Source organism: Pleurodeles waltl, chromosome 12, assembly GCF_031143425.1.
Source record: "Pleurodeles waltl isolate 20211129_DDA chromosome 12, aPleWal1.hap1.20221129, whole genome shotgun sequence".
Lineage (NCBI taxonomy): Eukaryota > Metazoa > Chordata > Amphibia > Caudata > Salamandridae > Pleurodeles > Pleurodeles waltl.
In genome coordinates, this window is record NC_090451.1 from 117052100 (window position 1) to 117124188 (window position 72089).

Genomic DNA, 72089 nt, shown 5'->3' on the forward strand with positions numbered 1-72089 from the left:
AATCTTTAATTGTACAGTATCCAGATCCTCAAAGAGATAAAATTGCAAAGCCTATAAAAGAGTAGGAAGATTCTGAGTTGGAGAAAAGGGATTTTTCATTGTTCTTACCATTGACAAAAGATCATAACAGTCTAGACACCAATGAGTGTAACATCGATGAAAGTTCAGAAAAGTCCCTAAAAGCCTTTATCGCAAACCAATGAGCTTTCAGAGTGGAAAGAGATTCAAGTGAAACCCAATCAGAAGAAAATGCAAAATAGCAGACAAACTACAGGTAGGTGCCAAAAGATCATGAGCAGAACATCACGTCTGAAAGGACTTCCAGTTCTTTGAGTAAGACTTCGAAGTAGAAGGCCTGCTGGAGTGCTGAAGTAACTCCACTAAGGAAGAGGAAAGACCCTTTGCTAGCAGTACAGACTTCTCAACCTCCAAAGCGATAGAGTGAGTTGGAGCAAGAAGGTCAGGGACGACGTTCTGAGAAGAGACACACTTGAGCAGTACCCAAGGAGGTAGAAGAGCCAGGGGTTCAGAAGAGGAAACCATGACATCTCTGGCCAATCAGGGTCAACAAGTTCCCTCCCCCTGCTGAGACTTGAAGAGAACCATCTGGATCAATAAAAAGGGGGGGGGAATGTATAAAGGAGACTTCTCAGCCACTTTATCACCAATACGTCCACCACCTAGGCTCCTTGTTCCGGAAACCTGGATCAGAATCGACAAAGATGAGCATTGTCCTTGTTTGAAAAGAGATCCAGAAAGGGTTTCACAAACTCTCGGCATATCTCTCAAAACAACGACCTGGATAACGTCAACTCCAGCAAATTTGGAAACCTCCAGCTGTCTTCCATCACATTGTCGGTGCCCTTGATGTGTACTGCCGACGTATGCAACAGGTTGATCTCTGCCCAATAGCCCAATTGTTCTGCTATTGCATTGAGGGATTTTAAATGCATGCTTCACTGCTGGTTCATGTAAAAGACCGCTACCTTATTCTCTGTCTTTACTAGCACATTTTTCTGAGACAGATGATGATGGGAAAACTTCAAAGCCCTGAAGCTTACCATCAACTCCATCTACTTCCATGACCTCCGACTCTCTAGGAAAGACCACTTGAATCGTCAGGATCAGTCCAACACAGTAGCTCTCCAGCCAGGTTTGCTGGCATCTGTTGCGAGGAATTCAGGAGGATCCAGGTGTATTAGTGTCCACTTAGACCAGTGGTCTTCAAACTCTTTAATGCCACATCCACCCAAAGGGAAATAAAAACATTGGTGCCTCCCCTCTGAATTTTCCAGGATTCTTCTATCAAATTGACACTGTTTAAATATGTCTAGACCTATTTAAACATTGCAGTTAAGTTCTGTTACTGTTTTAAAAATGCAATCAAATACATGACCCCAAATATACTATTCTGGTCAGGCAGGCCTTACTAACCAATTGCAGCGTCATGCTCTGCTGAGTAAACTGATCTCACGGCAGTGAGGAATGCACAGGCCGGGTGGTGCCCGGCGCACGAAAGCGCGCCTTCTTGTGTTGTACGTCTCTTTGCGCAAATGCAAACTCAAATTTCCTGCACTGTGGTCGGCAGGAGAGACATGGGAAGGTGCAGTAGGGAAGGCTTGAGCAACAAACCGTTGGCTATGTTTTGTTGTTACTTTGTTGACATGAGCTAGAGTAATTTAAAGCAGAAGTAACGGCCAGACCTAAAAACAACTCTCTTACCTCCAACGCCGAATAACCACTATAATTAGAATATCTCAAAAGCAGCTGGCCTTGTAAACTTAATGAGCAAGCAAGCCGATGCATTTTGGGTTTTGTTGTAAAAGAATAGAAATCCTATCCATCCTTTCCTTTTCTTCCGGCAACAACCAATGTTACAAAGATATCACAGCACACAGTGACATTGACTGAAAGAAGAGGCGCTGAGGCTGGCGTGCAGCACTCAACAGCTCTTGTTATTGCAATCCAGACAGGGGACAGAAGGAGAAAAGTATGAAGGAATTGCGATAGTGAGACCGACTCTTCTGTGTATCTGCATGTCATGGAAAAAGGATAACTCTGTCATTCATGGCCGGTTAGCTCAGTTGGTTAGAGCGTGGTGCTAATAACGCCAAGGTCGCGGGTTCGATCCCCGTACGGGCCAAGGTAAGTTTTTTCTCTCAAGTAAACTCTTTTTTTCTCATTTAATCAAACGCTTGTAAATCCATACACTCTGTTGCTCCAGTACACGTTCACTTTCCATTAGTCCTTCTTTTGCCACTTCTGACCAAAGCTCAAGCCGGCAGCGCCAGTAGAACAACAGAAGTGCAAGAGATTGTCTCTCCAAGATGGAGACACTGGCTCAGACTATGTCACGTGAGAGGTGGAGGGAGACCAAGAGCTGATTATTAGATGCGTGGGGATAAGAGGAACATAACTCAGGTGAACAGATTCTGGATAGTCATGCTATAGCTAGGATCAGCAACGTTACAGGGGAAAGGATAGGAAAATAATTAGGTGACAGAAGTATAGAAGTGGCTACAAGGGGGCGTGTCTCTTAACAGTGCCGAAAGATACACTGAAGGCGAAGGTGAAGTGAAAGAAGAAAGAAAGATCAAAAGAAATCAACAGTGATTGAGAGAAAACTCACAAAGGCAAATTGAGCAAAAGACATGACCTGGGGAGTTAGACTACTTCAATGCAAATTTATGCCGCAGATGAGCATGACAACTGACCCTTGTCCAGTGGTGCTGAAACAATTTTCAGTGTGGGGGTGCTGCCATCAAAGGGCTTCTGAAAATCCAGGAATCATACAAAGAACAAGTCCTGCAGAATGAGCCACGCACATTCAGAAAGAGTGGTGATGCGTTGGTTACTTATTGTTATCTTCATTAGCCTTAGTCCATTGCGTCCTTGTGACAGTCATTACAAAGTAAAGTGATGTCACCCTCCAAGAGGAAGAAAGAACAGGAGGATTCTTAAATGCTAGCGCCATGCACCCAACCTGGGTGCCAAGCCCTTGCCAAAGGACTGATGGGAAGGTGGGCAGGATGTAATGTTTGTGACAAGGACAAGATGGAATTAGGGTAATGCAGAGTTCAAAACATTGGTACTCAAATGCAAAACAGAAAATTTATTAAGCGATAATGCTTGACAAATGTATGCCCTGAGGCCCAAGTAACAACCCTAGGAATTTCCTAGATTGTTACTCACTGGAATTCAACCCAGGAGGTGGCCATTCCTCTCGTAGACCATCCCTGACCTGGAAGATTTTCTAAAAAGCCTTGCAAAGCCAGAAAAATTGACAACTTAATCCACCTACTCAGAGTCATAAAAGTCACCTTCTTGTCTTTTCCAGGCTGTCCAAAAGTCACAAACAAAGAGTCGGTTTTCCTGAACTGCAGAGGCCTAGTGACATAAATGAAAAGAGCTCTTTAAACATCAAGTGTATTCAACAAATGTTCCTCCGGAGAGGAAGGAGAGGGAATGAAAGAAGGAAGAATTATTTCCTAAGATCAATCAAAAATAGACTTAACCTTTGCAGCAAAGGTAGGGCTAGGCCTTAAAGTTACCCCATCTTCCAAAGTATCAAATGAAGAGAGGACAGCATTTTAAGGCTCCCAGCTCCCCATTTGTTCTCAGCAAGGTGATAGCAAATAGGAAAATAACTTTATAGGAGACAATCTTTAATTGTACAGTATCCAGATCCTCAAAGAGCTAAAATTGCAAAGCCTATAAAAGAGTAGGAAGATTCTGAGTTGGAGAAAAGGGATTTTTCATTGTTCTTACCATTGACAAACGATCATAACAGTCTAGACACCAAAGAGTGTAACATCGATGAAAGTTCAGAAAAGTCCCTAAAAGCCTTTATCGCAAACCAATGAGCTTTCAGAGTGGAAAGAGATTCAAGTGAAACCCATTCAGAAGAAAATGCAAAATAGCAGACAAACTACAGGTAGGTGCCAAAAGATCATGAGCAGAACATCACGTCTGAAAGGACTTCCAGTTCTTTGAGTAAGACTTCGAAGTAGAAGGCCTGCTGGAGTGCTGAATTAACTCCACTAAGGAAGAGGAAAGACCCTTTGCTAGCAGTCCAGACTTCTCAACCTCCAAAGCGATAGAGTGAGTTGGAGCAAGAAGGTCAGGGACGACGTTCTGAGAAGAGACACACTTGAGCAGTACCCAAGGAGGTAGAAGAGCCAGGGGTTCAGAAGAGGAAACCATGACATCTCTGGCCAATCAGGGCCAACAAGAATCAAGTTCCCTCCCCCCTGCTGAGACTTGAAGAGAACCATCTGGATCAATAAAAAGGGGGGGAATGTATAAAGGAGACTTCTCAGCCACTTTATCACCAATACGTCCACTACCTAGGCTCCTTGTTCCGGAAACCTGGATCAGAATCGACAAAGATGAGCATTGTTCTTGTTTGAAAAGAGATCCAGAAAGGGTTTCACAAACTCTCGGCATATCTCTCAAAACAACGACCTGGATAACGTCAACTCCAGCAAATTTGGAAACCTCCAGCTGTCTGCCATCACATTGTCGGTGCCCTTGATGTGTACTGCCGACGTATGCAACAGGTTGATCTCTGCCCAATAGCCCAATTGTTCTGCTATTGCATTGAGGGATTTTGAATGCATGCTTCACTGCTGGTTAATGTAAAAGACCGCTACCTTATTCTCTGTCTTTACTAGCACATTTTTCTGAGACAGATGATGATGGGAAAACTTCAAAGCCCTGAAGCTTACCATCCACTCCATCTACTTCCATGACCTCCGACTCTCTAGGAAAGACCACTTGAATCGACAGGATCAGTCCAACACAGTAGCTCTCCAGCCAGGTTTGCTGGCATCTGTTGCGAGGAATTCAGGAGGATCCAGGTGTATTAGTGTCCACTTAGACCAGTGGTCTTCAAACTCTTTAATGCCACATCCACCCAAAGGGAAAAAAAAAAACATTGGTGCCTCCCCTCTGAATTTTCCAGAATTCTTCTATCAAATTGACACTGTTTAAATATGTCTAGACCTATTTAAACATTGCAGTTAAGTTCTGTTACTGTTTTAAAAATGCAATCAAATACATGACCCCAAATATACTATTCTGGTCAGGCAGGCCTTACTAACCAATTGCAGCGTCATGCTCTGCTGAGTAAACTGATCTCACAGCAGTGAGGAATGCACAGGCCGGGTGGTGCCCGGCGCACGAAAGCGCGCCTTCTTGTGTTGTACGTCTCTTTGCGCAAATGCAAACTCAAATTTCCTGCACTGTGGTCGGCAGGAGAGACATGGGAAGGTGCAGTAGGGAAGGCTTGAGCAACAAACCGTTGGCTATGTTTTGTTGTTACTTTGTTGACATGAGCTAGAGTAATTTAAAGCAGAAGGAACGGCCAGACCTAAAAACAACTCTCTTACCTCCAACGCCCAATAACCACTATAATTAGAATATCTCAAAAGCAGCTGGCCTTGTAAACTTTATGAGCAAGCAAGCCGATGCATTTTGGATTTTGTTGTAAAAGAATACAAATCCTATCCATCCTTTCCTTTTCTTCCGGCAACAACCAATGTTACAAAGATATCACAGCACACAGTGACATTGACTGAAAGAAGAGGCGCTGAGGCTGGCGTGCAGCACTCAACAGCTCTTGTTATTGCAATCCAGACAGGGGACAGAAGGAGAAAAGTATGAAGGAATTGCGATAGTGAGACCGACTCTTCTGTGTATCTGCATGTCATGGAAAACGGATATCTCTGTCATTCATGGCCGGTTAGCTCAGTTGGTTAGAGCGTGGTGCTAATAACGCCAAGGTCGCGGGTTCGATCCCCGTATGGGCCAAGGTATGTTTTTTCTCTCAAGTAAACTCTTTTTTTCTCATTTAATCAAACGCTTGTAAATCCATACACTCTGTTGCTCCAGTACACGTTCACTTTTCATTAGTCCTTCTTTTGCCACTTCTGACCAAAGCTCAAGCCGGCAGTGCCAGTAGAACAACAGAAGTGCAAGAGATTGTCTCTCCAAGATGGAGACACTGGCTCAGACTATGTCACGTGAGAGGTGGAGGGAGACCAAGAGCTGATTATTAGATGCGTGGGAATAAGAGGAACATAACTCAGGTGAACAGATTCTAGATAGTGATGCTATAGCTAGGATCAGCAACGTTACCGGGGAAAGGATAGGAAAATAATTAGGTGACAGAAGTATAGAAGTGGCTACAAGGGGGCGTGTCTCTTAACAGGGCCGAAAGATACACTGAAGGCGAAGGTGAAGTGAAAGAAGAAAGAAAGATCAAAGGAAATCAACAGTGATGATTGAGAGAAATCTCACAAAGGCAAATTGAGCAAAAGACAGGACCTGGGGAGTTAGACTACTTCAATGCAAATTTACGCCGCAGATGAGCATGACAACTGACCCTTGTCCAGTGGTGCTGAAACAATTTTCAATGTGGGGGTGCTGCCATCAAAGGGCTTCTGAAAATCCAGGAATCATACAAAGAACAAGTCCTGCAGAATGAGCCACGCACATTCAGAAAGAGTGGTGATGCGTTGGTTACTTATTGGTAATCTTCATTAGCCTTAGTCCATTGCGTCCTTGTGACAGTCATTACAAAGTAAAGTGATGTCACCCTCCAAGAGGAAGAAAGAACAGGAGGATTCTTAAATGCTAGCGCCATGCACCCAACCTGGGTGCCAAGCCCTTGCCAAAGGACTGATGGGAAGGTGGGCAGGATGTAATGTTTGTGACAAGGACAAGATGGACTTAGGGTAATGCAGAGTTCAAAACATTGGTACTCAAATGCAAAACAGAAAATGTATTAAGCGATAATGCTTGACAAATGTATGCCCTGAGGCCCAAGTAACCACCCGAGGAATTTCCTAGATTGTTACTCACTGGAATTCAACCCAGGAGGTGGCCATTCCTCTCGTGGACCATCCCTGACCTGGAAGATTTTCTAAAAAGCCTTGCAAAGCCAGAAAAATTGACAACTTAATCCACCTACTCAGAGTCATAAAATTCACCTTCTTGTCTTTTCGAGGCTGTCCAAAAGTCACAAACAAGGAGTCGGTTTTCCTGAACTGCAGAGGCCTGGTGACATAAATGAAAAGAGCTCTTTAAACATCAAGTGTATTCAACAAATGTTCTTCCGGAGAGGAAGGAGAGGGAATGAAAGAAGGAAGAATTATTTCCTAAGATCTATCAAAAATAGACTTAACCTTTGCAGCAAAGGTAGGGCTAGGCCTTAAAGTTACCCCATCTTCCAAAGTATCAAATGAAGAGAGGACAGCATTTTAAGGCTCCCAGCTCCCCAATTGTTCTCAGCAAGGTGATAGCAAATAGGAAAATAACTTTATAGGAGACAATCTTTAATTGTACAGTATCCAGATCCTCAAAGAGATAAAATTGCAAAGCCTATAAAAGAGTAGGAAGATTCTGAGTTGGAGAAAAGGGATTTTTCATTGTTCTTACCATTGACAAAAGATCATAACAGTCTAGACACCAAAGAGTGTAACATCGATGAAAGTTCAGAAAAGTCCCTAAAAGCCTTTATCGCAAACCAATGAGCTTTCAGAGTGGAAAGAGATTCAAGTGAAACCCATTCAGAAGAAAATGCAAAATAGCAGACAAACTACAGGTAGGTGCCAAAAGATCATGAGCAGAACATCACGTCTGAAAGGACTTCCAGTTCTTTGAGTAAGACTTCGAAGTAGAAGGCCTGCTGGAGTGCTGAATTAACTCCACTAAGGAAGAGGAAAGACCCTTTGCTAGCAGTCCAGACTTCTCAACCTCCAAAGCGATAGAGTGAGTTGGAGCAAGAAGGTCAGGGACGACGTTCTGAGAAGAGACACACTTGAGCAGTACCCAAGGAGGTAGAAGAGCCAGGGGTTCAGAAGAGGAAACCATGACATCTCTGGCCAATCAGGGTCAACAAGAATCAAGTTCCCTCCCCCTGCTGAGACTTGAAGAGAACCATCTGGATCAATAATAAGGGGGGGAATGTATAAAGGAGACTTCTCAGCCACTTTATCACCAATACGTCCACCACCTAGGCTCCTTGTTCTAGAAACCTGGATCAGAATCGACAAAGATGAGCATTGTCCTTGTTTGAAAAGAGATCCAGAAAGGGTTTCACAAACTCTCGGCATATCTCTCAAAACAACGACCTGGATAACGTCAACTCCAGCAAATTTGGAAACCTCCAGCTGTCTGCCATCACATTGTCGGTGCCCTTGATGTGTACTGCCGACGTATGCAACAGGTTGATCTCTGCCCAATAGCCCAATTGTTCTGCTATTGCATTGAGGGATTTTGAATGCATGCTTCACTGCTGGTTAATGTAAAAGACCGCTACCTTATTCTCTGTCTTTACTAGCACATTTTTCTGAGACAGATGATGATGGGAAAACTTCAAAGCCCTGAAGCTTACCATCAACCCCATCTACTTCCATGACCTCCGACTCTCTAGGAAAGACCACTTGAATCGACAGGATAAGTCCAACACAGTAGCTCTCCAGCCAGGTTTGCTGGCATCTGTTGCGAGGAATTCAGGAGGATCCAGGTGTATTAGTGTCCACTTAGACCAGTGGTCTTCAAACTCTTTAATGCCACATCCACCCAAAGGGAGAAAAAAAACATTGGTGCCTCCCCTCTGAATTTTCCAGAATTCTTCTATCAAATTGACACTGTTTAAATATGTCTAGACCTATTTAAACATTGCAGTTAAGTTCTGTTACTGTTTTAAAAATGCAATCAAATACATGACCCCAAATATACTATTCTGGTCAGGCAGGCCTTACTAACCAATTGCAGCGTCATGCTCTGCTGAGTAAACTGATCTCACGGCAGTGAGGAATGCACAGGCCGGGTGGTGCCCGGCGCACGAAAGCGCGCCTTCTTGTGTTGTACGTCTCTTTGTGCAAATGCAAACTCAAATTTCCTGCACTGTGGTCGGCAGGAGAGACATGGGAAGGTGCAGTAGGGAGGGCTTGAGCAACAAACCGTTGGCTATCTTTTGTTGTTACTTTGTTGACATGAGCTAGAGTAATTTAAAGCAGAAGGAACGGCCAGACCTAAAAACAACTCTCTTACCTCCAACGCCAAATAACCACTATAATTAGAATATCTCAAAAGCAGCTGGCCTTGTAAACTTAATGAGCAAGCAAGCCGATGCATTTTGGGTTTTGTTGTAAAAGAATAGAAATCCTATCCATCCTTTCCTTTTTTTCCGGCAACAACCAATGTTACAAAGATATCACAGCACACAGTGACATTGACTGAAAGAAGAGGCGCTGAGGCTGGCGTGCAGCACTCAACAGCTCTTGTTATTGCAATCCAGACAGGGGACAGAAGGAGAAAAGTATGAAGGAATTGCGATAGTGAGACCGATTCTTCTGTGTATCTGCATGTCATGGAAAACGGATAACTCTGTCATTCATGGCCGGTTAGCTCAGTTGGTTAGAGCGTGGTGCTAATAACGCCAAGGTCGCGGGTTCGATCCCCGTACGGGCCAAGGTATGATTTTTCTTTCAAGTAAACTCTTTTTTTCTCATTTAATCAAACGCTTGTAAATCCATACACTCTGTTGCTCCAGTACACGTTCACTTTCCATTAGTCCTTCTTTTGCCACTTCTGACCAAAGCTCAAGCCGGCAGCGCCAGTAGAACAACAGAAGTGCAAGAGATTGTCTCTCCAAGATGGAGACACTGGCTCAGACTATGTCACGTGAGAGGTGGAGGGAGACCAAGAGCTGATTATTAGATGCGTGGAGATAAGAGGAATATAACTCAGGTGAACAGATTCTGGATAGTCATGCTATAGCTAGAATCAGCAACGTTACAGGGGAAAGGATAGGAAAATAATTAGGTGACAGAAGTATAGAAGTGGCTACAAGGGGGCGTGTCTCTTAACAGGGCCGAAAGATACACTGAAGGCGAAGGTGAAGTGAAAGAAGAAAGAAAGATCAAAGGAAATCAACAGTGATTGAGAGAAAACTCACAAAGGCAAATTGAGCAAAAGACAGGACCTGGGGAGTTAGACTACTTCAATGCAAATTTACGCCGCAGATGAGCATGACAACTGACCCTTGTCCAGTGGTGCTGAAACAATTTTCAGTGTGGGGGTGCTACCATCAAAGGGCTTCTGAAAATCCAGGAATCATACAAAGAACAAGTCCTGTAGAATGAGCCACGCACATTCAGAAAGAGTGGTGATGCGTTGGTTACTTATTGGTAATCTTCATTAGCCTTAGTCCATTGCGTCCTTGTGACAGTCATTACAAAGTAAAGTGATGTCACCCTCCAAGAGGAAGAAAGAACAGGAGGATTCTTAAATGCTAGCGCCATGCACCCAACCTGGGTGCCAAGCCCTTGCCAAAGGACTGATGGGAAGGTGGGCAGGATGTAATGTTTGTGACAAGGACAAGATGGACTTAGGGTAATGCAGAGTTCAAAACATTGGTACTCAAATGCAAAACAGAAAATGTATTAAGCGATAATGCTTGACAAATGTATGCCCTGAGGCCCAAGTAACCACCCTAGGAATTTCCTAGATTGTTACTCACTGGAATTCAACCCAGGAGGTGACCATTCCTCTCGTAGACCATCCCTGACCTGGAAGATTTTCTAAAAAGCCTTGCAAAGCCAGAAAAATTGACAACTTAATCCACCTACTCAGAGTCATAAAAGTCACCTTCTTGTCTTTTCCAGGCTGTCCAAAAGTCACAAACAAGGAGTCGGTTTTCTTGAACTGCAGAGGTCTGGTGACATAAATGAAAAGAGCTCTTTAAACATCAAGTGTATTCAACAAATGTTCCTCCGGAGAGGAAGGAGAGGGAATGAAAGAAGGAAGAATTATTTCCTAAGATCTATCAAAAATAGACTTAACCTTTGCAGCAAAGGTAGGGCTAGGCCTTAAAGTTACCCCATCTTCCAAAGTATCAATTGAAGAGAGGACAGCATTTTAAGGCTCCCAGCTCCCCAATTGTTCTCAGCAAGGTGATAGCAAATAGGAAAATAACTTTATAGGAGACAATCTTTAATTGTACAGTATACAGATCCTCAAAGAGATAAAATTGGAAAGCCTATAAAAGAGTAGGAAGATTCTGAGTTGGAGAAAAGGGATTTTTCATTGTTCTTACCATTGACAAAAGATCATAACAGTCTAGACACCAAAGAGTGTAACATCGATGAAAGTTCAGAAAAGTCCCTAAAAGCCTTTATCGCAAACCAATGAGCTTTCAGAGTGGAAAGAGATTCAAGTGAAACCCATTCAGAAGAAAATGCAAAATAGCAGACAAACTACAGGTAGGTGCCAAAAGATCATGAGCAGAAGATCACGTCTGAAAGGACTTCCAGTTCTTTGAGTAAGACTTCGAAGTAGAAGGCCTGCTGGAGTGCTGAATTAACTCCACTAAGGAAGAGGAAAGACCCTTTGCTAGCAGTCCAGACTTCTCAACCTCCAAAGCGATTGAGTGAGTTGGAGCAAGAAGGTCAGGGACGACGTTCTGAGAAGAGACACACTTGAGCAGTACCCAAGGAGGTAGAAGAGCCAGGGGTTCAGAAGAGGAAACCATGACATCTCTGGCCAATCAGGGTCAACAAGAATCAAGTTCCCTCCCCCTGCTGAGACTTGAAGAGAACCATCTGGATCAATAAAAAGGGGAGGAATGTATAAAGGAGACTTCTCAGCCACTTTATCACCAATACGTCCACCACCTAGGCTCCTTGTTCTAGAAACCTGGATCAGAATCGACAAAGATGAGCATTGTCCTTGTTTGAAAAGAGATCTAGAAAGGGTTTCACAAACTCTCGGCATATCTCTCAAAACAACAACCTGGATAACGTCAACTCCAGCAAATTTGGAAACCTCCAGCTGTCTGCCATCACATTGTCGGTGCCCTTGATGTGTACTGCCGACGTATGCAACAGGTTGATCTCTGCCCAATAGCCCAATTGTTCTGCTATTGCATTGAGGGATTTTGAATGCATGCTTCACTGCTGGTTAATGTAAAAGACCGCTACCTTATTCTCTGTCTTTACTAGCACATTTTTCTGAGACAGATGATGATGGGAAAACTTCAAAGCCCTGAAGCTTACCATCAACTCCATCTACTTCCATGACCTCCGACTCTCTAGGAAAGACCACTTGAATCGACAGGATCAGTCCAACACAGTAGCTCTCCAGCCAGGTTTGCTGGCATCTGTTGCGAGGAATTCAGGAGGATACAGGTGTATTAGTGTCCACTTAGACCAGTGGTCTTCAAACTCTTTAATGCCACATCCACCCAAAGGGAAAAAAATACATTGGTGCCTCCCCTCTGAATTTTCCAGAATTCTTCTGTCAAATTGACACTGTTTAAATATGTCTAGACCTATTTAAACATTGCAGTTAAGTTCTGTTACTGTTTTAAAAATGCAATCAAATACATGACCCCAAATATACTATTCTGGTCAGGCAGGCCTTACTAACCAATTGCAGCGTCATGCTCTGCTGAGTAAACTGATCTCACGGCAGTGAGGAATGCACAGGCCGGGTGGTGCCCGGCACACGAAAGCGCGCCTACTTGTGTTGTACGTCTCTTTGCGCAAATGCAAACTCAAATTTCCTGCACTGTGGTCGGCAGGAGAGACATGGGAAGGTGCAGTAGGGAAGGCTTGAGCAACAAACCGTTGGCTCTCTTTTGTTGTTACTTTGTTGACATGAGCTAGAGTAATTTAAAGCAGAAGGAACGGCCAGACCTAAAAACAACTCTCTTACCTCCAACGCCAAATAACCACTATAATTAGAATATCTCAAAAGCAGCTGGCCTTGTAAACTTAATGAGCAAGCAAGCCGATGCATTTTGGGTTTTGTTGTAAAAGAATAGAAATCCTATCCATCCTTTCCTTTTTTTCCGGCAACAACCAATGTTACAAAGATATCACAGCACACAGTGACATTGACTGAAAGAAGAGGCGCTGAGGCTGGCGTGCAGCACTCAACAGCTCTTGTTATTGCAATCCAGACAGGGGACAGAAGGAGAAAAGTATGAAGAAATTGCGATGGTGAGACCGACTCTTCTGTGTATCTGCATGTCATGGAAAACGGATAACTCTGTCATTCATGGCCGGTTAGCTCAGTTGGTTAGAGCGTGGTGCTAATAACGCCAAAGTCGCGGGTTCGATCCCCGTACGGGCCAAGGTACGTTTTTTCTCTCAAGTAAACTCTTTTTTTCTCATTTAATCAAACGCTTGTAAATCCATACACTCTGTTGCTCCAGTACACGTTCACTTTCCATTAGTCCTTCTTTTGCCACTTCTGACCAAAGCTCAAGCCGGCAGCGCCAGTAGAACAACAGAAGTGCAAGAGATTGTGTCTCCAAGATGGAGACACTGGCTCAGACTATGTCACGTGAGAGGTGGAGGGAGACCAAGAGCTGATTATTAGATGCGTGGAGATAAGAGGAACATAACTCAGGTGAACAGATTCTGGATAGTCATGCTATAGCTAGGATCAGCAACGTTACAGGGGAAAGGATAGGAAAATAATTAGGTAACAGAAGTATAGAAGTGGCTACAAGGGGGCGTGTCTCTTAACAGGGCCGAAAGATACACTGAAGGCGAAGGTGAAGTGAAAGAAGAAAGAAAGATCAAAGGAAGTCGACAGTGATTGAGAGAAAACTCACAAAGGCAAATTGAGCAAAAGACAGGACCTGGGGAGTTAGACTACTTCAATGCAAATTTACGCCGCAGATGAGCATGACAACTGACCCTTGTCCAGTGGTGCTGAAACAATTTTCAGTGTGGGGGTGCTGCCATCAAAGGGCTTCTGAAAATCCAGGAGTCACACAAAGAACAAGTCCTGCAGAATGAGCCACGCACATTCAGAAAGAGTGTTGATGCGTTGGTTACTTATTGGTAATCTTCATTGGCCTTAGTCCATTGCGTCCTTGTGACAGTCATTACAAAGTAAAGTGATGTCACCCTCCAAGAGGATGAAAGAACAGGAGGATTCTTAAATGCTAGCGCCATGCACCCAACCTGGGTGTCAAGCCCTTGCCAAAGGACTGATGGGAAGGTGGGCAGGATGTAATGTTTGTGACAAGGACAAGATGGACTTAGGGTAATGCAGAGTTCAAAACATTGGTACTCAAATGCAAAACAGAAAATTTATTAAGCGATAATGCTTGACAAATGTATGCCCTGAGGCCCAAGTAACCACCCTAGGAATTTCCTAGATTGTTACTAACTGGAATTCAACCCAGGAGGTGGCCATTCCTCTCGTAGACCATCCCTGACTTGGAAGATTTTCTAAAAAGCCTTGCAAAGCCAGAAAAATTGACAACTTAATCCACCTACTCAGAGTCATAAAAGTCACCTTCTTGTCTTTTCCAGGCTGTCCAAAAGTCACAAACAAGGAGTCGGTTTTCCTGAACTGCAGAGGCCTGGTGACATTAATGAAAAGAGCTCTTTAAACATCAAGTGTATTCAACAAATGTTCCTCCGGAGAGGAAGGAGAGGGAATGAAAGAAGGAAGAATTATTTCCTAAGATCTATCAAAAATAGACTTAACCTTTGCAGCAAAGGTAGGGCTAGGCCTTAAAGTTACCCCATCTTCCAAAGTATCAATTGAAGAGAGGACAGCATTTTAAGGCTCCCAGCTCCCCAATTGTTCTCAGCAAGGTGATAGCAAATAGGAAAATAACTTTATAGGAGACAATCTTTAATTGTACAGTATACAGATCCTCAAAGAGATAAAATTGGAAAGCCTATAAAAGAGTAGGAAGATTCTGAGTTGGAGAAAAGGGATTTTTCATTGTTCTTACCATTGACAAAAGATCATAACAGTCTAGACACCAAAGAGTGTAACATCGATGAAAGTTCAGAAAAGTCCCTAAAAGCCTTTATCGCAAACCAATGAGCTTTCAGAGTGGAAAGAGATTCAAGTGAAACCCATTCAGAAGAAAATGCAAAATAGCAGACAAACTACAGGTAGGTGCCAAAAGATCATGAGCAGAAGATCACGTCTGAAAGGACTTCCAGTTCTTTGAGTAAGACTTCGAAGTAGAAGGCCTGCTGGAGTGCTGAATTAACTCCACTAAGGAAGAGGAAAGACCCTTTGCTAGCAGTCCAGACTTCTCAACCTCCAAAGCGATTGAGTGAGTTGGAGCAAGAAGGTCAGGGACGACGTTCTGAGAAGAGACACACTTGAGCAGTACCCAAGGAGGTAGAAGAGCCAGGGGTTCAGAAGAGGAAACCATGACATCTCTGGCCAATCAGGGTCAACAAGAATCAAGTTCCCTCCCCCTGCTGAGACTTGAAGAGAACCATCTGGATCAATAAAAAGGGGAGGAATGTATAAAGGAGACTTCTCAGCCACTTTATCACCAATACGTCCACCACCTAGGCTCCTTGTTCTAGAAACCTGGATCAGAATCGACAAAGATGAGCATTGTCCTTGTTTGAAAAGAGATCTAGAAAGGGTTTCACAAACTCTCGGCATATCTCTCAAAACAACAACCTGGATAACGTCAACTCCAGCAAATTTGGAAACCTCCAGCTGTCTGCCATCACATTGTCGGTGCCCTTGATGTGTACTGCCGACGTATGCAACAGGTTGATCTCTGCCCAATAGCCCAATTGTTCTGCTATTGCATTGAGGGATTTTGAATGCATGCTTCACTGCTGGTTAATGTAAAAGACCGCTACCTTATTCTCTGTCTTTACTAGCACATTTTTCTGAGACAGATGATGATGGGAAAACTTCAAAGCCCTGAAGCTTACCATCAACTCCATCTACTTCCATGACCTCCGACTCTCTAGGAAAGACCACTTGAATCGACAGGATCAGTCCAACACAGTAGCTCTCCAGCCAGGTTTGCTGGCATCTGTTGCGAGGAATTCAGGAGGATACAGGTGTATTAGTGTCCACTTAGACCAGTGGTCTTCAAACTCTTTAATGCCACATCCACCCAAAGGGAAAAAAATACATTGGTGCCTCCCCTCTGAATTTTCCAGAATTCTTCTGTCAAATTGACACTGTTTAAATATGTCTAGACCTATTTAAACATTGCAGTTAAGTTCTGTTACTGTTTTAAAAATGCAATCAAATACATGACCCCAAATATACTATTCTGGTCAGGCAGGCCTTACTAACCAATTGCAGCGTCATGCTCTGCTGAGTAAACTGATCTCACGGCAGTGAGGAATGCACAGGCCGGGTGGTGCCCGGCACACGAAAGCGCGCCTACTTGTGTTGTACGTCTCTTTGCGCAAATGCAAACTCAAATTTCCTGCACTGTGGTCGGCAGGAGAGACATGGGAAGGTGCAGTAGGGAAGGCTTGAGCAACAAACCGTTGGCTCTCTTTTGTTGTTACTTTGTTGACATGAGCTAGAGTAATTTAAAGCAGAAGGAACGGCCAGACCTAAAAACAACTCTCTTACCTCCAACGCCAAATAACCACTATAATTAGAATATCTCAAAAGCAGCTGGCCTTGTAAACTTAATGAGCAAGCAAGCCGATGCATTTTGGGTTTTGTTGTAAAAGAATAGAAATCCTATCCATCCTTTCCTTTTTTTCCGGCAACAACCAATGTTACAAAGATATCACAGCACACAGTGACATTGACTGAAAGAAGAGGCGCTGAGGCTGGCGTGCAGCACTCAACAGCTCTTGTTATTGCAATCCAGACAGGGGACAGAAGGAGAAAAGTATGAAGAAATTGCGATGGTGAGACCGACTCTTCTGTGTATCTGCATGTCATGGAAAACGGATAACTCTGTCATTCATGGCCGGTTAGCTCAGTTGGTTAGAGCGTGGTGCTAATAACGCCAAAGTCGTGGGTTCGATCCCCGTACGGGCCAAGGTACGTTTTTTCTCTCAAGTAAACTCTTTTTTTCTCATTTAATCAAACGCTTGTAAATCCATACACTCTGTTGCTCCAGTACACGTTCACTTTCCATTAGTCCTTCTTTTGCCACTTCTGACCAAAGCTCAAGCCGGCAGCGCCAGTAGAACAACAGAAGTGCAAGAGATTGTGTCTCCAAGATGGAGACACTGGCTCAGACTATGTCACGTGAGAGGTGGAGGGAGACCAAGAGCTGATTATTAGATGCGTGGAGATAAGAGGAACATAACTCAGGTGAACAGATTCTGGATAGTCATGCTATAGCTAGGATCAGCAACGTTACAGGGGAAAGGATAGGAAAATAATTAGGTAACAGAAGTATAGAAGTGGCTACAAGGGGGCGTGTCTCTTAACAGGGCCGAAAGATACACTGAAGGCGAAGGTGAAGTGAAAGAAGAAAGAAAGATCAAAGGAAGTCGACAGTGATTGAGAGAAAACTCACAAAGGCAAATTGAGCAAAAGACAGGACCTGGGGAGTTAGACTACTTCAATGCAAATTTACGCCGCAGATGAGCATGACAACTGACCCTTGTCCAGTGGTGCTGAAACAATTTTCAGTGTGGGGGTGCTGCCATCAAAGGGCTTCTGAAAATCCAGGAGTCACACAAAGAACAAGTCCTGCAGAATGAGCCACGCACATTCAGAAAGAGTGTTGATGCGTTGGTTACTTATTGGTAATCTTCATTGGCCTTAGTCCATTGCGTCCTTGTGACAGTCATTACAAAGTAAAGTGATGTCACCCTCCAAGAGGATGAAAGAACAGGAGGATTCTTAAATGCTAGCGCCATGCACCCAACCTGGGTGTCAAGCCCTTGCCAAAGGACTGATGGGAAGGTGGGCAGGATGTAATGTTTGTGACAAGGACAAGATGGACTTAGGGTAATGCAGAGTTCAAAACATTGGTACTCAAATGCAAAACAGAAAATTTATTAAGCGATAATGCTTGACAAATGTATGCCCTGAGGCCCAAGTAACCACCCTAGGAATTTCCTAGATTGTTACTAACTGGAATTCAACCCAGGAGGTGGCCATTCCTCTCGTAGACCATCCCTGACTTGGAAGATTTTCTAAAAAGCCTTGCAAAGCCAGAAAAATTGACAACTTAATCCACCTACTCAGAGTCATAAAAGTCACCTTCTTGTCTTTTCCAGGCTGTCCAAAAGTCACAAACAAGGAGTCGGTTTTCCTGAACTGCAGAGGCCTGGTGACATTAATGAAAAGAGCTCTTTAAACATCAAGTGTATTCAACAAATGTTCCTCCGGAGAGGAAGGAGAGGGAATGAAAGAAGGAAGAATTATTTCCTAAGATCTATCAAAAATAGACTTAACCTTTGCAGCAAAGGTAGGGCTAGGCCTTAAAGTTACCCCATCTTCCAAAGTATCAAATGAAGAGAGGACAGCATTTTAAGGCTCTCATCTCCACAATTGTTCTCAGCAAGGTGATAGCAAATAGGAAAATAACTTTATAGGAGACAATCTTTAATTGTACAGTATCCAGATCCTCAAAGGGATAAAATTGCAAAGCCTATAAAAGAGTAGGAAGATTCTGAGTTGGAGAAAAGGGATTTTTCATTGTTCTTACCATTGACAAAAGATCATAACAGTCTAGACACCAAAGAGTGTAACATCGATGAAAGTTCAGAAAAGTCCCTAAAAGCCTTTATCGCAAATCAATGAGCTTTCAGAGTGGAAAGAGATTCAAGTGAAACCCATTCAGAAGAAAATGCAAAATAGCAGACAAACTACAGGTAGGTGCCAAAAGATCATGAGCAGAACATCACGTCTGAAAGGACTTCCAGTTCCTTGAGTAAGACTTCGAAGTAGAAGGCCTGCTGGAGTGCTGAATTAACTCCACTAAGGAAGAGGAAAGACCCTTTGCTAGCAGTCCAGACTTCTCAACCTCCAAAGCGATAGAGTGAGTTGGAGCAAGAAGGTCAGGGACGACGTTCTGAGAAGAGACACACTTGAGCAGTACCCAAGGAGGTAGAAGAGCCAGGGGTTCAGAAGAGGAAACCATGACATCTCTGGCCAATCAGGGCCAACAAGAATCAAGTTCCCTCCCCCCTGCTGAGACTTCAAAAGAACCATCTAGATCAATAAAAAGGGGGGGAATGTATAAAGGAGACTTCTCAGCCACTTTATCACCAATACGTCCACTACCTAGGCTCCTTGTTCCGGAAACCTGGATCAGACTCGACAAAGATGAGCATTGTCCTTGTTTGAAAAGAGATCCAGAAAGGGTTTCACAAACTCTCGGCATATCTCTCAAAACAACGACCTGGATAACGTTAACTCCAGCAAATTTGGAAACCTCCAGCTCTCTGCCATCACATTGTCGGTGCCCTTGATGTGTACTGCCGACGTATGCAACAGGTTGATCTCTGCCCAATAGCCCAATTGTTCTGCTATTGCATTGAGGAATTTTGAATGCATGCTTCACTGCTGGTTAATGTAAAAGACCGCTACCTTATTCTTTGTCTTTACTAGCATATTTTTCTGAGACAGATGATGATGGGAAAACTTCAAAGCCCTGAAGCTTACCATCCACTCCATCTACTTCCATGACCTCCGACTCTCTAGGAAAGACCACTTGAATCAACAGGATCAGTCCAACACAGTAGCTCTCCACCCAGGTTTGCTGGCATCTGTTTCGAGGAATTCAGGAGGATCCAGGTGTATTAGTGTCCACTTAGACCAGTGGTCTTCAAACTCTTTAATGCCACATCCACCCAAAGGGAAAAAAAAACATTGGTGCCTCCCCTCTGAATTTTCCAGAATTCTTCTATCAAATTGACACTGTTTAAATAGGTCTAGACCTATTTAAACATTGCAGTTAAGTTCTGTTACTGTTTTAAAAATGCAATCAAATACATGACCCCAAATATGATATTCTGGTCAGGCAGGCCTTACTAACCAATTGCAGCGTCATGCTCTGCTGAGTAAACTGATCTCACGGCAGTGAGGAATGCACAGGCCGGGTGGTGCCCGGCGCACGAAAGCGCGCCTTCTTGTGTTGTACGTCTCTTTGTGCAAATGCAAACTCAAATTTCCTGCACTGTGGTCGGCAGGAGAGACATGGGAAGGTGCAGTAGGGAAGGCTTGAGCAACAAACCGTTGGCTATGTTTTGTTGTTACTTTGTTGACATGAGCTAGAGTAATTTAAAGCAGAAGGAACGGCCAGACCTAAAAACAACTCTCTTACCTCCAACGCCGAATAACCACTATAATTAGAATATCTCAAAAGCAGCTGGCCTTGTAAACTTAATGAGCAAGCAAGCCGATGCATTTTGGGTTTTGTTGTAAAAGAATAGAAATCCTATCCATCCTTTCCTTTTTTTCCGGCAACAACCAATGTTACAAAGATATCACAGCACACAGTGACATTGACTGAAAGAAGAGGCGCTGAGGCTGGCGTGCAGCACTCAACAGCTCTTGTTATTGCAATCCAGACAGGGGACAGAAGGAGAAAAGTATGAAGGAATTGCGATAGTGAGACCGACTCTTCTGTGTATCTGCATGTCATGGAAAATGGATAACTCTGTCATTCATTGCCGGTTAGCTCAGTTGGTTAGAGTGTGGAGGTAATAACGCCATGGTCGCGGGTTCGATCCCCGTACGGGCCACATTAAGTTTTTTCTCTCAAGTAAACTATTTTTTTCTCATTTAATCAAACGCTTGTAAATCCATACACTCTGTTGCTCCAGTACACGTTCACTTTCCATTAGTCCTTCTTTTGCCACTTCTGACCAAATCTCAAGCCGGCAGTGCCAGTAGAACAACAGAAGTGCAAGAGATTGTCTCTCCAAGATTGAGACACTGGCTCAGACTATGTCACGTGAGAGGTGGAGGGAGACCAAGAGCTGATTATTAGATGCTTGGGAATAAGAGGAACATTACTCAGGTGAACAGATTCTAGATAGTGATGCTATAGCTAGGATCAGCAACGTTACAGGGGAAAGGATAGGAAAATAATTAGGTGACAGAAGTATAGAAGTGGCTACAAGGGGGCGTGTCTCTTAACAGGGCCGAAAGATACACTGAAGGCGAAGGTGAAGTGAAAGAAGAAAGAAAGATCAAAGGAAATCAACAGTGATTGAGAGAAAACTCACAAAGGCAATTTGAGCAAAAGACAGGACCTGTGGAGTTAGACTACTTCAATGCAAATTTACGCCGCAGATGAGCATGACAACTGACCCTTGTCCAGTGGTGCTGAAACAATTTTCAGTGTGGGGGTGCTACCATCAAAGGGCTTCTGAAAATCCAGGAATCATACAAAGAACAAGTCCTGTAGAATGAGCCACGCACATTCAGAAAGAGTGGTGATGCGTTGGTTACTTATTGGTAATCTTCATTAGCCTTAGTCCATTGCGTCCTTGTGACAGTCATTACAAAGTAAAGTGATGTCACCCTCCAAGAGGAAGAAAGAACAGGAGGATTCTTAAATGCTAGCGCCATGCACCCAACCTGGGTGCCAAGCCCTTGCCAAAGGACTGATGGGAAGGTGGGCAGGATGTAATGTTTGTGACAAGGACAAGATGGACTTAGGGTAATGCAGAGTTCAAAACATTGGTACTCAAATGCAAAACAGAAAATTTATTAAGCGATAATGCTTGACAAATGTATGCCCTGAGGCCCAAGTAACCACCCTAGGAATTTCCTAGATTGTTACTCACTGGAATTCAACCCAGGAGGTGGCCATTCCTCTCGTAGACCATCCCTGACCTGGAAGATTTTCTAAAAAGCCTTGCAAAGCCAGAAAAATTGACAACTTAATCCACCTACTCAGAGTCATAAAAGTCACCTTCTTGTCTTTTCCAGGCTGTCCAAAAGTCACAAACAAGGAGTCGGTTTTCTTGAACTGCAGAGGCCTGGTGACATAAATGACAAGAGCTCTTTAAACATCAAGTGTATTCAACAAATGTTCCTCCGGAGAGGAAGGAGAGGGAATGAAAGAAGGAAGAATTATTTCCTAAGATCTATCAAAAATAGACTTAAACTTTGCAGCAAAGGTAGGGCTAGGCCTTAAAGTTACCCCATCTTCCAAAGTATCAAATGAAGAGAGGACAGCATTTTAAGGCTCCCAGCTCCCCAATTGTTCTCAGCAAGGTGATAGCAAATAGGAAAATAACTTTATAGGAGACAATCTTTAATTGTACAGTATCCAGATCCTCAAAGAGATAAACTTGCAAAGCCTATAAAAGAGTAGGAAGATTCTGAGTTGGAGAAAAGGGATTTTTCATTGTTCTTACCATTGACAAAAGATCATAACAGTCTAGACACCAAAGAGTGTAACATCGATGAAAGTTCAGAAAAGTCCCTAAAAGCCTTTATCGCAAACCAATGAGCTTTCAGAGTGGAAAGAGATTCAAGTGAAATCCATTCAGAAGAAAATGCAAAATAGCAGACAAACTACAGGTAGGTGCCAAAAGATCATGAGCAGAACATCACGTATGAAAGGACTTCCAGTTCTTTGAGTAAGACTTCGAAGTAGAAGGCCTGCTGGAGTGCTGAATTAACTCCACTAAGGAAGAGGAAAGACCCTTTGCTAGCAGTCCAGACTTCTCAACCTCCAAAGCGATTGAGTGAGTTGGAGCAAGAAGGTCAGGGACGACGTTCTGAGAAGAGACACACTTGAGCAGTACCCAAGGAGGTAGAAGAGCCAGGGGTTCAGAAGAGGAAACCATGACATCTCTGGCAAATCAGGGCCAACAAGAATCAAGTTCCCTCCCCCTGCTGAGACTTGAAGAGAACCATCTGGATCAATAAAAAGGGGGGGAATGTATAAAGGAGACTTCTCCGCCACTTTATCACCAATACGTCCACTACCTAGGCTCCTTGTTCCGGAAACCTGGATCAGAATCGACAAAGATGAGCATTGTCCTTGTTTGAAAAGAGATCCAGAAAGGGTTTCACAAACTCTCGGCATATCTCTCAAAACAACGACCTGGATAAAGTCAACTCCAGCAAATTTGGAAACCTCCAGCTGTCTGCCATCACATTGTCGGTGCACTTGATGTGTACTGCCGACGTATGCAACAGGTTGATCTCAGCCCAATAGCCCAATTGTTCTGCTATTGCATTGAGGGATTTTGAATGCATGCTTCACTGCTGGTTAATGTAAAAGACCGCTACCTTATTCTCTGTCTTTACTAGCACATTTTTCTGAGACAGATGATGATGGGAAAACTTCAAAGCCCTGAAGCTTACCATCAACTCCATCTATTTCCATGACCTCCGACTCTCTAGGAAAGACCACTTGAATCGACAGGATCAGTCCAACACAGTAGCTCTCCAGCCAGGTTTGCTGGCATCTGTTGCGAGGAATTCAGGAGGATCCAGGTGTATTAGTGTCCACTTAGACCAGTGGTCTTCAAACTCTTTAATGCCACATCCACCCAAAGGGAAAAAAAAACATTGGTGCCTCCCCTCTGAATTTTCCAGAATTCTTCTATCAAATTGACACTGTTTAAATATGTCTAGACCTATTTAAACATTGCAGTTAAGTTCTGTTACTGTTTTAAAAATGCAATCAAATACATGACCCCAAATATACTATTCTGGTCAGGCAGGCCTTACTAACCAATTGCAGCGTCTTGCTCTGCTGAGTAAACTGATCTCACGGCAGTGAGGAATGCACAGGCCGGGTGGTGCCCGGCGCACGAAAGCGCGCCTTCTTGTGTTGTACGTCTCTTTGCGCAAATGCAAACTCAAATTTCCTGCACTGTGGTCGGCAGGAGAGACATGGGAAGGTGCAGTAGGGAAGGCTTGAGCAACAAACCGTTGGCTATGTTTTGTTGTTACTTTGTTGACATGAGCTAGAGTAATTTAAAGCAGAAGGAACGGCCAGACCTAAAAATAACTCTCTTACCTCCAACGCCCAATAACCACTATAATTAGAATATCTCAAAAGCAGCTGGCCTTGTAAACTTAATGAGCAAGCAAGCCGATGCATTTTGGGTTTTGTTGTAAAAGAATAGAAATACTATCCATCCTTTCCTTTTCTTCCGGCAACAACCAATGTTACAAAGATATCACAGCACACAGTGACATTGACTGAAAGAAGAGGCGCTGAGGCTGGCGTGCAGCACTCAACAGCTCTTGTTATTGCAATCCAGACAGGGGACGGAAGGAGAAAAGTATGAAGGAATTGCGACAGTGAGACCGACTCTTCTGTGTATCTGCATGTTATGGAAAAAGGATAACTCTGTCAATAATGGCCGGTTAGCTCAGTTGGTTAGAGCGTGGTGCTAATAACGGCAAGGTCGTGGGTTCGATCCCTGTACGGGCCACGTTAAGTTTTTTCTCTCAAGTAAACTCTTTTTTTCTCATTTAATCAAATGCTAGTAAATCCATACACTCTGTTGCTCCAGTACACGTTCACTTTCCATTAGTCCTTCTTTTGCCACTTCTGACCAAAGCTGAAGCCGGCAGCGCCAGTAGAACAACAGAAGTGCAAGGGATTGTCTCTCCAAGATGGAGACACTGCCTCAGACTATGTCTCGTGAGAGGTGGAGGGAGACCAAGAGCTGATTATTAGATGCGTGGGGATAAGAGGAACATAACTCAGGTGAACAATTTCTGGATAGTGATGCTATAGCTAGGATCAGCAACGTTACAGGGCAAAGGATAGGAAAATAATTAGGTGACAGAAGTATAGAAGTGGTTACAAGGGGGTGTGTCTCTTAAGAGGGCCGAAAGATACACTGAAGGCGAAGGTGAAGTGAAAGAAGAAAGAAAGATCAAAGGACGTCGACAGTGATTGAGAGAAAACTCACAAAGGCAAATTGAGCAAAAGACAAGGCCTGGGGAGTTAGACTACTTCAATGCAAATTTACGCCGCAGATGAGCATGACAACTGACCCTTGTACAGTGGTGCTGAAACAATTTTCAGTGTGGGGGTGCTGCCATCAAAGGGCTTCTGAAAATCCAGGAATCATACAAAGAACTAGTCCTGCGGAATGAGCCACGCACATTCAGAAAGAGTGGTGATGCGTTGGTTACTTATTGGTAATCTTCATTAGCCTTAGTCCATTGCGTCCTTGTGACAGTCATTACAAAGTAAGGTGATGTCACCTTCCAACAGGAAGAAAGAACAGGAGGATCCTTAAATGCTAGCCCCATGCACCCAACCTGGGTGCCAAGCCCTTGCCAAAGGACTGATGGGAAGGTGGGCAGGATGTAATGTTTGTGACAAAGACAAGATGGACTAAGGGTAATGCAGAGTTCAAAACATTGGTACTCAAATGCAAAACAGAAAAATTATTAAGCCATAATGCTTGACAAATGTATGCTCTGAGGACCAAGTAGCCACCCTAGGAATTTCCTAGATTGTTACTCACTGGAATTCAACCCAGGAGGTGGCCATTCCTCTCGTAGACCATCCCTGAACTGGAAGATATTCTAAAAAGCCTTGCAAAGCCAGAAAAATTGACAACTTAATCCACCTACTCAGAGTCATAAAAGTCACCTTCTTGTCTTTTCCAGGCTGTCCAAAAGTCACAAACAAGGAGTCGGTTTTCCTGAACTGCAGAGGCCTGGTGACATGAATGAAAAGAGCTCTTTAAACATCAAGTGTATTCAGCAAATGTTCCTACGGAGAGGAAGGAGAGGGAATGAAAGAAGGAAGAATTATTTCCTAAGATCTATCAAAAATAGACTTAACCTTTGCAGCAAAGGTAAGGCTAGGCCTTAAAGTTACCCCATCTTCCAAAGTATCAAATGAAGAGAGGACAGCATTTTAAGGCTCCCAGCTCCCCAATTGTTCTCAGCAAGGTGATAGGAAATAGGAAAATAACTTTATAGGAATCAATCTTTATGTCTACAGTATCCAGATCCTCAAAGAGATAAAATTGCAAAGCCTATAAAAGAGTAGGAAGATTCTGAGTTGGAGAAAAGGGATTTTTCAACTGGTCTTACAATTGACAAAAGATCAGAACAGTCTAGACACCAAAGATTGTAACATCGACGAAGGTACAGAAATGTCCCTAAAAACCTTTATCGCAAAGCAATGAGCTTTCAGAGTGGAAAGAGATTCAAGTGAAACCCATTCAGAAGAAAATGCAAAATAGCAGACAAACTACAGGTAGGTGCCAAAAGATCATGAGCAGAACATCACGTCTCAAAAGACTTCCAGTTCTTTGAGTAAGACTTCGAAGTAGAAGGCCTGCTGGAGTGCTGAATTAACTCCACTAAGGAAGAGGAAAGACCCTTTGCTAGCAGTCCAGACTTCTCAACCTCCAAAGCGATAGAGTGAGTTGGAGCAAGAAGGTCAGGGACGACGTTCTGACAGAGACACACTTGAGCAGTACTCAAGGAGGTAGAAGAGCCAGGGGTTCAGAAGAGGAAACCATGACATCTCTGGCCAATAAGGGCCCACAAGAATAAAGTTCCCTTCCCCCTGCTGAGACTTGAAGAGAACCATCTGGATCAATAAAAAGTGGGGGAATGTATAAAGGAGACTTCTCAGCCACTTTATCACCAATACGTCCACTACCTAGGCTCCTTGTTCCGGAAGCCTGGATCAGAATCGACAAAGATGAGCATTGTCATTGTTTGAAAAGAGATCCAGAAAGGGTTTCACAAACTCTCGGCATATCTCTCAAAACAACGACCTGGATAACGTCAACTCCAGCGAATTTGGAAACCTCCAGCTGTCTGCCATCACATTGTCGGTGCCCTTGATGTGTACTGCCGACGTGTGCAACAGGTTGATTTCTGCCCAATAACCCAATTGTTCTGCTATTGCATTGAAGGATTTTGAATGCATGCTTCACTGTTGGTTAATGTAAAAGACAGCTACCTTATTCTCTGTCTTTACTAGCACATTTTTTTGAGACAGATGATGATGGGAAAACTTCAAAGCCCTGTAGATTACCATCAACTCCATCTATTTCCATGACCTCCGACTCTCTAGGAAAGACCACTTGAATCGACAGGATCAGTCCAACACAGTAGCTCTCGAGCCAGGTTTGCTGGCATCTGTTGCGAGGAATTCAGGAGCATCCAGGTGTATTAGTGTCCACTTAGACCAGTGGTCTTCAAACTCTTTAATGCCGCATCCACCCAATGGGGAAAAAAACATTGGTGCCTCCCCTCTGAATTGTCCACAATTCTTCTATTAAATTGACAATGTTTAAATATGTCTAGACCTATTTAAACATTGTAGTTAAGTTCTGTTACTGTTTTAAAAATGCAATCAAATACATGACCCCAAATATACTATTCTGGTCAGGCCTGCCCTACTAACCAATTGCAGCGTCATGCTCTGCTGAGTAAACTGATCTCACGACAGTGAGGAATGCACAGGCCGGGTGGTGCCCGGCGCACGAAAGCGCGCCTTCTTGTGTTGTACGTCTCTTCGCGCAAATGCAAACTCAGATTTCCGACACTGTGGTCGGCAGTAGAGACATGGGAAGGCGCAGTAGGGAAGGCTTGAGCAACGAACCGTTGGCTATGTTTTGTTGTTACTTTGTTGACATGAGCTCAAGTAATTTGAAGCAGAAGGAACGGCCAGACCTAAAAAAAACTCTCTTACCTCCAACGCCGAATAACCACTATAATTATAATATCTCAAAAGCAGCTGGCCTTGTAAACTTAATGAGCAAGCAAGCCGATGCATTTTGGGTTTTGTTGTAAAAGAATAAAAATACTATCCATCCTTTCCTTTTTTTCCGGCAATAAGCGATGTTACAAAGATATCACAGCACACAGTGAGATTGAGTGAAAGAAGAGGCACTGAGGCTGGCGTGCAGCACTCCACAGCTCTTGTTATTGTAATCCAGACAGGGGGCGGAAGGAGAAAAGTATGAAGGAATTGCGATAGTGAGACCAACTCTTCTATCTATCCACATTACATGGAAAAAGGATATCTGTAGTACTCATGGCCGGTTAGCTCAGTTGGTTAGAGTGTGGTGCTAATAACGCCAAGGTCGTGGGTTCGATCCCCGTACGGGCCAGGTTGCATTTTTTCTCTCAACTAAACTCTTTTTTTCTCATTTAATCAAGCTCTTATAAATCCATACACTCTTTTGCTCCAGTATACGTTCACTTTCCATTAGTCCTTCTTTTGCCACTGCTGACCAAAGCTCAAGCCGGCAGCGCCAGTAGAACAACACAAGTGCAAGGGATTGTCTCTCCAAGATGGAGACACTGCCTCAGACTATGTCTCGTGAGAGGTGGAGGGAGACCAAGAGCTGATTATTAGATGCGTGGGGATAAGAGGAACATAACTCAGGTGAACAGATTCTGGATAGTGATGCCATAGCTAGGATCAGCAACGTTACAGGGGAAAGGATAGGAAAATAATTAGGTGACAGAAGTATAGAAGTGGCTACAAGGGGGTGTGTCTCTTAAGAGGGCCGAAAGATACACTGAAGGCGAAGGTGAAGTGAAAGAAGAAAGAAAGATCAAAGGAAGTCGACAGTGATTGAGAGAAAACTCACAAAGGCAAATTGAGCAAAAGACAAGGCCTGGGGAGTTAGACTACTTCAATGCAAATTTACGCCGCAGATGAGCATGACAACTGACCCTTGTACAGTGGTGCTGAAACAATTTTCAGTGTGGGGGTGCTGCCATCAAAGGGCTTCTGAAAATCCAGGAATCATACAAAGAACTAGTCCTGCGGAATGAGCCACGCACATTCAGAAAGTGTGGTGATGCGTTGGTTTCTTATTAGTAATCTTCGTTAGCCTTAGTCCATTGCGTCCTTGTGACAGTCATTACAAAGTAAGGTGATGTCACCTTCCAACAGGAAGAAAGAACAGGAGGATCCTTAAATGCTAGCCCCATGCACCCAACCTGGGTGCCAAGCCCTTGCCAAAGGACTGATGGGAAGGTGGGCAGGATGTAATGTTTGTGACAAAGACAAGATGGACTAAGGGTAATGCAGAGTTCAAAACATTGGTACTCAAATGCAAAACAGAAAAATTATTAAGCCATAATGCTTGACAAATGTATGCTCTGAGAACCAAGTAGCCACCCTAGGAATTTCATAGATTGTTACTCACTGGAATTCAACCCAGGAGGTGGCCATTCCTCTCCTAGACCATCCCTGAACTGGAAGATATTCTAAAAAGCCTTGCAAAGCCAGAAAAATTGACAACTTAATCCACCTACTCAGAGTCATAAAAGTCACCTTCTTGTCTTTTCCAGGCTGTCCAAAAGTCACAAACAAAGAGTCGGTTTTCCTGAACTGCAGAGGCCTGGTGACATGAATGAAAAGAGCTCTTTAAACATCAAGTGTATTCAGCAAATGTTCCTCCGGAGAGGAAGGAGAGGGAATGAAAGAAGGAAGAATTATTTCCTAAGATCTATCAAAAATAGACTTAACCTTTGCAGCAAAGGTAAGGCTAGGCCTTAAAGTTACCCCATCTTCCAAAGTATCAAATGAAGAGAGGACAGCATTTTAAGGCTCCCAGCTCCCCAATTGTTCTCAGCAAGGTGATAGGAAATAGGAAAATAACTTTATAGGAAACAATCTTTATGTCTACAGTATCCAGATCCTCAAAGAGATAAAATTGCAAAGCCTATAAAAGAGTAGGAAGATTCTGAGTTGGAGAAAAGGGATTTTTCAACTGGTCTTACAATTGACAAAAGATCAGAACAGCCTAGACACCAAAGATTGTAACATCGACGAAGGTACAGAAAAGTCCCTAAAAACCTTTATCGCAAAGCAATGAGCTTTCAGAGTGGAAAGAGATTCAAGTGAAACCCATTCAGAAGAAAATGCAAAATAGCAGACAAACTACAGGTAGGTGCCAAAAGATCATGAGCAGAACATCACGTCTCAAAAGACTTCCAGGTCTTTGAGTAAGACTTCGAAGTAGAAGGCCTGCTGGAGTGCTGAATTAACTCCACTAAGGAAGAGGAAAGACCCTTTGCTAGCAGTCCAGACTTCTCAACCTCCAAAGCGATAGAGTGAGTTGGAGCAAGAAGGTCAGGGACGACGTTCTGACAGAGACACACTTGAGCAGTACTCAAGGAGGTAGAAGAGCCAGGGGTTCAGAAGAGGAAACCATGACATCTCTGGCCAATAAGGGCCCACAAGAATAAAGTTCCCTCCCCCCTGCTGAGACTTGAAGAGAACCATCTGGATCAATAAAAAGTGGGGGAATGTATAAAGGAGACTTCTCAGCCACTTTATCACCAATACGTCCACTACCTAGGCTCCTTGTTCCGGAAGCCTGGATCAGAATCGACAAAGATGAGCATTGTCCTTGTTTGAAAAGAGATCCAGAAAGGGTTTCACAAACTCTCGGCATATCTCTCAAAACAACGACCTGGTAACGTCAACTCCAGCAAATTTGGAAACCTCCAGCTGTCTGCCATCACATTGTCGGTGCCCTTGACGTGTACTGCCGACGTGTGCAACAGGTTGATCTCTGCCCAATAACCCAATTGTTCTGCTATTGCATTGAAGGATTTTGAATGCATGCTTCACTGTTGGTTAATGTAAAAGACAGCTACCTTATTCTCTGTCTTTACTAGCACATTTTTTTGAGACAGATGATGATGGGAAAACTTCAAAGCCCTGTAGATTACCGTCAACTCCATCTATTTCCATGACCTCCGACTCTCTAGGAAAGACCACTTGAATCGACAGGATCAGTCCAACACAGTAGCTCTCCAGCCAGGTTTGCTGGCATCTGTTGCGAGGATTCAGGAGCATCCAGGTATATTAGTGTCCACTTAGACCAGTGGTCTTCAAACTCTTTAATGCCGCATCCACCCAATGGGAAAAAAAAACATTGGTGCCTCCCCTCTGAATTGTCCACAATTCTTCTATTAAATTGACACTGTTTAAATATGTCTAGACCTATTTAAACATTGCAGTTAAGTTCTGTTACTGTTTTAAAAATGCAATCAAATACATGACCCCAAATATACTATTCTGGTCAGGCCTGCCCTACTAACCAATTGCAGCGTCATGCTCTGCTGAGTAAACTGATCTCACGAAAGTGAGGAATGCACAGGCCGGGTGGTGCCCGGCGCACAAAAGCGCGCCTTCTTGTGTTGTACGTCTCTTCGCGCAAATGCAAACTCAGATTTCCTGCACTGTGGTCGGCAGGAGAGACATGGGAATGCGCAGTAGGGAAGGCTTGAGCAACGAACCGTTGGCTATGTTTTGTTGTTACTTTGTTGACATGAGCTCAAGTAATTTGAAGCAGAAGGAACGGCCAGACCTAAAAAAAACTCTCTTACCTCCAACGCCGAATAACCACAATAATTATAATATCTCAAAAGCAGCTGGCCTTGTAAACTTAATGACCAAGCAAGCCGATGCATTTTGGGTTTTGTTGTAAAAGAATAAAAATACTATCCCTCCTTTCCTTTTTTTCCGGCAACTAGCGATGTTACAAAGATATCACAGCACACAGTGAGATTGAGTGAAAGAAGAGGCACTGAGGCTGGCGTGCAGCACTCCACAGCTCTTGTTATTGTAATCCAGACAGGGGGCGGAAGGAGAAAAGTATGAAGGAATTGTGATAGTGAGACCAACTCTTCTATCTATCTGCATTACATGGAAAAAGGATATCTTTAGTACTCATGGCTGGTTAGCTCAGTTGGTTAAAGCGTGGTGCTAATAACGCCAAGGTCGTGGGTTCGATCCCTGTACGGGCCAGGTTGCATTTTTTCTCTCAACTAAACTCTTTTTTTCTCATTTAATCAAGCTCTCATAAATCCATACACTCTGTTGCTCCAGTATACGTTCACTTTCCATTAGTCCTTCTTTTGCCACTGCTGACCAAAGCTCAAGCCCGCAGCGCCAGTAGAACAACACAAGTGCAAGGGATTGTCTCTCCAAGATGGAGACACTGCCTCAGACTATGTCTCGTGAGAGGTGGAGGGAGACCAAGAGCTGATTATTAGATGCGTGGGGATAAGAGGAACATAACTCAGGTGAACAGATTCTGGATAGTGATGCTATAGCTAGGATCAGCAACGTTACAGGGGAAAGGATAGGAAAATAATTAGGTGACAGAAGTATAGAAGTGGCTACAAGGGGGTGTGTCTCTTAAGAGGGCCGAAAGATACACTGAAGGCGAAGGTGAAGTGAAAGAAGAAAGAAAGATCAAAGGAAGTCGACAGTGATTGAGAGAAAACTCACAAAGGCAAATTGAGCAAAAGACAAGGCCTGGGGAGTTAGACTACTTCAATGCAAATTTACGCCGCAGATGAGCATGACAACTGACCCTTGTACAGTGGTGCTGAAACAATTTTCAGTGTGGGGGTGCTGCCATCAAAGGGCTTCTGAAATTCCAGGAATCATACAAAGAACTAGTCCTGCGGAATGAGCCACGCACATTCAGAAAGAGTGGTGATGCGTTGGTTACTTATTGGTAATCTTCATTAGCCTTAGTCCATTGCGTCCTTGTGACAGTCATTACAAAGTAAGGTGATGTCACCTTCCAACAGGAAGAAAGAACAGGAGGATCCGTAAATGCTAGTCCCATGCACCCAACCTGGGTGCCAAGCCCTTGCCAAAGGACTGATGGGAAGGTGGGCATGATGTAATGTTTGTGACAAAGACAAGATGGACTAAGGGTAATGCAGAGTTCAAAACATTGGTACTCAAATGCAAAACAGAAAAATTATTAAGCCATAATGCTTGACAAATGTATGCTCTGAGAACCAAGTAGCCACCCTAGGAATTTCTTAGATTGTTACTCACTGGAATTCAACCCAGGAGGTGGCCATTCCTCTCGTAGACCATCCCTGAACTGGAAGATATTCTAAAAAGCCTTGCAAAGGCAGAAAAATTGACAACTTAATCCACCTACTCAGAGTCATAAAAGTCACCTTCTTGTCTTTTCCAGGCTGTCCAAAAGTCACAAACAAGGAGTCGGTTTTCCTGAACTGCAGAGGCCTGGTGACATGAATGAAAAGAGCTCTTTAAACATCAAGTGTATTCAGCAAATGTTCCTCCGGAGAGGAAGGAGAGGGAATGAAAGAAGGAAGAATTATTTCCTAATATCTATCAAAAATAGACTCAACCTTTGCAGCAAAGGTAAGGCTAGGCCTTAAAGTTACCCCATCTTCCAAAGTATCAAATGAAGAGAGGACAGCATTTTAAGGCTCCCAGCTCCCCAATTGTTCTCAGCAAGGTGATAGGAAATAGGAAAATAACTTTATAGGAAACAATCTTTATGTCTACAGTATCCAGATCCTCAAAGAGATAAAATTGCAAAGCCTATAAAAGAGTAGGAAGATTCTGAGTTGGAGAAAAGGGATTTTTCAACTGGTCTTACAATTGACAAAAGATCAGAACAGTCTAGACACCAAAGATTGTAACATCGACAAAGGTACAGAAAAGTCCCTAAAAACCTTTATCGCAAAGCAATGAGCTTTCAGAGTGGAAAGAGATTCAAGTGAAACCCATTCAGAAGAAAATGCAAAATAGCAGACAAACTACAGGTAGGTGCCAAAAGATCATGAGCAGAACATCACATCTCAAAAGACTTCCAGTTCTTTGAGTAAGACTTCGAAGTAGAAGGCCTGCTGGAGTGCTGAATTAACTCCACTAAGGAAGAGGAAAGACCCTTTGCTAGAAGTCCAGACTTCTCAACCTCCAAAGCGATAGAGTGAGTTGGAGCAAGAAGGTCAGGGACGACATTCTGACAGAGACACACTTGAGCAGTACTCAAGGAGGTAGAAGAGCCAGGGGTTCAGAAGAGGAAACCATGACATCTCTGGCCAATAAGGGCCCACAAGAATAAAGTTCCCTCCCCCCTGCTGAGACTTGAAGAGAACCATCTGGATCAATAAAAAGTGGGGGAATGTATAAAGGAGACTTCTCAGCCACCTTATCACCAATACGTCCACTACCTAGGCTCCTTGTTCCGGAAGCCTGGATCAGAATCGACAAAGATGAGCATTGTCCTTGTTTGAAAAGAGATCCAGAAAGGGTTTCACAAACTCTCGGCATATCTCTCAAAACAACGACCTGGATAACGTCAACTCCAGCAAATTTGGAAACCTCCAGCTGTCTGCCATCACATTGTCGGTGCCCTTGATGTGTACTGCCGACGTGTGCAACAGGTTGATCTCTGCCCAATAACCCAATTGTTCTGCTATTGCATTGAGGGATTTTGAATGCATGCTTCACTGTTGGTTAATGTAAAAGACAGCTACCTTATTCTCTGTCTTTAGTAGCACATTTTTTTGAGACAGATGATGATGGGAAAACTTCAAAGCCCTGAAGATTACCATCAACTCCATCTATTTCCATGACCTCTGACTCTCTAGGAAAGACCACTTGAATCGACAGGATCAGTCCAACACAGTAGCTCTCCAGCCAGGTTTGCTGGCATCTGTTGCGAGGAATTCAGGAGCATCCAGGTGTATTAGTGTCCACTTAGACCAGTGGTCTTCAAACTCTTTAATGCCGCATCCACCCAATGGGAAAAAAAAACATTGGTGCCTCCCCTCTGAATTGTCCACAATTCTTCTATTAAATTGACACTGTTTAAATATGTCTAGACCTATTTAAACATTGCAGTTAAGTTCTGTTACTGTTTTAAAAATGCAATCAAATACATGACCCCAAATATACTATTCTGGTCAGGCCTGCCCTACTAACCAATTGCAGCGTCATGCTCTGCTGAGTAAACTGATCTCACGACAGTGAGGAATGCACAGGCCGGGTGGTGCCCGGCGCACGAAAGCGCGCCTTCTTGTGTTGTACATCTCTTCGCGCAAATGCAAACTCAGATTTCCTGCACTGTGGTCGGCAGGAGAGACATGGGAAGGCGCAGTAGGGAAGGCTTGAGCAACGAACCGTTGGCTATGTTTTGTTGTTACTTTGTTGACATGAGCTCAAGTAATTTGAAGCTGAAGGAAAGGCCAGACCTAAAAAAAACTCTCTTACCTCCAACGCCGAATAACCACTATAATTATAATATCTCAAAAGCAGCTGGCCTTGTAAACTTAATGAGCAAGCAAGCCGATGCATTTTGGGTTTTGTTGTAAAAGAATGAAAATACTATCCATCCTTTCCTTTTTTTCCGGCAACAAGCGATGTTACAAAGATATCACAGCACACAGTGAGATTGAGTGAAAGAAGAGGCACTGAGGCTGGCGTGCAGCACTCCACAGCTCTTGTTATTGTAATCCAGACAGGGGGCGGAAGGAGAAAAGTATGAAGGAATTGCGATAGTGAGACCAACTCTTCTATCTATCTGCATTACATGGAAAAAGGATATCTTTAGTACTCATGGCCGGTTAGCTCAGTTGGTTAAAGCGTGGTGCTAATAATGCCAAGTTCGTGGGTTCGATCCCTGTACGGGCCAGGTTGCATTTTTTCTCTCAACTAAACTCTTTTTTTCTCATTTAATCAAGCTCTCATAAATCCATACACTCTGTTGCTCCAGTATACGTTCACTTTCCATTAGTCCTTATTTTGCCACTGCTGACCAAAGCTCAAGCCGGCAGCGCCAGTAGAACAACACAAGTGCAAGGGATTGTCTCTCCAAGATGGAGACACTGCCTCAGACTATGTCTCGTGAGAGGTGGAGGGAGACCAAGAGCTGATTATTAGATGCGTGGGGATAAGAGGAACATAACTCAGGTGAACAGATTCTGGATAGTGATGCTATAGCTAGGATCAGCAACGTTACAGGGGAAAGGATAGGAAAATAATTAGGTGACAGAAGTATAGAAGTGGCTACAAGGGGGTGTGTCTCTTAAGAGGGCCGAAAGATACACTGAAGGCGAAGGTGAAGTGAAAGAAGAAAGAAAGATCAAAGGAAGTCGACAGTGATTGAGAGAAAACTCACAAAGGCAAATTGAGCAAAAGACAAGGCCTGGGGAGTTAGACTACTTCAATGCAAATTTACGCCGCAGATGAGCATGACAACTGACCCTTGTACAGTGGTGCTGAAACAATTTTCAGTGTGGGGGTGCTGCCATCAAAGGGCTTCTGAAAATCCAGGAATCATACAAAGAACAAGTCCTGCGGAATGAGCCACGCACATTCAGAAAGAATGGTGATGCGTTGGTTACTTATTGGTAATCTTCATTAGCCTTAGTCCATTGCGTCCTTGTGACAGTCATTACAAAGTAAGGTGATGTCACCTTCCAACAGGAAGAAAGAACAGGAGGATCCTTAAATGCTAGCCCCATGCACCCAACCTGGGTGCCAAGCCCTTGCCTAAGGACTGATGGGAAGGTGGGCATGATGTAATGTTTGTGACAAAGACAAGATGGACTAAGGGTAATGCAGAGTTCAAAACATTGGTACTCAAATGCAAAACAGAAAAATTATTAAGCCATAATGCTTGACAAATGTATGCTCTGAGGACCAAGTAGCCACCCTAGGAATTTCCTAGATTGTTACTCACTGGAATTCAACCCAGGAGGTGGCCATTCCTCTCGTAGACCATCCCTGAACTGGAAGATATTCTAAAAAGCCTTGCAAAGCCAGAAAAATTGACAACTTAATCCACCTACTCAGAGTCATAAAAGTCACCTTCTTGTCTTTTCCAGGCTGTCCAAAAGTCACAAACAAGGAGTCGGTTTTCCTGAACTGCAGAGGCCTGGTGACATGAATGAAAAGAGCTCTTTAAACATCAAGTGTATTCAGCAAATGTTCCTCCGGAGAGGAAGGAGAGGGAATGAAAGAAGGAAGAATTATTTCCTAAGATCTATCAAAAATAGACTTAACCTTTGCAGCAAAGGTAAGGCTAGGCCTTAAAGTTACCCCATCTTCCAAAGTATCAAATGAAGAGAGGACAGCATTTTAAGGCTCCCAGCTCCCCAATTGTTCTCAGCAAGGTGATAGGAAATAGGAAAATAACTTTATAGGAAACAATCTTTATGTCTACAGTATCTAGATCCTCAAAGAGATAAAATTGCAAAGCCTATAAAAGAGTAGGAAGATTCTGAGTTGGAGAAAAGGGATTTTTCAACTGGTCTTACAATTGACAAAAGATCAGAACAGTCTAGACACCAAAGATTGTAACATCGACGAAGGTACAGAAAAGTCCCTAAAAACCTTTATCGCAAAGCAATGAGCTTTCAGAGTGGAAAGAGATTCAAGTGAAACCCATTCAGAAGAAAATGCAAAATAGCAGACAAACTACAGGTAGGTGCCAAAAGATCATGAGCAGAACATCACATCTCAAAAGACTTCCAGTTCTTTGAGTAAGACTTCGAAGTAGAAGGCCTGCTGGAGTGCTGAATTAACTCCACTAAGGAAGAGGAAAGACCCTTTGCTAGCAGTCCAGACTTCTCAACCTCCAAAGCGATAGAGTGAGTTGGAGCAAGAAGGTCAGGGACGACATTCTGACAGAGACACACTTGAGCAGTACTCAAGGAGGTAGAAGAGCCAGGGGTTCAGAAGAGGAAACCATGACATCTCTGGCCAATAAGGGCCCACAAGAATAAAGTTCCCTCCCCCCTGCTGAGACTTGAAGAGAACCATCTGGATCAATAAAAAGTGGGGGAATGTATAAAGGAGACTTCTCAGCCACCTTATCACCAATACGTCCACTACCTAGGCTCCTTGTTCCGGAAGCCTGGATCAGAATCGACAAAGATGAGCATTGTCCTTGTTTGAAAAGAGATCCAGAAAGGGTTTCACAAACTCTCGGCATATCTCTCAAAACAACGACCTGGATAACGTCAACTCCAGCAAATTTGGAAACCTCCAGCTGTCTGCCATCACATTGTCGGTGCCCTTGATGTGTACTGCCGACGTGTGCAACAGGTTGATCTCTGCCCAATAACCCAATTGTTCTGCTATTGCATTGAGGGATTTTGAATGCATGCTTCACTGTTGGTTAATGTAAAAGACAGCTACCTTATTCTCTGTCTTTAGTAGCACATTTTTTTGAGACAGATGATGATGGTAAAACTTCAAAGCCCTGAAGATTACCATCAACTCCATCTATTTCCATGACCTCTGACTCTCTAGGAAAGACCACTTGAATCGACAGGATCAGTCCAACACAGTAGCTCTCCAGCCAGGTTTGCTTGCATCTGTTGCGAGGAATTCAGGAGCATCCAGGTGTATTAGTGTCCACTTAGACCAGTGGTCTTCAAACTCTTTAATGCTGCATCCACCCAATGGGAAAAAAAAACATTGGTGCCTCCCCTCTGAATTGTCCACAATTCTTCTATTAAATTGACACTGTTTAAATATGTCTAGACCTATTTAAACATTGCAGTTAAGTTCTGTTACTGTTTTAAAAATGCAATCAAATACATGACCCTAAATATACTATTCTGGTCAGGCCTGCCCTACTAACCAATTGCAGCGTCATGCTCTGCTGAGTAAACTGATCTCACGACAGTGAGGAATGCACAGGCCGGGTGGTGCCCGGCGCACGAAAGCGCGCCTTCTTGTGTTGTACATCTCTTCGCGCAAATGCAAACTCAGATTTCCTGCACTGTGGTCGGCAGGAGAGACATGGGAAGGCGCAGTAGGGAAGGCTTGAGCAACGAACCGTTGGCTATGTTTTGTTGTTACTTTGTTGACATGGGCTCAAGTAATTTGAAGCAGAAGGAAAGGCCAGACCTAAAAAAAACTCTCTTACCTCCAACGCCGAATAACCACTATAATTATAATATCTCAAAAGCAGCTGGCCTTGTAAACTTAATGAGCAAGCAAGCCGATGCATTTTGGGTTTTGTTGTAAAAGAATGAAAATACTATCCATCCTTTCCTTTTTTTCCGGCAACAAGCGATGTTACAAAGATATCACAGCACACAGTGAGATTGAGTGAAAGAAGAGGCACTGAGGCTGGCGTGCAGCACTCCACAGCTCTTGTTATTGTAATCCAGACAGGGGGCGGAAGGAGAAAAGTATGAAGGAATTGCGATAGTGAGACCAACTCTTCTATCTATCTGCATTACATGGAAAAAGGATATCTTTAGTACTCATGGCCGGTTAGCTCAGTTGGTTAAAGCGTGGTGCTAATAACGCCAAGGTCGTGGGTTCAATCCCTGTATGGGCCAGGTTGCATTTTTTCTCTCAACTAAACTCTTTTTTTCTCATTTAATCAAGCTCTCATAAATCCATACACTCTGTTGCTCCAGTATACGTTCACTTTCCATTAGTCCTTATTTTGCCACTGCTGACCAAAGCTCAAGCCGGCAGCGCCAGTAGAACAACACAAGTGCAAGGGATTGTCTCTCCAAGATGGAGACACTGCCTCAGACTATGTCTCGTGAGAGGTGGAGGGAGACCAAGAGCTGATTATTAGATGCGTGGGGATAAGAGGAACATAACTCAGGTGAACAGATTCTGGATAGTGATGCTATAGCTAGGATCAGCAACGTTACAGGGGAAAGGATAGGAAAATAATTAGGTGACAGAAGTATAGAAGTGGCTACAAGGGGGTGTGTCTCTTAAGAGGGCCGAAAGATACACTGAAGGCGAAGGTGAAGTGAAAGAAGAAAGAAAGATCAAAGGAAGTCGACAGTGATTGAGAGAAAACTCACAAAGGCAAATTGAGCAAAAGACAAGGCCTGGGGAGTTAGACTACTTCAATGCAAATTTACGCCGCAGATGAGCATGACAACTGACCCTTGTACAGTGGTGCTGAAACAATTTTCAGTGTGGGGGTGCTGCCATCAAAGGGCTTCTGAAATTCCAGGAATCATACAAAGAACTAGTCCTGCGGAATGAGCCACGCACATTCAGAAAGAGTGGTGATGCGTTGGTTACTTATTGGTAATCTTCATTAGCCTTAGTCCATTGCGTCCTTGTGACAGTCATTACAAAGTAAGGTGATGTCACCTTCCAACAGGAAGAAAGAACAGGAGGATCCTTAAATGCTAGCCCCATGCACCCAAACTGGGTGCCAAGCCCTTGCCTAAGGACTGATGGGAAGGTGGGCATGATGTAATGTTTGTGACAAAGACAAGATGGACTAAGGGTAATGCAGAGTTCAAAACATTGGTACTCAAATGCAAAACAGAAAAATTATTAAGCCATAATGCTTGACAAATGTATGCTCTGAGGACCAAGTAGCCACCCTAGGAATTTCCTAGATTGTTACTCACTGGAATTCAACCCAGGAGGTGGCCATTCCTCTCGTAGACCATCCCTGAACTGGAAGATATTCTAAAAAGCCTTGCAAAGGCAGAAAAATTGACAACTTAATCCACCTACTCAGAGTCATAAAAGTCACCTTCTTGTCTTTTCCAGGCTGTCCAAAAGTCACAAACAAGGAGTCGGTTTTCCTGAACTGCAGAGGCCTGGTGACATGAATGAAAAGAGCTCTTTAAACATCAAGTGTATTCAGCAAATGTTCCTCCGGAGAGGAAGGAGAGGGAATGAAAGAAGGAAGAATTATTTCCTAAGATCTATCAAAAATAGACTTAACCTTTGCAGCAAAGGTAAGGCTAGGCCTTAAAGTTACCCCATCTTCCAAAGTATCAAATGAAGAGAGGACAGCATTTTAAGGCTCCCAGCTCCCCAATTGTTCTCAGCAAGGTGATAGGAAATAGGAAAATAACTTTATAGGAAACAATCTTTATGTCTACAGTATCCAGATCCTCAAAGAGATAAAATTGCAAAGCCTATAAAAGAGTAGGAAGATTCTGAGTTGGAGAAAAGGGATTTTTCAACTGGTCTTACAATTGACAAAAGATCAGAACAGTCTAGACACCAAAGATTGTAACATCGACGAAGGTACAGAAAAGTCCCTAAAAACCTTTATCGCAAAGCAATGAGCTTTCAGAGTGGAAAGAGATTCAAGTGAAACCCATTCAGAAGAAAATGCAAAATAGCAGACAAACTACAGGTAGGTGCCAAAAGATCATGAGCAGAACATCACATCTCAAAAGACTTCCAGTTCTTTGAGTAAGACTTCGAAGTAGAAGGCCTGCTGGAGTGCTGAATTAACTCCACTAAGGAAGAGGAAAGACCCTTTGCTAGCAGTCCAGACTTCTCAACCTCCAAAGCGATAGAGTGAGTTGGAGCAAGAAGGTCAGGGACGACATTCTGACAGAGACACACTTGAGCAGTACTCAAGGAGGTAGAAGAGCCAGGGGTTCAGAAGAGGAAACCATGACATCTCTGGCCAATAAGGGCCCACAAGAATAAAGTTCCCTCCCCCCTGCTGAGACTTGAAGAGAACCATCTGGATCAATAAAAAGTGGGGGAATGTATAAAGGAGACTTCTCAGCCACCTTATCACCAATACGTCCACTACCTAGGCTCCTTGTTCCGGAAGCCTGGATCAGAATCGACAAAGATGAGCATTGTCCTTGTTTGAAAAGAGATCCAGAAAGGGTTTCACAAACTCTCGGCATATCTCTCAAAACAACGACCTGGATAACGTCAACTCCAGCAAATTTGGAAACCTCCAGCTGTCTGCCATCACATTGTCGGTGCCCTTGATGTGTACTGCCGACGTGTGCAACAGGTTGATCTCTGCCCAATAACCCAATTGTTCTGCTATTGCATTGAGGGCTTTTGAATGCATGCTTCACTGTTGGTTAATGTAAAAGACAGCTACCTTATTCTCTGTCTTTAGTAGCACATTTTTTTGAGACAGATGATGATGGGAAAACTTCAAAGCCCTGAAGATTACCATCAACTCCATCTATTTCCATGACCTCTGACTCTCTAGGAAAGACCACTTGAATCGACAGGATCAGTCCAACACAGTAGCTCTCCAGCCAGGTTTGCTTGCATCTGTTGCGAGGAATTCAGGAGCATCCAGGTGTATTAGTGTCCACTTAGACCAGTGGTCTTCAAACTCTTTAATGCCGCATCCACCCAATGGGAAAAAAAAACATTGGTGCCTCCCCTCTGAATTGTCCACAATTCTTCTATTAAATTGACACTGTTTAAATATGTCTAGACCTATTTAAACATTGCAGTTAAGTTCTGTTACTGTTTTAAAAATGCAATCAAATACATGACCCCAAATATACTATTCTGGTCAGGCCTGCCCTACTAACCAATTGCAGCGTCATGCTCTGCTGAGTAAACTGATCTCACGACAGTGAGGAATGCACAGGCCGGGTGGTGCCCGGCGCACGAAAGCGCGCCTTCTTGTGTTGTACATCTCTTCGCGCAAATGCAAACTCAGATTTCCTGCACTGTGGTCGGCAGGAGAGACATGGGAAGGCGCAGTAGGGAAGGCTTGAGCAACGAACCGTTGGCTATGTTTTGTTGTTACTTTGTTGACATGAGCTCAAGTAATTTGAAGCAGAAGGAAAGGCCAGACCTAAAAAAAACTCTCTTACCTCCAACGCCGAATAACCACTATAATTATAATATCTCAAAAGCAGCTGGCCTTGTAAACTTAATGAGCAAGCAAGCCGATGCATTTTGGGTTTTGTTGTAAAAGAATGAAAATACTATCCATCCTTTCCTTTTTTTCCGGCAACAAGCGATGTTACAAAGATATCACAGCACACAGTGAGATTGAGTGAAAGAAGAGGCACTGAGGCTGGCGTGCAGCACTCCACAGCTCTTGTTATTGTAATCCAGACAGGGGGCGGAAGGAGAAAAGTATGAAGGAATTGCGATAGTGAGACCAACTCTTCTATCTATCTGCATTACATGGAAAAAGGATATCTTTAGTACTCATGGCCGGTTAGCTCAGTTGGTTAAAGCGTGGTGCTAATAACGCCAAGGTCGTGGGTTCGATCCCTGTACGGGCCAGGTTGCATTTTTTCTCTCAACTAAACTCTTTTTTTCTCATTTAATCAAGCTCTCATAAATCCATACACTCTGTTGCTCCAGTATACGTTCACTTTCCATTAGTCCTTATTTTGCCACTGCTGACCAAAGCTCAAGCCGGCAGCGCCAGTAGAACAACACAAGTGCAAGGGATTGTCTCTCCAAGATGGAGACACTGCCTCAGACTATGTCTCGTGAGAGGTGGAGGGAGACCAAGAGCTGATTATTAGATGCGTGGGGATAAGAGGAACATAACTCAGGTGAACAGATTCTGGATAGTGATGCTATAGCTAGGATCAGCAACGTTACAGGGGAAAGGATAGGAAAATAATTAGGTGACAGAAGTATAGAAGTGGCTACAAGGGGGTGTGTCTCTTAAGAGGGCCGAAAGATACACTGAAGGCGAAGGTGAAGTGAAAGAAGAAAGAAAGATCAAAGGAAGTCGACAGTGATTGAGAGAAAACTCACAAAGGCAAATTGAGCAAAAGACAAGGCCTGGGGAGTTAGACTACTTCAATGCAAATTTACGCCGCAGATGAGCATGACAACTGACCCTTGTACAGTGGTGCTGAAACAATTTTCAGTGTGGGGGTGCTGCCATCAAAGGGCTTCTGAAATTCCAGGAATCATACAAAGAACTAGTCCTGCGGAATGAGCCACGCACATTCAGAAAGAGTGGTGATGCGTTGGTTACTTATTGGTAATCTTCATTAGCCTTAGTCCATTGCGTCCTTGTGACAGTCATTACAAAGTAAGGTGATGTCACCTTCCAACAGGAAGAAAGAACAGGAGGATCCTTAAATGCTAGCCCCATGCACCCAACCTGGGTGCCAAGCCCTTGCCTAAGGACTGATGGGAAGGTGGGCATGATGTAATGTTTGTGACAAAGACAAGATGGACTAAGGGTAATGCAGAGTTCAAAACATTGGTACTCAAATGCAAAACAGAAAAATTATTAAGCCATAATGCTTGACAAATGTATGCTCTGAGGACCAAGTAGCCACCCTAGGAATTTCCTAGATTGTTACTCACTGGAATTCAACCCAGGAGGTGGCCATTCCTCTCGTAGACCATCCCTGAACTGGAAGATATTCTAAAAAGCCTTGCAAAGGCAGAAAAATTGACAACTTAATCCACCTACTCAGAGTCATAAAAGTCACCTTCTTGTCTTTTCCAGGCTGTCCAAAAGTCACAAACAAGGAGTCGGTTTTCCTGAACTGCAGAGGCCTGGTGACATGAATGAAAAGAGCTCTTTAAACATCAAGTGTATTCAGCAAATGTTCCTCCGGAGAGGAAGGAGAGGGAATGAAAGAAGGAAGAATTATTTCCTAAGATCTATCAAAAATAGACTTAACCTTTGCAGCAAAGGTAAGGCTAGGCCTTAAAGTTACCCCATCTTCCAAAGTATCAAATGAAGAGAGGACAGCATTTTAAGGCTCCCAGCTCCCCAATTGTTCTCAGCAAGGTGATAGGAAATAGGAAAATAACTTTATAGGAAACAATCTTTATGTCTACAGTATCCAGATCCTCAAAGAGATAAAATTGCAAAGCCTATAAAAGAGTAGGAAGATTCTGAGTTGGAGAAAAGGGATTTTTCAACTGGTCTTACAATTGACAAAAGATCAGAACAGTCTAGACACCAAAGATTGTAACATCGACGAAGGTACAGAAAAGTCCCTAAAAACCTTTATCGCAAAGCAATGAGCTTTCAGAGTGGAAAGAGATTCAAGTGAAACCCATTCAGAAGAAAATGCAAAATAGCAGACAAACTACAGGTAGGTGCCAAAAGATCATGAGCAGAACATCACATCTCAAAAGACTTCCAGTTCTTTGAGTAAGACTTCGAAGTAGAAGGCCTGCTGGAGTGCTGAATTAACTCCACTAAGGAAGAGGAAAGACCCTTTGCTAGCAGTCCAGACTTCTCAACCTCCAAAGCGATAGAGTGAGTTGGAGCAAGAAGGTCAGGGACGACATTCTGACAGAGACACACTTGAGCAGTACTCAAGGAGGTAGAAGAGCCAGGGGTTCAGAAGAGGAAACCATGACATCTCTGGCCAATAAGGGCCCACAAGAATAAAGTTCCCTCCCCCCTGCTGAGACTTGAAGAGAACCATCTGGATCAATAAAAAGTGGGGGAATGTATAAAGGAGACTTCTCAGCCACTTTATCACCAATACGTCCACTACCTAGGCTCCTTGTTCCGCAAGCCTGGATCAGAATCGACAAAGATGAGCATTGTCCTTGTTTGAAAAGAGATCCAGAAAGGGTTTCACAAACTCTCGGCATATCTCTCAAAACAACGACCTGGATAACGTCAACTCCAGCAAATTTGGAAACCTCCAGCTGTCTGCCATCACATTGTCGGTGCCCTTGATGTGTACTGCCGACGTGTGCAACAGGTTGATCTCTGACCAATAACCCAATTGTTCTGCTATTGCATTGAAGGATTTTGAATGCATGCTTCACTGTTGGTTAATGTAAAAGACAGCTACCTTATTCTCTGTCTTTACTAGCACATTTTTTTGAGACAGATGATGATGGGAAAACTTCAAAGCCCTGTAGATTACCATCAACTCCATCTATTTCCATGACCTCCGACTCTCTAGGAAAGACCACTTGAATCGACAGGATCAGTCCAACACAGTAGCTCTCCAGCCAGGTTTGCTGGCATCTGTTGCGAGGATTCAGGAGCATCCAGGTATATTAGTGTCCACTTAGACCAGTGGTCTTCAAACTCTTTAATGCCGCATCCACCCAATGGGAAAAAAAAAATTGGTGCCTCCCCTCTGAATTGTCCACAATTCTTCTATTAAATTGACACTGTTTAAATATGTCTAGACCTATTTAAACATTGCAGTTAAGTTCTGTTACTGTTTTAAAAATGCAATCAAATACATGACCCCAAATATACTATTCTGGTCAGGCCTGCCCTACTAACCAATTGCAGCGTCATGCTCTGCTGAGTAAACTGATCTCACAACAGTGAGGAATGCACAGGCCGGGTGGTGCCCGGCGCACGAAAGCGCGCCTTCTTGTGTTGTACGTCTCTTCGCGCAAATGCAAACTCAGATTTCCTGCACTGTGGTCGGCAGGAGAGACATGGGAAGGCGCAGTAGGGAAGGCTTGAGCAACGAACCGTTGGCTATGTTTTGTTGTTACTTTGTTGACATGAGCTCAAGTAATTTGAAGCAGAAGGAACGGCCAGACCTAAAAAAAACTCTCTTACCTCCAACTCCGAATAACCACTATAATTGTAATATCTCAAAAGCAGCTGGCCTTGTAAACTTAATGACCAAGCAAGCCGATGCATTTTGGGTTTTGTTGTAAAAGAATAAAAATACTATCCCTCCTTTCCTTTTTTTCCGGCAACAAGTGATGTTACAAAGATATCACAGCACACAGTGAGATTGAGTGAAAGAAGAGGCACTGAGGCTGGCGTGCAGCACTCCACAGCTCTTGTTATTGTAATCCAGACAGGGGGCGGAAGGAGAAAAGTATGAAGGAATTGCGATAGTGAGACCAACTCTTCTATCTATCTGCATTACATGGAAAAAGGATATCTTTAATACTCATGGCCGGTTAGCTCAGTTGGTTAAAGCGTGGTGCTAATAACGCCAAGGTCGTGGGTTCGATCCCTGTACGGGCCAGGTTGCATTTTTTCTCTCAACTAAACTCTTTTTTTCTCATTTAATCAAGCTCTCATAAATCCATACACTCTGTTGCTCCAGTATACGTTCACTTTCCATTAGTCCTTCTTTTGCCACTGCTGACCAAAGCTCAAGCCGGCAGCGCCAGTAGAACAACACAAGTGCAAGGGATTGTCTCTCCAAGATGGAGACACTGCCTCAGACTATGTCTCGTGAGAGGTGGAGGGAGACCAAGAGCTGATTATTAGATGCGTGGGGATAAGAGGAACATAACTCAGGTGAACAGATTCTGGATAGTGATGCTATAGCTAGGATCAGCAACGTTACAGGGGAAAGGATAGGAAAATAATTAGGTGACAGAAGTATAGAAGTGGCTACAAGGGGGTGTGTCTCTTAAGAGGGCCGAAAGATACACTGAAGGCGAAGGTGAAGTGAAAGAAGAAAGAAAGATCAAAGGAAGTCGACAGTGATTGAGGGAAAACTCACAAAGGCAAATTGAGCAAAAGACAAGGCCTGGGGAGTTAGACTACTTCAATGCAAATTTACGCCGCAGATGAGCATGACAACTGACCCTTGTACAGTGGTGCTGAAACAATTTTCAGTGTGGGGGTGCTGCCATCAAAGGGCTTCTGAAAATCCAGGAATTATACAAAGAACTAGTCCTGCGGAATGAGCCAGGCACATTCAGAAAGAGTGGTGATGCGTTGGTTACTTATTGGTAATCTTCATTAGCCTTAGTCCATTGCGTCCTTGTGACAGTCATTACAAAGTAAGGTGATGTCACCTTCCAACAGGAAGAAAGAACAGGAGGATCCTTAAATGCTAGCCCCATGCACCCAACCTGGGTGCCAAGCCCTTGCCAAAGGACTGATGGGAAGGTGGGCAGGATGTAATGTTTGTGACAAAGACAAGATGGACTAACGGTAATGCAGAGTTCAAAACATTGGTACTCAAATGCAAAACAGAAAAATTATTAAGCCATAATGCTTGACAAATGTATGCTCTGAGGACCAAGTAGCCACCCTAGGAATTTCCTAGATTGTTACTCACTGGAATTCAACCCAGGAGGTGGCCATTCCTCTCGTAGACCATCCCTGAACTGGAAGATATTCTAAAAAGCCTTGCAAAGCCAGAAAAATTGACAACTTAATCCACCTACTCAGAGTCATAAAAGTCACCTTCTTGTCTTTTCCAGGCTGTCCAAAAGTCACAAACAAGGAGTCGGTTTTCCTGAACTGCAGAGGCCTGGTGACATAAATGAAAAGAGCTCTTTAAACATCAAGTGTATTCAGAAAATATTCCTCCGGAGAGGAAGGAGAGGGAATGAAAGAAGGAAGAATTATTTCCTAAGATCTATCAAAAATAGACTTAAACTTTGCAGCAAAGGTAAGGCTAGGCCTTAAAGTTACCCCATCTTCCAAAGTATCAAATGAAGAGAGGACAGCATTTTAAGGCTCCCAGCTCCCCAATTGTTCTCAGCAAGGTGATAGGAAATAGGAAAATAACTTTATAGGAAACAATCTTTATGTCTACAGTATCCAGATCCTCAAAGAGATAAAATTGCAAAGCCTATAAAAGAGTATGAAGATTCTGAGTTGGAGAAAAGGGATTTTTCAACTGTTCTTACAATTGACAAAAGATCAGAACAGTCTAGACACCAAAGATTGTAACATTTTCGAAGGTACAGAAAAGTCCCTAAAAACCTTCATCGCAAAGCAATGAGCTTTCAGTGTGGAAAGAGATTCAAGTGAAACCCATTCAGAAGAAAATGCAAAATAGCAGACAAACTACAGGTAGGTGCCAAAAGATCATGAGCTGAACATCACGTCTCAAAAGACTTCCAGTTCTTTGAGTAAGACTTCGAAGTAGAAGGCCTGCTGGAGTGCTGAATTTACTCCACTAAGGAAGAGGAAAGACCCTTTGCTAGCAGTCCAGACTTCTCAACCTCCAAAGCGATAGAGTGAGTTGGAGCAAGAAGGTCAGGGATGACGTTCTGAGATAGACACACTTGAGCAGTTCCCAAGGAGGTAGAAGAGCCAGGGGTTCAGAAGAGGAAACCATGACATCTCTGGCCAATAAGGGCCCACAAGAATAAAGTTCCCTCGCCCCTGCTGAGACTTGAAGAGAACCATCTGGATCAATAAAAAGTGGGGGAATGTATAAAGGAGACTTCTCAGCCACTTTATCACCAATACGTCCACTACCTAGGCTCCTTGTTCCGGAAGCCTGGATCAGAATCGACAAAGATGAGCATTGTCCTTGTTTGGAAAGAGATCCAGAAAGGGTTTCACAAACTCTCGGCATATCTCTCAAAACAACGACCTGGATAACGTCAACTCCAGCAAATTTGGAAACCTCCAGCTGTCTGCCATCACATTGTCGGTGCCCTTGATGTGTACTGCCGACGTGTGCAACAGGTTGATCTCTGCCCAATAACCCAATTGTTCTGCTATTGCATTGAGGGATTTTGAATGCATGCTTCACTGTTGGTTAATGTAAAAGACAGCTACCTTATTCTCTGTCTTTAGTAGCACATTTTTTTGAGACAGATGATGATGGGAAAACTTCAAAGCCCTGAAGATTACCATCAACTCCATCTATTTCCATGACCTCTGACTCTCTAGGAAAGACCACTTGAATCGACAGGATCAGTCCAACACAGTAGCTCTCCAGCCAGGTTTGCTGGCATCTGTTGCGAGGAATTCAGGAGCATCCAGGTGTATTAGTGTCCACTTAGACCAGTGGTCTTCAAACTCTTTAATGCCGCATCCACCCAATGGGAAAAAAAAACATTGGTGCCTCCCCTCTGAATTGTCCACAATTCTTCTATTAAATTGACACTGTTTAAATATGTCTAGACCTATTTAAACATTGCAGTTAAGTTCTGTTACTGTTTTAAAAATGCAATCAAATACATGACCCCAAATATACTATTCTGGTCAGGCCTGCCCTACTAACCAATTGCAGCGTCATGCTCTGCTGAGTAAACTGATCTCACGACAGTGAGGAATGCACAGGCCGGGTGGTGCCCGGCGCACGAAAGCGCGCCTTCTTGTGTTGTACATCTCTTCGCGCAAATGCAAACTCAGATTTCCTGCACTGTGGTCAGCAGGAGAGACATGGGAAGGCGCAGTAGGGAAGGCTTGAGCAACGAACCGTTGGCTATGTTTTGTTGTTACTTTGTTGACATGAGCTCAAGTAATTTGAAGCAGAAGGAAAGGCCAGACCTAAAAAAAACTCTCTTACCTCCAACGCCGAATAACCACTATAATTATAATATCTCAAAAGCAGCTGGCCTTGTAAACTTAATGAGCAAGCAAGCCGATGCATTTTGGGTTTTGTTGTAAAAGAATAAAAATACTATCCATCCTTTCCTTTTTTTCCGGCAACAAGCGATGTTACAAAGATATCACAGCACACAGTGAGATTGAGTGAAAGAAGAGGCACTGAGGCTGGCGTGCAGCACTCCACAGCTCTTGTTATTGTAATCCAGACAGGGGGCGGAAGGAGAAAAGTATGAAGGAATTGCGATAGTGAGACCAACTCTTCTATCTATCTGCATTACATCGAAAAAGGATATCTTTAGTACTCATGGCCGGTTAGCTCAGTTGGTTAAAGCGTGGTGCTAATAACGCCAAAGTCGTGGGTTCGATCCCTGTACGGGCCAGGTTGCATTTTTTCTCTCAACTAAACTCTTTTTTTCTCATTTAATCAAGCTCTCATAAATCCATACACTCTGTTGCTCCAGTATACGTTCACTTTCCATTAGTCCTTATTTTGCCACTGCTGACCAAAGCTCAAGCCGGCAGCGCCAGTAGAACAACACAAGTGCAAGGGATTGTCTCTCCAAGATGGAGACACTGCCTCAGACTATGTCTCGTGAGAGGTGGAGGGAGACCAAGAGCTGATTATTAGATGCGTGGGGATAAGAGGAACATAACTCAGGTGAACAGATTCTGGATAGTGATGCTATAGCTAGGATCAGCAACGTTACAGGGGAAAGGATAGGAAAATAATTAGGTGACAGAAGTATAGAAGTGGCTACAAGGGGGTGTGTCTCTTAAGAGGGCCGAAAGATACACTGAAGGCGAAGGTGAAGTGAAAGAAGAAAGAAAGATCAAAGGAAGTCGACAGTGATTGAGAGAAAACTCACAAAGGCAAATTGAGCAAAAGACAAGGCCTGGGGAGTTAGACTACTTCAATGCAAATTTACGCCGCAGATGAGCATGACAACTGACCCTTGTACAGTGGTGCTGAAACAATTTTCAGTGTGGGGGTGCTGCCATCAAAGGGCTTCTGAAATTCCAGGAATCATACAAAGAACTAGTCCTGCGGAATGAGCCACGCACATTCAGAAAGAGTGGTGATGCGTTGGTTACTGATTGGTAATCTTCATTAGCCTTAGTCCATTGCGTCCTTGTGACAGTCATTACAAAGTAAGGTGATGTCACCTTCCAACAGGAAGAAAGAACAGGAGGATCCTTAAATGCTAGCCCCATGCACCCAACCTGGGTGCCAAGCCCTTGCCTAAGGACTGATGGGAAGGTGGGCATGATGTAATGTTTGTGACAAAGACAAGATGGACTAAGGGTAATGCAGAGTTCAAAACATTGGTACTCAAATGCAAAACAGAAAAATTATTAAGCCATAATGCTTGACAAATGTATGCTCTGAGGACCAAGTAGCCACCCTAGGAATTTCCTAGATTGTTACTCACTGGAATTCAACCCAGGAGGTGGCCATTCCTCTCGTAGACCATCCCTGAACTGGAAGATATTCTAAAAAGCCTTGCAAAGGCAGAAAAATTGACAACTTAATCCACCTACTCAGAGTCATAAAAGTCACCTTCTTGTCTTTTCCAGGCTGTCCAAAAGTCACAAACAAGGAGTCGGTTTTCCTGAACTGCAGAGGCCTGATGACATGAATGAAAAGAGCTCTTTAAACATCAAGTGTATTCAGCAAATGTTCCTCCGGAGAGGAAGGAGAGGGAATGAAAGAAGGAAGAATTATTTCCTAAGATCTATCAAAAATAGACTTAACCTTTGCAGCAAAGGTAAGGCTAGGCCTTAAAGTTACCCCATCTTCCAAAGTATCAAATGAAGAGAGGACAGCATTTTAAGGCTCCCAGCTCCCCAATTGTTCTCAGCAAGGTGATAGGAAATAGGAAAATAACTTTATAGGAAACAATCTTTATGTCTACAGTATCCAGATCCTCAAAGAGATAAAATTGCAAAGCCTATAAAAGAGTAGGAAGATTCTGAGTTGGAGAAAAGGGATTTTTCAACTGGTCTTACAATTGACAAAAGATCAGAACAGTCTAGACACCAAAGATTGTAACATCGACGAAGGTACAGAAAAGTCCCTAAAAACCTTTATCGCAAAGCAATGAGCTTTCAGAGTGGAAAGAGATTCAAGTGAAACCCATTCAGAAGAAAATGCAAAATAGCAGACAAACTACAGGTAGGTGCCAAAAGATCATGAGCAGAACATCACATCTCAAAAGACTTCCAGTTCTTTGAGTAAGACTTCGAAGTAGAAGGCCTGCTGGAGTGCTGAATTAACTCCACTAAGGAAGAGGAAAGACCCTTTGCTAGCAGTGCAGACTTCTCAACCTCCAAAGCGATAGAGTGAGTTGGAGCAAGAAGGTCAGGGACGACATTCTGACAGAGACACACTTGAGCAGTACTCAAGGAGGTAGAAGAGCCAGGGGTTCAGAAGAGGAAACCATGACATCTCTGGCCAATAAGGGCCCACAAGAATAAAGTTCCCTCCCCCCTGCTGAGACTTGAAGAGAACCATCTGGATCAATAAAAAGTGGGGGAATGTATAAAGGAGACTTCTCAGCCACCTTATCACCAATACGTCCACTACCTAGGCTCCTTGTTCCGGAAGCCTGGATCAGAATCGACAAAGATGAGCATTGTCCTTGTTTGAAAAGAGATCCAGAAAGGGTTTCACAAACTCTCGGCATATCTCTCAAAACAACGACCTGGATAACGTCAACTCCAGCAAATTTGGAAACCTCCAGCTGTCTGCCATCACATTGTCGGTGCCCTTGATGTGTACTGCCGACGTGTGCAACAGGTTGATCTCTGCCCAATAACCCAATTGTTCTGCTATTGCATTGAGGGATTTTGAATGCATGCTTCACTGTTGGTTAATGTAAAAGACAGCTACCTTATTCTCTGTCTTTAGTAGCACATTTTTTTGAGACAGATGATGATGGTAAAACTTCAAAGCCCTGAAGATTACCATCAACTCCATCTATTTCCATGACCTCTGACTCTCTAGGAAAGACCACTTGAATCGACAGGATCAGTCCAACACAGTAGCTCTCCAGCCAGGTTTGCTTGCATCTGTTGCGAGGAATTCAGGAGCATCCAGGTGTATTAGTGTCCACTTAGACCAGTGGTCTTCAAACTCTTTAATGCTGCATCCACCCAATGGGAAAAAAAAACATTGGTGCCTCCCCTCTGAATTGTCCACAATTCTTCTATTAAATTGACACTGTTTAAATATGTCTAGACCTATTTAAACATTGCAGTTAAGTTCTGTTACTGTTTTAAAAATGCAATCAAATACATGACCCTAAATATACTATTCTGGTCAGGCCTGCCCTACTAACCAATTGCAGCGTCATGCTCTGCTGAGTAAACTGATCTCACGACAGTGAGGAATGCACAGGCCGGGTGGTGCCCGGCGCACGAAAGCGCGCCTTCTTGTGTTGTACATCTCTTCGCGCAAATGCAAACTCAGATTTCCTGCACTGTGGTCGGCAGGAGAGACATGGGAAGGCGCAGTAGGGAAGGCTTGAGCAACGAACCGTTGGCTATGTTTTGTTGTTACTTTGTTGACATGGGCTCAAGTAATTTGAAGCAGAAGGAAAGGCCAGACCTAAAAAAAACTCTCTTACCTCCAACGCCGAATAACCACTATAATTATAATATCTCAAAAGCAGCTGGCCTTGTAAACTTAATGAGCAAGCAAGCCGATGCATTTTGGGTTTTGTTGTAAAAGAATGAAAATACTATCCATCCTTTCCTTTTTTTCCGGCAACAAGCGATGTTACAAAGATATCACAGCACACAGTGAGATTGAGTGAAAGAAGAGGCACTGAGGCTGGCGTGCAGCACTCCACAGCTCTTGTTATTGTAATCCAGACAGGGGGCGGAAGGAGAAAAGTATGAAGGAATTGCGATAGTGAGACCAACTCTTCTATCTATCTGCATTACATGGAAAAAGGATATCTTTAGTACTCATGGCCGGTTAGCTCAGTTGGTTAAAGCGTGGTGCTAATAACGCCAAGGTCGTGGGTTCAATCCCTGTATGGGCCAGGTTGCATTTTTTCTCTCAACTAAACTCTTTTTTTCTCATTTAATCAAGCTCTCATAAATCCATACACTCTGTTGCTCCAGTATACGTTCACTTTCCATTAGTCCTTATTTTGCCACTGCTGACCAAAGCTCAAGCCGGCAGCGCCAGTAGAACAACACAAGTGCAAGGGATTGTCTCTCCAAGATGGAGACACTGCCTCAGACTATGTCTCGTGAGAGGTGGAGGGAGACCAAGAGCTGATTATTAGATGCGTGGGGATAAGAGGAACATAACTCAGGTGAACAGATTCTGGATAGTGATGCTATAGCTAGGATCAGCAACGTTACAGGGGAAAGGATAGGAAAATAATTAGGTGACAGAAGTATAGAAGTGGCTACAAGGGGGTGTGTCTCTTAAGAGGGCCGAAAGATACACTGAAGGCGAAGGTGAAGTGAAAGAAGAAAGAAAGATCAAAGGAAGTCGACAGTGATTGAGAGAAAACTCACAAAGGCAAATTGAGCAAAAGACAAGGCCTGGGGAGTTAGACTACTTCAATGCAAATTTACGCCGCAGATGAGCATGACAACTGACCCTTGTACAGTGGTGCTGAAACAATTTTCAGTGTGGGGGTGCTGCCATCAAAGGGCTTCTGAAATTCCAGGAATCATACAAAGAACTAGTCCTGCGGAATGAGCCACGCACATTCAGAAAGAGTGGTGATGCGTTGGTTACTTATTGGTAATCTTCATTAGCCTTAGTCCATTGCGTCCTTGTGACAGTCATTACAAAGTAAGGTGATGTCACCTTCCAACAGGAAGAAAGAACAGGAGGATCCTTAAATGCTAGCCCCATGCACCCAAACTGGGTGCCAAGCCCTTGCCTAAGGACTGATGGGAAGGTGGGCATGATGTAATGTTTGTGACAAAGACAAGATGGACTAAGGGTAATGCAGAGTTCAAAACATTGGTACTCAAATGCAAAACAGAAAAATTATTAAGCCATAATGCTTGACAAATGTATGCTCTGAGGACCAAGTAGCCACCCTAGGAATTTCCTAGATTGTTACTCACTGGAATTCAACCCAGGAGGTGGCCATTCCTCTCGTAGACCATCCCTGAACTGGAAGATATTCTAAAAAGCCTTGCAAAGGCAGAAAAATTGACAACTTAATCCACCTACTCAGAGTCATAAAAGTCACCTTCTTGTCTTTTCCAGGCTGTCCAAAAGTCACAAACAAGGAGTCGGTTTTCCTGAACTGCAGAGGCCTGGTGACATGAATGAAAAGAGCTCTTTAAACATCAAGTGTATTCAGCAAATGTTCCTCCGGAGAGGAAGGAGAGGGAATGAAAGAAGGAAGAATTATTTCCTAAGATCTATCAAAAATAGACTTAACCTTTGCAGCAAAGGTAAGGCTAGGCCTTAAAGTTACCCCATCTTCCAAAGTATCAAATGAAGAGAGGACAGCATTTTAAGGCTCCCAGCTCCCCAATTGTTCTCAGCAAGGTGATAGGAAATAGGAAAATAACTTTATAGGAAACAATCTTTATGTCTACAGTATCCAGATCCTCAAAGAGATAAAATTGCAAAGCCTATAAAAGAGTAGGAAGATTCTGAGTTGGAGAAAAGGGATTTTTCAACTGGTCTTACAATTGACAAAAGATCAGAACAGTCTAGACACCAAAGATTGTAACATCGACGAAGGTACAGAAAAGTCCCTAAAAACCTTTATCGCAAAGCAATGAGCTTTCAGAGTGGAAAGAGATTCAAGTGAAACCCATTCAGAAGAAAATGCAAAATAGCAGACAAACTACAGGTAGGTGCCAAAAGATCATGAGCAGAACATCACATCTCAAAAGACTTCCAGTTCTTTGAGTAAGACTTCGAAGTAGAAGGCCTGCTGGAGTGCTGAATTAACTCCACTAAGGAAGAGGAAAGACCCTTTGCTAGCAGTCCAGACTTCTCAACCTCCAAAGCGATAGAGTGAGTTGGAGCAAGAAGGTCAGGGACGACATTCTGACAGAGACACACTTGAGCAGTACTCAAGGAGGTAGAAGAGCCAGGGGTTCAGAAGAGGAAACCATGACATCTCTGGCCAATAAGGGCCCACAAGAATAAAGTTCCCTCCCCCCTGCTGAGACTTGAAGAGAACCATCTGGATCAATAAAAAGTGGGGGAATGTATAAAGGAGACTTCTCAGCCACCTTATCACCAATACGTCCACTACCTAGGCTCCTTGTTCCGGAAGCCTGGATCAGAATCGACAAAGATGAGCATTGTCCTTGTTTGAAAAGAGATCCAGAAAGGGTTTCACAAACTCTCGGCATATCTCTCAAAACAACGACCTGGATAACGTCAACTCCAGCAAATTTGGAAACCTCCAGCTGTCTGCCATCACATTGTCGGTGCCCTTGATGTGTACTGCCGACGTGTGCAACAGGTTGATCTCTGCCCAATAACCCAATTGTTCTGCTATTGCATTGAGGGCTTTTGAATGCATGCTTCACTGTTGGTTAATGTAAAAGACAGCTACCTTATTCTCTGTCTTTAGTAGCACATTTTTTTGAGACAGATGATGATGGGAAAACTTCAAAGCCCTGAAGATTACCATCAACTCCATCTATTTCCATGACCTCTGACTCTCTAGGAAAGACCACTTGAATCGACAGGATCAGTCCAACACAGTAGCTCTCCAGCCAGGTTTGCTTGCATCTGTTGCGAGGAATTCAGGAGCATCCAGGTGTATTAGTGTCCACTTAGACCAGTGGTCTTCAAACTCTTTAATGCCGCATCCACCCAATGGGAAAAAAAAACATTGGTGCCTCCCCTCTGAATTGTCCACAATTCTTCTATTAAATTGACACTGTTTAAATATGTCTAGACCTATTTAAACATTGCAGTTAAGTTCTGTTACTGTTTTAAAAATGCAATCAAATACATGACCCCAAATATACTATTCTGGTCAGGCCTGCCCTACTAACCAATTGCAGCGTCATGCTCTGCTGAGTAAACTGATCTCACGACAGTGAGGAATGCACAGGCCGGGTGGTGCCCGGCGCACGAAAGCGCGCCTTCTTGTGTTGTACATCTCTTCGCGCAAATGCAAACTCAGATTTCCTGCACTGTGGTCGGCAGGAGAGACATGGGAAGGCGCAGTAGGGAAGGCTTGAGCAAAGAACCGTTGGCTATGTTTTGTTGTTACTTTGTTGACATGAGCTCAAGTAATTTGAAGCAGAAGGAAAGGCCAGACCTAAAAAAAACTCTCTTACCTCCAACGCCGAATAACCACTATAATTATAATATCTCAAAAGCAGCTGGCCTTGTAAACTTAATGAGCAAGCAAGCCGATGCATTTTGGGTTTTGTTGTAAAAGAATGAAAATACTATCCATCCTTTCCTTTTTTTCCGGCAACAAGCGATGTTACAAAGATATCACAGCACACAGTGAGATTGAGTGAAAGAAGAGGCACTGAGGCTGGCGTGCAGCACTCCACAGCTCTTGTTATTGTAATCCAGACAGGGGGCGGAAGGAGAAAAGTATGAAGGAATTGCGATAGTGAGACCAACTCTTCTATCTATCTGCATTACATGGAAAAAGGATATCTTTAGTACTCATGGCCGGTTAGCTCAGTTGGTTAAAGCGTGGTGCTAATAACGCCAAGGTCGTGGGTTCGATCCCTGTACGGGCCAGGTTGCATTTTTTCTCTCAACTAAACTCTTTTTTTCTCATTTAATCAAGCTCTCATAAATCCATACACTCTGTTGCTCCAGTATACGTTCACTTTCCATTAGTCCTTATTTTGCCACTGCTGACCAAAGCTCAAGCCGGCAGCGCCAGTAGAACAACACAAGTGCAAGGGATTGTCTCTCCAAGATGGAGACACTGCCTCAGACTATGTCTCGTGAGAGGTGGAGGGAGACCAAGAGCTGATTATTAGATGCGTGGGGATAAGAGGAACATAACTCAGGTGAACAGATTCTGGATAGTGATGCTATAGCTAGGATCAGCAACGTTACAGGGGAAAGGATAGGAAAATAATTAGGTGACAGAAGTATAGAAGTGGCTACAAGGGGGTGTGTCTCTTAAGAGGGCCGAAAGATACACTGAAGGCGAAGGTGAAGTGAAAGAAGAAAGAAAGATCAAAGGAAGTCGACAGTGATTGAGAGAAAACTCACAAAGGCAAATTGAGCAAAAGACAAGGCCTGGGGAGTTAGACTACTTCAATGCAAATTTACGCCGCAGATGAGCATGACAACTGACCCTTGTACAGTGGTGCTGAAACAATTTTCAGTGTGGGGGTGCTGCCATCAAAGGGCTTCTGAAATTCCAGGAATCATACAAAGAACTAGTCCTGCGGAATGAGCCACGCACATTCAGAAAGAGTGGTGATGCGTTGGTTACTTATTGGTAATCTTCATTAGCCTTAGTCCATTGCGTCCTTGTGACAGTCATTACAAAGTAAGGTGATGTCACCTTCCAACAGGAAGAAAGAACAGGAGGATCCTTAAATGCTAGCCCCATGCACCCAACCTGGGTGCCAAGCCCTTGCCTAAGGACTGATGGGAAGGTGGGCATGATGTAATGTTTGTGACAAAGACAAGATGGACTAAGGGTAATGCAGAGTTCAAAACATTGGTACTCAAATGCAAAACAGAAAAATTATTAAGCCATAATGCTTGACAAATGTATGCTCTGAGGACCAAGTAGCCACCCTAGGAATTTCCTAGATTGTTACTCACTGGAATTCAACCCAGGAGGTGGCCATTCCTCTCGTAGACCATCCCTGAACTGGAAGATATTCTAAAAAGCCTTGCAAAGGCAGAAAAATTGACAACTTAATCCACCTACTCAGAGTCATAAAAGTCACCTTCTTGTCTTTTCCAGGCTGTCCAAAAGTCACAAACAAGGAGTCGGTTTTCCTGAACTGCAGAGGCCTGGTGACATGAATGAAAAGAGCTCTTTAAACATCAAGTGTATTCAGCAAATGTTCCTCCGGAGAGGAAGGAGAGGGAATGAAAGAAGGAAGAATTATTTCCTAAGATCTATCAAAAATAGACTTAACCTTTGCAGCAAAGGTAAGGCTAGGCCTTAAAGTTACCCCATCTTCCAAAGTATCAAATGAAGAGAGGACAGCATTTTAAGGCTCCCAGCTCCCCAATTGTTCTCAGCAAGGTGATAGGAAATAGGAAAATAACTTTATAGGAAACAATCTTTATGTCTACAGTATCCAGATCCTCAAAGAGATAAAATTGCAAAGCCTATAAAAGAGTAGGAAGATTCTGAGTTGGAGAAAAGGGATTTTTCAACTGGTCTTACAATTGACAAAAGATCAGAACAGTCTAGACACCAAAGATTGTAACATCGACGAAGGTACAGAAAAGTCCCTAAAAACCTTTATCGCAAAGCAATGAGCTTTCAGAGTGGAAAGAGATTCAAGTGAAACCCATTCAGAAGAAAATGCAAAATAGCAGACAAACTACAGGTAGGTGCCAAAAGATCATGAGCAGAACATCACATCTCAAAAGACTTCCAGTTCTTTGAGTAAGACTTCGAAGTAGAAGGCCTGCTGGAGTGCTGAATTAACTCCACTAAGGAAGAGGAAAGACCCTTTGCTAGCAGTCCAGACTTCTCAACCTCCAAAGCGATAGAGTGAGTTGGAGCAAGAAGGTCAGGGACGACATTCTGACAGAGACACACTTGAGCAGTACTCAAGGAGGTAGAAGAGCCAGGGGTTCAGAAGAGGAAACCATGACATCTCTGGCCAATAAGGGCCCACAAGAATAAAGTTCCCTCCCCCCTGCTGAGACTTGAAGAGAACCATCTGGATCAATAAAAAGTGGGGGAATGTATAAAGGAGACTTCTCAGCCACTTTATCACCAATACGTCCACTACCTAGGTTCCTTGTTCCGCAAGCCTGGATCAGAATCGACAAAGATGAGCATTGTCCTTGTTTGAAAAGAGATCCAGAAAGGGTTTCACAAACTCTCGGCATATCTCTCAAAACAACGACCTGGATAACGTCAACTCCAGCAAATTTGGAAACCTCCAGCTGTCTGCCATCACATTGTCGGTGCCCTTGATGTGTACTGCCGACGTGTGCAACAGGTTGATCTCTGACCAATAACCCAATTGTTCTGCTATTGCATTGAAGGATTTTGAATGCATGCTTCACTGTTGGTTAATGTAAAAGACAGCTACCTTATTCTCTGTCTTTACTAGCACATTTTTTTGAGACAGATGATGATGGGAAAACTTCAAAGCCCTGTAGATTACCATCAACTCCATCTATTTCCATGACCTCCGACTCTCTAGGAAAGACCACTTGAATCGACAGGATCAGTCCAACACAGTAGCTCTCCAGCCAGGTTTGCTGGCATCTGTTGCGAGGATTCAGGAGCATCCAGGTATATTAGTGTCCACTTAGACCAGTGGTCTTCAAACTCTTTAATGCCGCATCCACCCAATGGGAAAAAAAAAATTGGTGCCTCCCCTCTGAATTGTCCACAATTCTTCTATTAAATTGACACTGTTTAAATATGTCTAGACCTATTTAAACATTGCAGTTAAGTTCTGTTACTGTTTTAAAAATGCAATCAAATACATGACCCCAAATATACTATTCTGGTCAGGCCTGCCCTACTAACCAATTGCAGCGTCATGCTCTGCTGAGTAAACTGATCTCACAACAGTGAGGAATGCACAGGCCGGGTGGTGCCCGGCGCACGAAAGCGCGCCTTCTTGTGTTGTACGTCTCTTCGCGCAAATGCAAACTCAGATTTCCTGCACTGTGGTCGGCAGGAGAGACATGGGAAGGCGCAGTAGGGAAGGCTTGAGCAACGAACCGTTGGCTATGTTTTGTTGTTACTTTGTTGACATGAGCTCAAGTAATTTGAAGCAGAAGGAACGGCCAGACCTAAAAAAAACTCTCTTACCTCCAACTCCGAATAACCACTATAATTGTAATATCTCAAAAGCAGCTGGCCTTGTAAACTTAATGACCAAGCAAGCCGATGCATTTTGGGTTTTGTTGTAAAAGAATAAAAATACTATCCCTCCTTTCCTTTTTTTCCGGCAACAAGTGATGTTACAAAGATATCACAGCACACAGTGAGATTGAGTGAAAGAAGAGGCACTGAGGCTGGCGTGCAGCACTCCACAGCTCTTGTTATTGTAATCCAGACAGGGGGCGGAAGGAGAAAAGTATGAAGGAATTGCGATAGTGAGACCAACTCTTCTATCTATCTGCATTACATGGAAAAAGGATATCTTTAATACTCATGGCCGGTTAGCTCAGTTGGTTAAAGCGTGGTGCTAATAACGCCAAGGTCGTGGGTTCGATCCCTGTACGGGCCAGGTTGCATTTTTTCTCTCAACTAAACTCTTTTTTTCTCATTTAATCAAGCTCTCATAAATCCATACACTCTGTTGCTCCAGTATACGTTCACTTTCCATTAGTCCTTCTTTTGCCACTGCTGACCAAAGCTCAAGCCGGCAGCGCCAGTAGAACAACACAAGTGCAAGGGATTGTCTCTCCAAGATGGAGACACTGCCTCAGACTATGTCTCGTGAGAGGTGGAGGGAGACCAAGAGCTGATTATTAGATGCGTGGGGATAAGAGGAACATAACTCAGGTGAACAGATTCTGGATAGTGATGCTATAGCTAGGATCAGCAACGTTACAGGGGAAAGGATAGGAAAATAATTAGGTGACAGAAGTATAGAAGTGGCTACAAGGGGGTGTGTCTCTTAAGAGGGCCGAAAGATACACTGAAGGCGAAGGTGAAGTGAAAGAAGAAAGAAAGATCAAAGGAAGTCGACAGTGATTGAGGGAAAACTCACAAAGGCAAATTGAGCAAAAGACAAGGCCTGGGGAGTTAGACTACTTCAATGCAAATTTACGCCGCAGATGAGCATGACAACTGACCCTTGTACAGTGGTGCTGAAACAATTTTCAGTGTGGGGGTGCTGCCATCAAAGGGCTTCTGAAAATCCAGGAATTATACAAAGAACTAGTCCTGCGGAATGAGCCAGGCACATTCAGAAAGAGTGGTGATGCGTTGGTTACTTATTGGTAATCTTCATTAGCCTTAGTCCATTGCGTCCTTGTGACAGTCATTACAAAGTAAGGTGATGTCACCTTCCAACAGGAAGAAAGAACAGGAGGATCCTTAAATGCTAGCCCCATGCACCCAACCTGGGTGCCAAGCCCTTGCCAAAGGACTGATGGGAAGGTGGGCAGGATGTAATGTTTGTGACAAAGACAAGATGGACTAACGGTAATGCAGAGTTCAAAACATTGGTACTCAAATGCAAAACAGAAAAATTATTAAGCCATAATGCTTGACAAATGTATGCTCTGAGGACCAAGTAGCCACCCTAGGAATTTCCTAGATTGTTACTCACTGGAATTCAACCCAGGAGGTGGCCATTCCTCTCGTAGACCATCCCTGAACTGGAAGATATTCTAAAAAGCCTTGCAAAGCCAGAAAAATTGACAACTTAATCCACCTACTCAGAGTCATAAAAGTCACCTTCTTGTCTTTTCCAGGCTGTCCAAAAGTCACAAACAAGGAGTCGGTTTTCCTGAACTGCAGAGGCCTGGTGACATAAATGAAAAGAGCTCTTTAAACATCAAGTGTATTCAGAAAATATTCCTCCGGAGAGGAAGGAGAGGGAATGAAAGAAGGAAGAATTATTTCCTAAGATCTATCAAAAATAGACTTAAACTTTGCAGCAAAGGTAAGGCTAGGCCTTAAAGTTACCCCATCTTCCAAAGTATCAAATGAAGAGAGGACAGCATTTTAAGGCTCCCAGCTCCCCAATTGTTCTCAGCAAGGTGATAGGAAATAGGAAAATAACTTTATAGGAAACAATCTTTATGTCTACAGTATCCAGATCCTCAAAGAGATAAAATTGCAAAGCCTATAAAAGAGTATGAAGATTCTGAGTTGGAGAAAAGGGATTTTTCAACTGTTCTTACAATTGACAAAAGATCAGAACAGTCTAGACACCAAAGATTGTAACATTTTCGAAGGTACAGAAAAGTCCCTAAAAACCTTCATCGCAAAGCAATGAGCTTTCAGTGTGGAAAGAGATTCAAGTGAAACCCATTCAGAAGAAAATGCAAAATAGCAGACAAACTACAGGTAGGTGCCAAAAGATCATGAGCTGAACATCACGTCTCAAAAGACTTCCAGTTCTTTGAGTAAGACTTCGAAGTAGAAGGCCTGCTGGAGTGCTGAATTTACTCCACTAAGGAAGAGGAAAGACCCTTTGCTAGCAGTCCAGACTTCTCAACCTCCAAAGCGATAGAGTGAGTTGGAGCAAGAAGGTCAGGGATGACGTTCTGAGATAGACACACTTGAGCAGTTCCCAAGGAGGTAGAAGAGCCAGGGGTTCAGAAGAGGAAACCATGACATCTCTGGCCAATAAGGGCCCACAAGAATAAAGTTCCCTCGCCCCTGCTGAGACTTTAAGAGAACCATCTGGATCAATAAAAAGTGGGGGAATGTATAAAGGAGACTTCTCAGCCACTTTATCACCAATACGTCCACTACCTAGGCTCCTTGTTCCGGAAGCCTGGATCAGAATCGACAAAGATGAGCATTGTCCTTGTTTGGAAAGAGATCCAGAAAGGGTTTCACAAACTCTCGGCATATCTCTCAAAACAACGACCTGGATAACGTCAACTCCAGCAAATTTGGAAACCTCCAGCTGTCTGCCATCACATTGTCGGTGCCCTTGATGTGTACTGCCGACGTGTGCAACAGGTTGATCTCTGCCCAATAACCCAATTGTTCTGCTATTGCATTGAGGGATTTTGAATGCATGCTTCACTGTTGGTTAATGTAAAAGACAGCTACCTTATTCTCTGTCTTTAGTAGCACATTTTTTTGAGACAGATGATGATGGGAAAACTTCAAAGCCCTGAAGATTACCATCAACTCCATCTATTTCCATGACCTCTGACTCTCTAGGAAAGACCACTTGAATCGACAGGATCAGTCCAACACAGTAGCTCTCCAGCCAGGTTTGCTGGCATCTGTTGCGAGGAATTCAGGAGCATCCAGGTGTATTAGTGTCCACTTAGACCAGTGGTCTTCAAACTCTTTAATGCCGCATCCACCCAATGGGAAAAAAAAACATTGGTGCCTCCCCTCTGAATTGTCCACAATTCTTCTATTAAATTGACACTGTTTAAATATGTCTAGACCTATTTAAACATTGCAGTTAAGTTCTGTTACTGTTTTAAAAATGCAATCAAATACATGACCCCAAATATACTATTCTGGTCAGGCCTGCCCTACTAACCAATTGCAGCGTCATGCTCTGCTGAGTAAACTGATCTCACGACAGTGAGGAATGCACAGGCCGGGTGGTGCCCGGCGCACGAAAGCGCGCCTTCTTGTGTTGTACATCTCTTCGCGCAAATGCAAACTCAGATTTCCTGCACTGTGGTCAGCAGGAGAGACATGGGAAGGCGCAGTAGGGAAGGCTTGAGCAACGAACCGTTGGCTATGTTTTGTTGTTACTTTGTTGACATGAGCTCAAGTAATTTGAAGCAGAAGGAAAGGCCAGACCTAAAAAAAACTCTCTTACCTCCAACGCCGAATAACCACTATAATTATAATATCTCAAAAGCAGCTGGCCTTGTAAACTTAATGAGCAAGCAAGCCGATGCATTTTGGGTTTTGTTGTAAAAGAATAAAAATACTATCCATCCTTTCCTTTTTTTCCGGCAACAAGCGATGTTACAAAGATATCACAGCACACAGTGAGATTGAGTGAAAGAAGAGGCACTGAGGCTGGCGTGCAGCACTCCACAGCTCTTGTTATTGTAATCCAGACAGGGGGCGGAAGGAGAAAAGTATGAAGGAATTGCGATAGTGAGACCAACTCTTCTATCTATCTGCATTACATGGAAAAAGGATATCTTTAGTACTCATGGCCGGTTAGCTCAGTTGGTTAAAGCGTGGTGCTAATAACGCCAAAGTCGTGGGTTCGATCCCTGTACGGGCCAGGTTGCATTTTTTCTCTCAACTAAACTCTTTTTTTCTCATTTAATCAAGCTCTCATAAATCCATACACTCTGTTGCTCCAGTATACGTTCACTTTCCATTAGTCCTTATTTTGCCACTGCTGACCAAAGCTCAAGCCGGCAGCGCCAGTAGAACAACACAAGTGCAAGGGATTGTCTCTCCAAGATGGAGACACTGCCTCAGACTATGTCTCGTGAGAGGTGGAGGGAGACCAAGAGCTGATTATTAGATGCGTGGGGATAAGAGGAACATAACTCAGGTGAACAGATTCTGGATAGTGATGCTATAGCTAGGATCAGCAACGTTACAGGGGAAAGGATAGGAAAATAATTAGGTGACAGAAGTATAGAAGTGGCTACAAGGGGGTGTGTCTCTTAAGAGGGCCGAAAGATACACTGAAGGCGAAGGTGAAGTGAAAGAAGAAAGAAAGATCAAAGGAAGTCGACAGTGATTGAGAGAAAACTCACAAAGGCAAATTGAGCAAAAGACAAGGCCTGGGGAGTTAGACTACTTCAATGCAAATTTACGCCGCAGATGAGCATGACAACTGACCCTTGTACAGTGGTGCTGAAACAATTTTCAGTGTGGGGGTGCTGCCATCAAAGGGCTTCTGAAATTCCAGGAATCATACAAAGAACTAGTCCTGCGGAATGAGCCACGCACATTCAGAAAGAGTGGTGATGCGTTGGTTACTGATTGGTAATCTTCATTAGCCTTAGTCCATTGCGTCCTTGTGACAGTCATTACAAAGTAAGGTGATGTCACCTTCCAACAGGAAGAAAGAACAGGAGGATCCTTAAATGCTAGCCCCATGCACCCAACCTGGGTGCCAAGCCCTTGCCTAAGGACTGATGGGAAGGTGGGCATGATGTAATGTTTGTGACAAAGACAAGATGGACTAAGGGTAATGCAGAGTTCAAAACATTGGTACTCAAATGCAAAACAGAAAAATTATTAAGCCATAATGCTTGACAAATGTATGCTCTGAGGACCAAGTAGCCACCCTAGGAATTTCCTAGATTGTTACTCACTGGAATTCAACCCAGGAGGTGGCCATTCCTCTCGTAGACCATCCCTGAACTGGAAGATATTCTAAAAAGCCTTGCAAAGGCAGAAAAATTGACAACTTAATCCACCTACTCAGAGTCATAAAAGTCACCTTCTTGTCTTTTCCAGGCTGTCCAAAAGTCACAAACAAGGAGTCGGTTTTCCTGAACTGCAGAGGCCTGATGACATGAATGAAAAGAGCTCTTTAAACATCAAGTGTATTCAGCAAATGTTCCTCCGGAGAGGAAGGAGAGGGAATGAAAGAAGGAAGAATTATTTCCTAAGATCTATCAAAAATAGACTTAACCTTTGCAGCAAAGGTAAGGCTAGGCCTTAAAGTTACCCCATCTTCCAAAGTATCAAATGAAGAGAGGACAGCATTTTAAGGCTCCCAGCTCCCCAATTGTTCTCAGCAAGGTGATAGGAAATAGGAAAATAACTTTATAGGAAACAATCTTTATGTCTACAGTATCCAGATCCTCAAAGAGATAAAATTGCAAAGCCTATAAAAGAGTAGGAAGATTCTGAGTTGGAGAAAAGGGATTTTTCAACTGGTCTTACAATTGACAAAAGATCAGAACAGTCTAGACACCAAAGATTGTAACATCGACGAAGGTACAGAAAAGTCCCTAAAAACCTTTATCGCAAAGCAATGAGCTTTCAGAGTGGAAAGAGATTCAAGTGAAACCCATTCAGAAGAAAATGCAAAATAGCAGACAAACTACAGGTAGGTGCCAAAAGATCATGAGCAGAACATCACATCTCAAAAGACTTCCAGTTCTTTGAGTAAGACTTCGAAGTAGAAGGCCTGCTGGAGTGCTGAATTAACTCCACTAAGGAAGAGGAAAGACCCTTTGCTAGCAGTGCAGACTTCTCAACCTCCAAAGCGATAGAGTGAGTTGGAGCAAGAAGGTCAGGGACGACATTCTGACAGAGACACACTTGAGCAGTACTCAAGGAGGTAGAAGAGCCAGGGGTTCAGAAGAGGAAACCATGACATCTCTGGCCAATAAGGGCCCACAAGAATAAAGTTCCCTCCCCCCTGCTGAGACTTGAAGAGAACCATCTGGATCAATAAAAAGGGGGGGAATGTATAAAGGAGACTTCTCAGCCACTTTATCACCAATACGTCCACTACCTAGGCTCCTTGTTCCGGAAGCCTGAATCAGAATCGACAAAGATGAGCATTGTCCTTGTTTGAAAAGAGATCCAGAAAGGGTTTCACAAACTCTCGGCATAGCTCTCAAAACAACGACCTGGATAACGTCAACTCCAGCAAATTTGGAAACCTTCAGCTGTCTGCCATCACATTGTCGGTGCCCTTGATGTGTACTGCCGACGTGTGCAACAGGTTGATCGCTGCCCAATAACCCAATTGTTCTGCTATTGCATTGAGGGATTTTCAATGCATGCTTCACTGTTGGTTAATGTAAAAGACAGCTACCTTATTCTCTGTCTTTACTAGCAAATTTTTTTGAGACAGATGATGATGGGAAAACTTCAAAGCCCTGTAGATTACCATCAACTCCATCTATTTCCATGACCTCCGACTCTCTAGGAAAGACCACTTGAATCGACAGGATCAGTCCAACACAGTAGCTCTCCAGCCAGGTTTGCTGGCATCTGTTGCGAGGATTTAGGAGCATCCAGGTATATTAGTGTCCACTTACACCAGTGGTCTTCAAACTCTTTAATGCCGCATCCACCCAATGGGAAAAAAAAACATTGGTGCCTCCCCTCTGAATTGTCCACAATTCTTCTATTAAATTGACACTGCTTAAATATGTCTAGACCTATTTAAACATTGCAGTTAAGTTCTGTTACTGTTTTAAAAATGCAATCAAATACATGACCCCAAATATACTATTCTGGTCAGACCTGCCCTACTAACCAATTGCAGCGTCATGCTCTGCTGAGTAAACTGATCTCACAACAGTGAGGAATGCACAGGCCGGGTGGTGCCCGGCGCACAAAAGCGCGCCTTCTTGTGTTGTACGTCTCTTCGCGCAAATGCAAACTCAGATTTCCTGCACTGTGGTCGGCAGGAGAGACATGGGAAGGCGCAGTAGGGAAGGCTTGAGCAACGAACCGTTGGCTATGTTTTGTTGTTACTTTGTTGACATGAGCTCAAGTAATTTGAAGCAGAAGGAACGGCCAGACCTAAAAAAAACTCTCTTACCTCCAACGCCGAATAACCAGTATAATTATAATATCTCAAAAGCAGCTGGCCTTGTAAACTTAATGACCAAGCAAGCCGATGCATTTTGGGTTTTGTTGTAAAAGAATAAAAATACTATCCATCCTTTCCTTTTTTTCCAGCAACAAGCGATGTTACAAAGATATCACAGCACACAGTGAGATTGAGTGAAAGAAGAGGCACTGAGGCTGGCGTGCAGCACTCCACAGCTCTTGTTATTGTAATCCAGACAGGGGGCGGAAGGAGAAAAGTATGAAGGAATTGCGATAGTGAGACCAACTCTTCTATCTATCTGCATTACATGGAAAAAGGATATCTTTAGTACTCATGGCCGGTTAGCTCAGTTGGTTAAAGCGTGGTGCTAATAACGCCAAAGTCGTGGGTTCGATCCCTGTACGGGCCAGGTTGCATTTTTTCTCTCAACTAAACTCTTTTTTTCTCATTTAATCAAGCTCTCATAAATCCATACACTCTGTTGCTCCAGTATACGTTCACTTTCCATTAGTCCTTATTTTGCCACTGCTGACCAAAGCTCAAGCCGGCAGCGCCAGTAGAACAACACAAGTGCAAGGGATTGTCTCTCCAAGATGGAGACACTGCCTCAGACTATGTCTCGTGAGAGGTGGAGGGAGACCAAGAGCTGATTATTAGATGCGTGGGGATAAGAGGAACATAACTCAGGTGAACAGATTCTGGATAGTGATGCTATAGCTAGGATCAGCAACGTTACAGGGGAAAGGATAGGAAAATAATTAGGTGACAGAAGTATAGAAGTGGCTACAAGGGGGTGTGTCTCTTAAGAGGGCCGAAAGATACACTGAAGGCGAAGGTGAAGTGAAAGAAGAAAGAAAGATCAAAGGAAGTCGACAGTGATTGAGAGAAAACTCACAAAGGCAAATTGAGCAAAAGACAAGGCCTGGGGAGTTAGACTACTTCAATGCAAATTTACGCCGCAGATGAGCATGACAACTGACCCTTGTACAGTGGTGCTGAAACAATTTTCAGTGTGGGGGTGCTGCCATCAAAGGGCTTCTGAAATTCCAGGAATCATACAAAGAACTAGTCCTGCGGAATGAGCCACGCACATTCAGAAAGAGTGGTGATGCGTTGGTTACTGATTGGTAATCTTCATTAGCCTTAGTCCATTGCGTCCTTGTGACAGTCATTACAAAGTAAGGTGATGTCACCTTCCAACAGGAAGAAAGAACAGGAGGATCCTTAAATGCTAGCCCCATGCACCCAACCTGGGTGCCAAGCCCTTGCCTAAGGACTGATGGGAAGGTGGGCATGATGTAATGTTTGTGACAAAGACAAGATGGACTAAGGGTAATGCAGAGTTCAAAACATTGGTACTCAAATGCAAAACAGAAAAATTATTAAGCCATAATGCTTGACAAATGTATGCTCTGAGGACCAAGTAGCCACCCTAGGAATTTCCTAGATTGTTACTCACTGGAATTCAACCCAGGAGGTGGCCATTCCTCTCGTAGACCATCCCTGAACTGGAAGATATTCTAAAAAGCCTTGCAAAGGCAGAAAAATTGACAACTTAATCCACCTACTCAGAGTCATAAAAGTCACCTTCTTGTCTTTTCCAGGCTGTCCAAAAGTCACAAACAAGGAGTCGGTTTTCCTGAACTGCAGAGGCCTGATGACATGAATGAAAAGAGCTCTTTAAACATCAAGTGTATTCAGCAAATGTTCCTCCGGAGAGGAAGGAGAGGGAATGAAAGAAGGAAGAATTATTTCCTAAGATCTATCAAAAATAGACTTAACCTTTGCAGCAAAGGTAAGGCTAGGCCTTAAAGTTACCCCATCTTCCAAAGTATCAAATGAAGAGAGGACAGCATTTTAAGGCTCCCAGCTCCCCAATTGTTCTCAGCAAGGTGATAGGAAATAGGAAAATAACTTTATAGGAAACAATCTTTATGTCTACAGTATCCAGATCCTCAAAGAGATAAAATTGCAAAGCCTATAAAAGAGTAGGAAGATTCTGAGTTGGAGAAAAGGGATTTTTCAACTGGTCTTACAATTGACAAAAGATCAGAACAGTCTAGACACCAAAGATTGTAACATCGACGAAGGTACAGAAAAGTCCCTAAAAACCTTTATCGCAAAGCAATGAGCTTTCAGAGTGGAAAGAGATTCAAGTGAAACCCATTCAGAAGAAAATGCAAAATAGCAGACAAACTACAGGTAGGTGCCAAAAGATCATGAGCAGAACATCACATCTCAAAAGACTTCCAGTTCTTTGAGTAAGACTTCGAAGTAGAAGGCCTGCTGGAGTGCTGAATTAACTCCACTAAGGAAGAGGAAAGACCCTTTGCTAGCAGTCCAGACTTCTCAACCTCCAAAGCGATAGAGTGAGTTGGAGCAAGAAGGTCAGGGACGACATTCTGACAGAGACACACTTGAGCAGTACTCAAGGAGGTAGAAGAGCCAGGGGTTCAGAAGAGGAAACCATGACATCTCTGGCCAATAAGGGCCCACAAGAATAAAGTTCCCTCCCCCCTGCTGAGACTTGAAGAGAACCATCTGGATCAATAAAAAGTGGGGGAATGTATAAAGGAGACTTCTCAGCCACTTTATCACCAATACGTCCACTACCTAGGCTCCTTGTTCCGGAAGCCTGGATCAGAATCGACAAAGATGAGCATTGTCCTTGTTTGAAAAGAGATCCAGAAAGGGTTTCACAAACTCTCGGCATATCTCTCAAAACAACGACCTGGATAACGTCAACTCCAGCAAATTTGGAAACCTCCAGCTGTCTGCCATCACATTGTCGGTGCCCTTGATGTGTACTGCCGACGTGTGCAACAGGTTGATCTCTGACCAATAACCCAATTGTTCTGCTATTGCATTGAAGGATTTTGAATGCATGCTTCACTGTTGGTTAATGTAAAAGACAGCTACCTTATTCTCTGTCTTTACTAGCACATTTTTTTGAGACAGATGATGATGGGAAAACTTCAAAGCCCTGTAGATTACCATCAACTCCATCTATTTCCATGACCTCCGACTCTCTAGGAAAGACCACTTGAATCGACAGGATCAGTCCAACACAGTAGCTCTCCAGCCAGGTTTGCTGGCATCTGTTGCGAGGATTCAGGAGCATCCAGGTATATTAGTGTCCACTTAGACCAGTGGTCTTCAAACTCTTTATTGCCGCATCCACCCAATGGGAAAAAAAAAAATTGGTGCCTACCCTCTGAATTGTCCACAATTCTTCTATTAAATTGACACTGTTTAAATATGTCTAGACCTATTTAAACATTGCAGTTAAGTTCTGTTACTGTTTTAAAAATGCAATCAAATACATGACCCCAAATATACTATTCTGGTCAGGCCTGCCCTACTAACCAATTGCAGCGTCATGCTCTGCTGAGTAAACCGATCTCACAACAGTGAGGAATGCACAGGCCGGGTGGTGCCCGGTGCACAAAAGCGCGCCTTCTTGTGTTGTACGTCTCTTCGCGCAAATGCAAACTCAGATTTCCTGCACTGTGGTCGGCAGGAGAGACATGGGAAGGCGCAGTAGGGAAGGCTTGAGCAACGAACCGTTGGCTATGTTTTGTTGTTACTTTGTTGACATGAGCTCAAGTAATTTGAAGCAGAAGGAACGGCCAGACCTAAAAAAAACTCTCTTACCTCCAACTCCGAATAACCACTATAATTGTAATATCTCAAAAGCAGCTGGCCTTGTAAACTTAATGACCAAGCAAGCCGATGCATTTTGGGTTTTGTTGTAAAAGAATAAAAATACTATCCCTCCTTTCCTTTTTTTCTGGCAACAAGCGATGTTACAAAGATATCACAGCACACAGTGAGATTGAGTGAAAGAAGAGGCACTGAGGCTGGCGTGCAGCACTCCACAGCTCTTGTTATTGTAATCCAGACAGGGGGCGGAAGGAGAAAAGTATGAAGGAATTGCGATAGTGAGACCAACTCTTCTATCTATCTGCATTACATGGAAAAAGGATATCTTTAGTACTCATGGCCGGTTAGCTCAGTTGGTTAAAGCGTGGTGCTAATAACGCCAAGGTTGTGGGTTCGATCCCTGTACGGGCCAGGTTGCATTTTTTCTCTCAACTAAACTCTTTTTTTCTCATTTAATCAAGCTCTCATAAATCCATACACTCTGTTGCTCCAGTATACGTTCACTTTCCATTAGTCCTTCTTTTGCCACTGCTGACCAAAGCTCAAGCCCGCAGCGCCAGTAGAACAACACAAGTGCAAGGGATTGTCTCTCCAAGATGGAGACACTGCCTCAGACTATGTCTCGTGAGAGGTGGAGGGAGACCAAGAGCTGATTATTAGATGCGTGGGGATAAGAGGAACATAACTCAGGTG

General features: G+C 43.5%; 6 non-coding genes across 6 annotated transcripts; all 6 read left to right on the forward strand.

Annotated features, from left to right (window-relative positions):
• Positions 1-2069: 2069 nt before the first annotated feature.
• TRNAI-AAU (transfer RNA isoleucine (anticodon AAU)) lies at positions 2070-2143 on the forward strand. Its single transcript has one exon. It is a non-coding gene; the product is annotated as a tRNA-Ile (tRNA).
• A 3594-nt stretch (positions 2144-5737) lies between these two features.
• TRNAI-AAU (transfer RNA isoleucine (anticodon AAU)) lies at positions 5738-5811 on the forward strand. The gene has a single exon. It is a non-coding gene; the product is annotated as a tRNA-Ile (tRNA).
• Positions 5812-9407: 3596 nt separating this feature from the next.
• TRNAI-AAU (transfer RNA isoleucine (anticodon AAU)) lies at positions 9408-9481 on the forward strand. Its single transcript has one exon. It is a non-coding gene; the product is annotated as a tRNA-Ile (tRNA).
• Positions 9482-13073: 3592 nt separating this feature from the next.
• Positions 13074-13147, forward strand: TRNAI-AAU (transfer RNA isoleucine (anticodon AAU)). Its single transcript has one exon. It is a non-coding gene; the product is annotated as a tRNA-Ile (tRNA).
• Positions 13148-16739: 3592 nt separating this feature from the next.
• Positions 16740-16813, forward strand: TRNAI-AAU (transfer RNA isoleucine (anticodon AAU)). The gene has a single exon. It is a non-coding gene; the product is annotated as a tRNA-Ile (tRNA).
• A 10925-nt stretch (positions 16814-27738) lies between these two features.
• TRNAI-AAU (transfer RNA isoleucine (anticodon AAU)) lies at positions 27739-27812 on the forward strand. The gene has a single exon. It is a non-coding gene; the product is annotated as a tRNA-Ile (tRNA).
• The last annotated feature ends 44277 nt before the right edge of the window (positions 27813-72089 follow it).